The sequence below is a fragment of the Emydura macquarii genome, unplaced genomic scaffold, assembly GCF_026122565.2.
Source record: "Emydura macquarii macquarii isolate MOO-44397 ecotype Brisbane River unplaced genomic scaffold, CSIRO-AGI_Emac_v2 contig_1027, whole genome shotgun sequence".
NCBI classification, from domain to species: domain Eukaryota; kingdom Metazoa; phylum Chordata; order Testudines; family Chelidae; genus Emydura; species Emydura macquarii.
This window is the reverse complement of record NW_027131164.1, coordinates 3,885,826-3,957,914: the sequence shown is the minus strand read 5'-3', so window position 1 is coordinate 3,957,914 and position 72,089 is coordinate 3,885,826. Positions and strand designations below refer to the sequence as shown.

The window sequence follows — 72,089 nt, the reverse complement described above, 5'->3', positions numbered from 1 at the left end:
CTGTTTCCTCAAAGAGAGAAGGTTGGTAATAGAGACGGTTGAAAGTTTTTTGACCAATTTTTTTTTTTTTTTTTTGCCTTTTTAATGTATTTTCTTCTTTGTCTTCCATTTAAAAAAAAAAGTTAGAAAACATTATTGAAATGGTTATCAAAATGTTTCATTTACCAAAACTCTAGTTTTTAAGAAGTGACAAATGTTGATAACTAATTTGTTGTTGTCTTTACAATTTTTTTTTCAAAAATGAGAAATTTTTTTCAAAAATGAAACACATTTTGAACACTTTGAAATAAAATGAACTTTGAAACACTAGCTAGGAATAGTAGCTGTGGAGTGACTCAGCTTAGTCTGGTGCCTGGGGGCGAAGATTCCTTTGTGTTGTTTGGATCCCCAGACTACGCACTGACAAGAAGCTTTGGGCCTAAAGCACTCTGGACCCAATTGTGACCTCATTTGCCCAGGTGCAACTCCTGAAAATGCCAGTGGGCATTGAACCTGGGTAAATGATGACAGAATTATGGCCTGTAGGCCAGCTTTTTCTCCCATTTATAGTGGTACAAATCAGAAGTAAGTCTGTTGAAGTTAATGGAGTTACAAGAGTGTAAAATGAGAGTATATAAAAAGACTCAGGCCGTTTGGCTGAAAAATCTGCTAAGAGCTTGTCTACATGATGATTTAGTGTGTGGCAAGCTAGCGTATTGTAGATTTACACTCTGACTTGCCACGCACTAACACTGTGTGGATTAGCCTTAATTGTTGTGTTCTCTCACTGGTTTAAATCAGGGCTAATTGCACTGAGATCAGTGGAGTTTTACCACTAGTTAATTGGTATAAAATGAGGTGAATTAGTCGCACAGTCTGTAGTGGTGAGAGAGTAGTTTAGTTTCCAGTCCTATCCAGTCCGTGGCTTCTCATTTGAGATAGCTAACAAGCTTGTGCCAGATGTGGAAATGGATGTATGATATATGGACACATGTTCACCATAAATAATCATTCTGAATTATTTGACATGAATCACTAAAAGGCGAATGCTGTTTTGAAATGACGTCTCAAACACAAATTGTTGGTCTTAATGAGTGTGGGTTTTTTTTTTTTCTTTTTCTTCAAATCTTGTTTTCCAATATTGGAATTTTAAATTGGAGATGTCTGATTAAAACACAGAGAGAATGAGGTATGCAATAAAAACCTGCGTCTGGTGTTTAAGTTTGGGAACTGCCCTTGGAATAAGAGCTGGTTGAAAAACAGTAAAATTGTTTTGTGAAAAAAAACCATTGAACACAAGCCCTGAGACTGTAAAAATCAGCGCTGGCCAAAAATGGAAACCTGTTTAAAATAAGTAAGTTTTCTTAAATTTTGAAATGTTCTGTGTTTTACAGCTGGGATCAGGCACCGTAGCTCACTGAAAGGCTGAGAAATTAGAGCTACACTTCAGGACCATCTTTAATTCTCATGGGGACCTATTTTCAATTCAGAAGTTCTGCAAAGGCATAGGGCTTCATTATTTCTAATGTGACGTTTGACTTGGATTGTACTGGGCGGGGTAAATTTCAGGAATTTAAAAAAACTCCCACCGTTTTCTAGCTTTATTAAAATCTTTGTTCTCTATTATCCTCAGCGTGCAATGATCTGCGTAACATGCAGTGGTGAGTTTTTGATTCACACATTGAAAAGATTTTTTTCCCTCTAAGAAGAGTTGTGCTCCAATTTCCTTGAAAATAACTCACTGGGCCAAATCCTAGGCTTTTTGAAGTCACTGTCAAAACTCCCAGTGACTTTGGCGGGGGTGGGGGTAGAGGGGCAATGGTACTAGGATTTGGCCTGCTCAGTTCATTAGTGATGGTCTGAACCCCAAACTGCATCTAACATATAACGCTTCCTTTAAAGAAAGAGTCACTCTCATTCACTTTTTATATACTAACATAATTTCTCACACATTTATTGTGTTACTCTCCTTAATTTGGTGCCGTGCTGTGTCCCGGTGGGATGCCACTCAAACACTATGTCAATGATCTCAAAATTGAACTCCAGTGCTTTATTTTACAAATGGCCCCTAGCAGATGTGTGGCACACTTTATTAACTTAAGTACCCATTAGTTGAAAATTTCATTAGTTTGGGGGAAAGGGATCAGTTTCATCAATAGACCTGGTATGGGTGGATTCTTTGTGTCAACCTGACCCATATCAAAATGGATTATTGTTGTAAGTGAGACAAGTGACCTAATGTTCTGCCTATTATGCACACATGATCTATAACCTTTTAAAATACTAGTGTGGGAAAAGAGCACACTTCAGTGCATCCCCAAACCATGGATTCTTAACAGGTGGCAATCCTTCTCTTAGCAACATTTGTCTGTTGCTGTCTGTGTGACTGTATGAATTATCAGGGGGTACAGTTTCCAACCAGGTAACCAGGGGAAAGTCAGTACAGAGAATGAAACCAGAATAATGAACGGCATAACACACATTTTAATGAATGTGGAGTGTTGCTGGTGGAACTTTGTCTATAGTGCCATCATCTGATGGAGCAGCAGTGTTTCGGCTGAGGCTTTTTAAACTGCCAGGATCCTTCACACTAATCAAGTCATAGATGTTAAGCTGGCTATCATTATAGCAATAAAGTAGGGTACATTTTATTCCACTGTTCTGATGTCATGTGCTTCTTGAACAAGGGCAGCAGCAGTATTTTCAATCACGTTAATCTGACTGTGCTTTGCAAACTGTTTCAGTGCTAGCTCAGAGGCCCTCTGCAAAGCTATTTGCTTGGGCCCCCCCACTTAAGGACTCAAGATGTAACAGGCAATCTGATTATTTTATACATGTTCATACACCTGTCCCAAACTCTGGTATCTGTTTGGAGGGGGAACAGGGAATCTACCTGGAACTGGTAAGTATATGTGGAAGGAGTTAATAGAATCGCAGATGGATTCCTATTAAACATGAGCAGGAGCGAACATACAAGACACTTCTCCCACGGCTACCATAAAGGCCCTAGCACCACAAGATATTACATCAATGGTCCCCATCAGCTTGTACTCCATACTACGTGGCACCGGAACATAAGCAGTAAACACATTAATATTTTAGGGCAGGGGAGGCTTTTCTTGCAGTTTCAGGCTTTTTAGCATCATATGAACAGGCCCTGATCTCTTCCAGAGATTGCTGAGCTCTGCTATGTTTACAGGGCTACATGCTGCCTTCTGCTATGTGCTGCATGGTAAGCTACAACTCTTTGATGCTACAGCAATGAGCACAAATCTGGGGCAGACAGATAACTAGAGAGGTACAGAATGATGCTGTAAAAGATGGTAGAAGAGGAGAAGTTCTACTGCATACTCTCCCAGGCAACGCAATAGTCCCTCCGTGCTGCAGGGGCTATTTTGCTCACAAGTGAAGGCAAGGAGTGTACTCCTTTGATTGGAAACCTGTTTACACATCTGTGCTGGCTGAACCAGTAATAACTCCTGCTGTGTCCAGAACGAAAACCTACAAGGTTTTGGTGCAGCTGCCAATGGTGACCACATGGTTCCCAGTGAAGAGGGGATGCCATGGGATACTGAAGAACCTCCCCGTGAAGGGGTTGACTAACCACTAGTACTTCCTTGTGGCCGGGCATGGCATCGCAGCTCTCTTCCCATCAGGTACATCCTGCTGATCATTGATCCTCTCCTGCAGGGGTCTGCCTCTTCCCGTCACTTGGCCCTCCAGCCAGGTCACTTTAAAGGTCTCTCTCCTTCCAGTAAACAATAAACAAATAAATAATAAACAAAACCAAGGGGGTATTAACACAAATAAACTGAGTTCACCAGTAATAGAAGGGAATGGTTCCCTCTCAAGGTGCATCTGTATCTGGCCCTTCCTCTCCTCAGGAGGGATCGTCAGGTAGCACTTAGATGGGGAGTTCTTGCCATCAATCAGCCCTCTCCTCCGGAGCTGAGCACTGAAGGTCTGCTCTCTTTCTGGCCTGCCATTAACTGAGGTAGGCTCTGTCCTCCCTCCAATCCTGACAGTTCTCACAGGTGCAACATGACATAGCTACCTGAGGCCACATTAGCTCATTAACTTCATGCTGTCCAGTGTGGAGTTTGTAAACCCCATCACAGGCAGATGTCACTGACCTTTGTGGGGGTTCTGAGATCCATGAAGATCTTGAGACAACCTTAGATGTAGATGGTAAAACACACTTCCTGTTGGGGTAGGGGAATTTCCTCACTGCCTCAGAATGAATCAGAGGAAACTCAACGAGTTTAAATTTCCAGAGTAAAGTTTTTCCATGCAGAGGAAAATGTGTCTACCCCCTCTGATTTCTAGTGGCTATGTTTCATGGCAGTGTAGTGAAGTCTACTCTGTGCCTCCACCAGTTAAGTTCTTGATATTAGAGAGCATATTGGTCTGAATGGGATGAAAAATATTGCATTAATGGACAAACTGGTGAAAGGAATCATGGATTTGTAAAAAGTGAAAAAATACTGGTTTCTCCCAATTTTTTCTGTATGCTCAGTCTGATAAAACACATTTTTCCCCCCACTCGTGTTCAATTTGGCAGGTGAAAATCATATTCATATTCAATAAGAAAGGTGTCCATTTGGGAAGTGAACACACATTTCCCCTGAAATTATGGAGATTAAAGACAATTATGTATTGCACCAAATCATTGGAATTACAACAATCAAAATGTTGTTATGGACAAATTTTGGGTTACCACATAGCTCTAGTCAATGAGTCTTCCTCCACTTCATCAGAGTCACAGTTCCTACTCTTTGACTAGTATAACTCATTCTTCTGTGCAGAAGACTGAAAATAGGGAAAGTTCCATGGTTCCTGTATGAGTTTATGACTAAAAGCTGACTAAAACTGTCTGAGAGGTTAATTTTGGACACTGAAAAACCAGCTTAACGTAAGTATATTATGTGGCATAACTAGTACTAACAGAGCACCAGACAAGCTGTGACATCCCTCTTATTCCACCGTCTTGCTCCTGATATCTAAACATCTTACTAAGATGTAATCCTAGTAATTATTTAGGCCAACAAGTTGAGGTCCTCACTTCCAAGTCACTGACTAAAGCATACCATTCTGCCTAGTACGTCAATGTTGGTTAACTACTTCATTGCAACAGCTTCAGTATCTTTTGCTGGGAGGTGCCTCCTGAGTCAGGAATGCCAAAAGACAGAGTACAGTGCATCCTTTCTCTTCTCCATCCAAAGCCTTCTGCCAGCCCCAGAAGACTGAAAGTCTTAAGGGTACTTTCTATCCCTGGACCCATGCATGGTAACAATGTACAATAGTTATAGAGCCATCTCTTCATTAATGTTGAGTATAGTACGGTGCAAGTCATGCTGGTTTTTTGAAACATATATTGAGAAAAAATTATACTTGGATTTTTTTTCCCCTTAATTTGAGTCAGCATTGCTCCAAATCTGAATGAAGCTATTTTAACCACATTAACATCAAACCCAAACAGACTTGCTGGTAAGCAAATGTTTGAAGGTAGTGGACTCTTCCTGCCCTTGGCAGATTGGATGCAAACATCAACAGCAGGAAAACAGCCTGTGGCTTGTGGCTTTCCTTTGAAAGTTACAAATTTTTGACACAGGTCAGTGCTGCTTGTGGAAATGTAATAAAAATGAACTATTCTGACTATAAATTCAGAGGACAATTTGTTGTGTTTGGAAAGAAGAATTTTTAAGGAGACGAGAAAGCTGATGGCCAACTTGCATGTTGCTGATCTGCTTTCATGCTTGTTTCATGGATTGTTTTTTTCTCAGGTTGTTTTCACACCACCCCTCTAAAGAGAATGAGGAGTAGCAAGACATAGTATCACTAGCATTATAAAAATGCACATGTGCTCTGTCTATTCATTGCAAAAAGGGGCAGTGCTTTTGAGAGTTAGCCCTCAGCTATTTGTGTAAAATGATTCTTTCCTTCTATTTAGATTTTTTTACCCCACATGAGGATCAGCCCTTCAGTCCATACTTCCTCATATATAACAGTGATAGTGTAGTGTATCCAGGCCTCAATCTTTCCTCATGCTTCTACACAGCAACACATCTGAGATCACAAATGGGTCAAATACCAGAGAGAGGGCCAAATCTTGACCCCAGACAGTAAATTGCAGTACATAATATGTATTGCATTTGAAAAGCCCATTTTATTGTTCTTCCAAGAATTCTGTCTATTCTAGGACCACCACCTACTCCACATGTGCACTCCAGATCTCTGACAGTGGGCCTAGTTTGATTGAAAGTGGGAGTTCTCATTCCAGCTCAGACATTATTCATATGCAGTCATCTGAAAAATGTAGATCTGGACTTGTGGAGGAGATTTCATGACTATCAGTTATCGCCAAGTACTGTATAGTGTTTGAATATGTTTCATATAAAAGCTTGTATATCTACGTGGCCAACAGGAAACTGTCAAGCTACATGAGTTTTTACACACCTAAAATCAGAAGTCAGAATGCTAAACCTAATGGCTGGGCACTGGAACTTGGTGAAATTTTCAGACAAATAGTTATTTTGTCAAAAAATGCAGTTTCAGTTGACCCAGAACAATTTGTGAATTCGCCAAGACTTTACCAAATAGTTTTGGCCAGAAAGAAAAATGCTGGGTTTGGTTCACAAAATGGCTGGAGGAGGAGGTGGTCCCCAACTCATAAGATTTTGCCTACTGGCTAGGACATTCACCTCAGATGTGGGTGAGCCAGGTTTAATCCCCACATCTGCCTGATGTGGAGAAGGGATTTGTATATGGGTCTCCCATATTGCAGGAGAATGCACTAGCCACTGGGAGATGGGATATCTGGGCGAGGGCTTTCTCAGTCTCTCCTGTTGAAGCTATTCCACTTTGCATAAAATACTTGAGTAGTCACTGAGTTAGAAAGAGAGTTAAGTCAGAATGACTCTATAACCTGGTCATTCGGGCAGGCAACTGAGACATGGGAGAACTCAACTTCATGTCCCTGCTCCAATGACTATTTAACTTAATCTTTCTCCCTCCCACCCCCATCTGACTCTAGGCCTGCATTTTGGATCGAATGAGATGTTTCGTTTGACTCAAACTGGACTTTTTGTTTCAGATCAAACCAAAGTTGGGGTTTTTTTTTTCATTGTTTGGAACTGCCAATGAACCAAAAAATCTTTTTTTCCCAGATATATTGGCCTCATGTGAATTTGTGACACACATTGGGTTCTATACCGTTAGCCACTTAACTCTGCTAGAACAATAATATTTATAATTTTGTCCAAGTGTTTCAAATTACTGAGAAATAAACCATGCCTTGAGTTGCTTGGGTGTGGGTAGATGGAAGGGGGAAGAAGACTTTTTTTCTGCCAGGTACATCCGTACAGTAACAAGACCAGAGAGCTTTGGTTGGAGTCCTATCTATCAAATTCCTTGCTGCACCGTGCCCTTGAAGACATTTAGCCTTATGGATAGGTGCTTAATTGTCTAGTGTACAGACTGAAATCTTTTCAAGTACGAATAAGGTTCTCACGGTTGTAAATTCCATCTTGTCTTGCTATGAATCATACTGCTCTGCCTTTGTGTCTATGATTTTATGATTCCTCTATGTTACCCAAAGATATTTGAACTCTACAGTTTTAGGTGAAAACAGTATATTTCTCAGAAAATGGGGATCACACTTGCTATTAGAGAGAGTCCAAGTTCAAATCATTCAGCATTTGGATTCAGTTGAGTGGGTCAAATTTTCAAAGGTGTCTAAGACATTCAATGGTCTTCTACATTGCTAAGATGGTTTAGAACATTTTTATCCAGCACTACTCAGTTTGTCTGCTTGTCCAAAGCTTATCTGGACATATCCAAACCTCTTTGCTCTAGAAACCAACCTGGAAATGTCAAATACTCTCATACCATTGCATTGCGTTTATGATTTTCCAGTTAAAACACCACAAGAATAGCCTCTCCTGCAGTACTTCAAAACCTTCTCTCATAGCCCAACCAAAACCTGGAAGTACAGAACTACAGCATGGTTTAGTTGCTAGGGCATCAGAGCCCCCATGGATTGGCTGTGTGAATTTGTGTACATCATTTTACCCCTCTTTGTTCCCACCATTTGTCTTGTCTATTGAGACAAAGCTTTGGGGGCCAAGACTGTTTCTCACAGTTTGTTTGTATGCGTAGCACAATGGAGGCCCATCACAGATTGAGCTGGCCCTTTGGTTTCAGCTTCACTTGTGGCTGGTGTAGCTCACCTCACCAGGAGAAGGGATTTAAAGGGTAGACTTGTGACAAGAGTCATGTGACTAAACCAGGCCTGCTGGATGATAAGAGAAAACTGATTTCAGCAAAGGAAGGTAGACCTGAAAGTAACTCAAGTGAGAGCTAGGAAAGTAGACTTGGGAATCATTGTTCAATCAAGAGCAAAAGGCTAGTCAGGAAAGGGCAGGCGGAGTTCAGGATGGAGAGTGGATCGAAGGACACCCTGGGAAGCAGAAGACAGGGCAGTTTTGGGCAAACAGGCCAGTTGTTTACGGTACGCATAGAGAGGGTGGGCGTGGGTTCCCCCATACTGCCACACTCTGAGGAAGTACAGTGTCCCCTGCATATGAGGGGAAGAATGGACAGATTAAAGCCCAGGAGAAGGGACAAAGACCAGGTGACAGAGGATAGACCTTCAGAGGAAAGGCTTTGCCCAGTGGAAGAGCCAGTGAGGAGAGGGGAGGAGGAGATTTGGTTTTGGGATTATGTTAGAGCCTTTGAAATTAAACTGTAGAAGGCAAGGACTTTGGGATATAGGCAGAGGGCTACATTGCTTCAGAGACCTGACAGTGCTGGGAGCTAGTGAATGACTAGTACTAATAGGAAACCGAGGTAGGGACAGGTTCTGATACCAGATTCAGAGAGATCCTGCTACTGGCCCTGATTTTGTCTGGGGTATTTAGGTGCCACTGGAATACACATAAAATAATAATAATATGGAGACTTCCACCCCACCCATAAAACCAAAAAAAAGTTAGTTAAGGTTTGGAGTGATATTCTGCAAAACATATTTTGGTTTACGTTCAAATGTTCGGAAAGGGAAAGGTCAATTCTTATTATATCTTCCCCAGTTCATGCTTCATTAGATGTATTACATTATTTTTTATTATATTCAGTGAACAACTGACTTGCTCTGTGACAGCCAAAACAAAGCACATGTTAAGCACAAAAATGCACAAGGAGAAACTAATTGATGGACATAGGAATGGTCTGAAAGCCAATCATGTTTAGCAGATATATGCATCTGGTATCTCCTTCCATAGCCGGATCAATGACATAGTCAAAAGGTAGATTTTTGGGAAACTCCCGGTACCCTTATACCAGACAAACCCTTTGCTTTAAGGGCAGAATTTGAAGAGATGTACGCAGCCATCCTGCAGTGTAAGAAAAGACACAGTTAGCTCAGAGCTCTTTGTGAGATAAAAGGAGGAGAGCCCTCAGAATATATGTTCAATGACCAGATTAACTGGTTAGTGCTGAGTGCTTTCAAAAATTCTGCTCATAGTTTCCTTGCTTTCTTATTGTACCTGCTCACACTTGCTGATTTGCAAAATTTAGTGAGGTAAAGGCAATTAAAAAGTCCATAACACGTCATTAACACACATACCATACCGCAGATATCTGTTCTTCTAAATAGACAGGAAAACAGTGGTTGACTCTGATAGCCCTGTGTTGTCACTGTCAGTAAATAATGACTTATATATGGTGACCATTTGACATCCACAATGGCTCTTAGTCATTAATGCATGTAGGTGAAGGCTTACTTTAATTTTTCTAATAATGGAAACAAATTCTATTAACTCTTATTTTGAGCCAAGTTTATGTGTTTATTTTCAAAACAAAGGCACAATTTCATAATGTATTGATTCTGCTTTAGCCAAATAATTGTAGACATTCCCCCGCCCCTCCTTCCAAAGACGCCTTATCTGGTTGACTGAAAGAGCAACATTCTTAGATTAATCATTCAAAAACATCTAATTGAAAGTAGGAATGCATAATGTCAAAACAAAAGATCACATTTATGGAGCATTCCTTTTCCAAAAGCAGTTTACTACATGTGTTGAAAATAAATTACAGTGACGTGGGAGCCAATCTGCGCCCATAAAAATCATTTTATGATGGTCACTTTTTCATGCTTTTCAATTAGAATGGTGATCTAGATCTTTCGAAAACATGACAAGCTGAAGAGAGAGCTGCAGTTAGATGGGAACAATAATTAAATAGCTCCAGTGACACATGGCATACATATTTCAACGATCACCAATGATCACGCTTCAGGTCTGATCGCTGGCATGAGTCAGGAAGGAATTTATGAAAAATTTATCTGCTATAGGCCACTCTCAGACACAGGCAGTTCAATCCTCAGCTGTGCTGAGATTGCATTTGGCATAGCTGAAGAAGTGTTGTGGGGAAGGTGCCTCTAAACCACATTTCTAATTCCCTGACGCTGGGCCAGCCAGGGCTGACTAAAACTGCCCCTGTTATAACTTAGAGCAACATTAGGGCTCCTCTAAGTTATGCCACCTATATCCAGGGACTGTTGTGGGTGAGGATCTGGCAAAGCACCATGAGCTCCTCCAACTCCCATGTCAAAGAGCAGAGAAACAGGTGGGATAGAGGTGGCTACACCACCTCTGTGGCCTATTTGTGGTCTTCTCTGACAGCATAGGGTGCTTTTTTAGAGTGGCATTCTGGCTGCTTTGTGTTCTTTCAAAGCAACCAAGGCCCAGGTTGGAACCCAGGCTGTTGAAGCAAGCGGAAGTTTTTTCTGTCCTAGTGTGACAATTTATTCATCTCTATCTTTCTGAATCACAAACAGCTGTTACATAATAACATGCCTGGAAATGTTCCTGAATGATGGTGAGCATCCTAAACTTGCACGATTGGGCCCCAAATGACTGATGCTCAGTACTTCAGATCCCTTTAGTAGCTGAAAGATGGTGGCGGTTATTGCTGCATAGGGTTAGGGAAGAGAGGATGGTAAAATCCCCTGACTTCTGCCCTGGTGTGCCAAAATGCTACATGACCGATCTTTTTATATCTACGTTCCAGTTGCTCATTGTCCCCTGTGAAAAACACTGTGGTCTGGATTAATAGAAATGCTGACACTAATTTAGCTACAGCAAAAAAAAATGTGCATCTGACATATAATTATATTTCATGGTGGTCATCAAGTTTGCTGCTTCTGTATGGCTCCAGGAAATGGGAATTGTTCACTGAAAAGGTAAGGTCCTTGCAACAAATAATAGCCCTAGAAGAGAGCTGTGCAGATGGGGGTCAAGACACAGAGGAGTGGAGGAAAAGGAAGAGAAGGTGAAGCAGTTGAGCTTAGCAATCAGGGTTACCAATATATACTGTAGGACTTTTTTGCGTCAATCATCGCATGCTGTGCTTTTACATCGTACGCATCTTTTTTTGCAATGACTCTGCTTTTTTATGGAAAAAAACCCTCTTATTAAATAAATCATCTGCTCCCTGTAATCTACTAATTTGCATGCCATGCTGAACATTAAACCAGATGAAATGGGGCTTAGTTACACACAGTACGTGGCCAGCGTTTTGTGGAGGGTAAATGAGATAGCTGTTTGTTATTTCTGGGGGGGAGGAAAAAAATCCCCGACTTAAAAAGAAACATCTCTATAGACAGAATGGTGACTTTACAAAGGTGCATTATGCTTTAGCCAAAAAGTGAAATGGGTGGTAGATTATTTCCAAAGTTAAAAGCATATGGGGAAACCACAATATAAATTAACTCCAAGCAGCTGTTTAGGCCATTCTTCGGATCATTTATCGGTGTGAGTTTTTTATATGCTGTATGCCTGGTATGTGTGATGGGGGATGGGGTTGACTAGAGATTTTCTGACTGATTTAGCACGTGAAGTCCAGTGCAAGTTTCTAGGGCAATGAACATAAAGATACTATAGAGAAATCAGTATAAATATCAATTTCTTATTGTCATTACAGTGTCTCTACCTACTTATGTGGCCTTCAACACCAATATATCTGAGCATTTCACAGTCACTGATGGATTTTATCCTCATGACAGCCCTGTGAGGAAGGGAAGAATTTTCTCCATTTTACAGATCGGGTGCTGAGGCACTGGCTAGGTTAAGTGATTTGCACAAGGTTGTACAGAAAGTCAGTGGCGTAGCCCACATCCCCTCAGTCCTAGTCCAGTGCCCAATCCATGAGACCACAGTTCCAATCCCCACAAATGTCTTTTCCAATACTATCAACAGCATAGATGTAAATAGGTGTAACGGGGAATAATACATGAGGGACAGGATTGGGATTAAGGTTTTTGGGAGAGGCAGAAAAATGGCTATGTTCTAAAGACTAGATCATCTGAACTCGTACAGGACTAACACTCAGGGCCAGACTATGCAATATAGGCACATCCTTAGGGCATCAGTTCCTGGAGTGATACAATGAAGGCAGAATCTCTGCTTTCATTTAAAAAAAATTTTTTCTAGCCTACAGGGTTGTGAAAAAAAGATTGAAAATACATCCTGAGTTGGTCTGATGCAGGGACACCTCCTCAAAACTATAGCTCTGGGAAGTGGGAACTCTCTGTGTATCTCAGTAGGATGTTAATTCCAAAACCCAATGCTCTGGGATCATCCCCTCCCCAGCAGAGGACGCTGTGTGTGACAGATGAAGAACGTAGCTGACCCTGGTTTACCCACACCATCAGATACTCCCTAGCTGTAGGGGTAGGTGCTGACGCACTCCCTCCTATCACTCCTGCCTCTCCAGGTCAGATTAGGGCTATGGGGATGGAGCTGTGGACAGCCCTGTGTTGTGGCTTGCCTAGAATGCCAGATTGCCTTAATCCAGCCCTGTTTATGCATGTGAGTAGTCCCAGGAAAAGGGGGAGAGTTTTCCTAAAGGAAAGGAGAACTACTGCCCTGAAGAATTGCTTCTGCAGGCACTGGCCCCAGGTTAATATGTAGCTCAACATGTGATGATTACAAACTCTGGGGAGCAGGGGCCAGTGAAGGCCCAGTGGTGGATCATGGGAACCAATAATATTGTATAATTTCTTTGTTTGGCAATGCGTGCACCATGGAGGTTGAGACTTGATTTTTTTGTGAGCATGTATATGGGTGCTGTTTCTTTAAGGGAGGCTAGTATCTGTGTACTTCACAGAAGTGTTTCTAGCAGTATAATACAATGTGCAGTATAATACAATATAATACAACCTAGCATGTTGCTAGGTGCTGGCATTGCATTTATAACACTGGTAAGAAATGTTCAGATCAGTGGTAGTTATATCCGTGTCGCTGAGGGCGGAATCAGGGCCTATGTTGTCATAGTTGCAGCCAGAACGTCGGTGTATAGGCTATGCCGTGATATGGTGTAATTACTTTTTCATTATGTGATTATAAATTGAGAAATGGGGTGGAACTGGATGCTCATAATTCCGATGTTCTTACTAATTCATCCCAGGGGTCAGCCACGTTATGTGCCTTTAATTACATAGTACATAGAGCACAGTCTCATTCAGTGTTGAGCCCTGCAACCCAACCTGAACCCGATGGGACCTGACTACAAGTGTCTGGTCCAGGTCAGGCAGGGTGGAAAAACAACCAGACCCTCCCATGCTCGAGTTGGGTTGCCTCACCTCCTCCTGCTCATGGGATTGGAGGAGGCTGAATACCCTGCTCCTGTCGGCTGCTGCCGCATTGCTGCAGTCTGTGTGCTGCGGCCATGGTATGAGTGTGCCGAGGAGCAGCAGCACCTCTCACTCCGCAGCACACGCAGCACCGCCGGAGGTGGCAGAGAACAGGAGCAGGGCGTGCAGCTGCTGGTGTATGCAGTAGCTGCTGCATAAGCTTCACAGGCAGGGGGAGGAGAGCTTACCCACACGTGGGAGGCAGCAGCAGCTGTGGCGTTGACTCAGGTTCCCAGGCAGGGTTGGGGTCAGGTCAGAAAACTTGAACTTCTCAGGTTTGGATCTGAGTCGGGCCTAAAAATTAGGCCCAAGCAGACTCTAATGCAGTGCACAAGATGGACAGTGAATGAGGCAGAGAGTTGCAAGAAGAGTAAGGCTACTTTCTTGTATTTAAGGCACTGGAGTAGAACCCAGAAGAGTTGGTTCTATTCCTGGACTTCCTATGTGATGTTGGGCAAGATTGTATTGTGACAGATATGGCAACTTCCTGCAATATTCTTGCAAGACCTAATGGTATTAAGTTTCTGTACTATTGTGTGCTGGGATTGTATGTAAATTCTCTATGGAGGAGAGGTGACACATATTACAACCCCATGCAGTATTTTGGAGTCCATTGTTTTAAATGAATGGTTTATTTATGATTATGTTCTACTCCATGGGAAGTGATGGCTGAGTAGCCTGGAATCTAGAGTGGGTGCCATTGAGGGACCAGGGAAGGGGAATAAGGTACAGTTGCCTTGAACTGTGAGATGTTTCATAATACGTATGCATAAGAGGACCAAATTAACATTGTGCAGGCAATTTTCAGTCTGGCATTTCTTGATTTGGGAACGTTTGACTTTTCAATCTTACTGTTCTTTCCACAGATGTTTATATGCAATATAATGATATAATTTCTTTCATCCAGTAGGATCCCAAAGTGCTTCTCAAATTATATATGCACAACAGGACAAATCCTAGCCCCATTAAACTCAGTAGACATTTTGCTGTTGATTTTAAATGAGTCAGGATTTGGCTCGGTATCAGTGAAATGCAACCAACTCTGGATGTCAATAAGAGTGCCATGTACAGAACAAACATAGAATATTCCCCTAAATACATCATATTTTCCTACCTGACTGATACATTTTCGGGCAGCAGAGTAGTATAGCGTTTGCTCTCCTTTTCTGAGAAATTAAATCTCCTATTTTAAACCTGTTGCTGTACGCTTGTCTGCAGTCTAATAAAAGATATTACCTCACCCACCTTCCCTCTCAATTTAAACCTTGTAAGGTGTCCATTAATCATACTGATGGATGCCAAACGAAGAGCGGTAAGCATTATCTAATGCCAGAGACAGATACTGTACTCTAAGAGCTATTGGTCTATATAGCTGTATTCCTACATTCCTTATTTAAAGCTTGTTCTAGATAACATTGCACAGTCTAAAGTTCTGGAATACTTTTACTGTCCTGCTTCTTGCAGTGGTTTTTCATTTAAGAACACACACGTTTCCTGTCAATGTTATTTCTACGATGACTTGGTTGAGAGCAGGGCAAATTGTTCTGCGAATTTCTTCTTAAAATATTTCATTTAATTAAACTTTTACAACCAACTCTGCTCTATGTCCAATACTTGTTGTAAATTATAAAAAAACCCCAACCTTTTATGAGAATTCAGATGATAAAAACTATAGGCAAAGTGAAATAATATCACTGAGTCCCAGATAGTTGTTCATTCCTGATATGTATCTCCCACACAATTCAATTTAATGAAATATCTTATGTCTCATAGTCTAAACTAGGCTCAAAAAGAGGACAGGATGGGAGTACTAATATTTCAAGGAATTACATTGCTAAATTATCATAAATGGAGCAAATTATACCATAATTTGAATAAATGTGGTTTAGTCCAAAACTCTGTAAAATATCACACAGAAAATAAGGGTATAGTTTGATACATTCTAAAAAACCCCCATAGAATTTAAAGTTATTCTCAGTTGTTAATTCATGCTATTGTATGGAAAAATTGGTTTGTGCATCATACATACCCTTCATATACATACATACATACATACATATACCCTTCATGTGTCACAATCACAAGCAGAAGATTTTATAAAGTGTTTGAAACTATTTTTTTGGTGTGGCAATCTGACAGTATTTATAGTTATAGTGACAGCTCTTCTCTGAAAACAGCAGGCTGCTACCAGACACTCACTAAACCAACCATGGAATGACTGCAAAATGGCTACCACAGAGATTACATAATTGAGAACTTTAATCCATTGGCTACAATTCTGTTATGAGTCTTAGAAATAACCCTCTAACCTCTGGGCGGAGTTTAGTATGTAAACTATTGTGTTTGCCCTTAGGAAACTTTAGTCTTGAGAAATACAGCCAGCATTTATGCTATTTGACAAATGTATTATTCAATGTACCCGTCCCTGACATACTAGGCCTTCTGTAGAATTGCGATCCCTCCCAAGAGCTATAGTTGATAGACAGAAATAAATAGCCATGAGGAAGAAAGAGGAAAGAAAAAGATGCAAAGGTTTAAATCCCTTCCCTGCCCCTCCCCATGATGTTTATGGAGTTTTTCCATTTTCCTTTGTCTTGTCGATCTTTGCTATGAGAGAGGCAAGGTTCAGGATGTGTTTTGAAAATCTGGTTTGGTTCAAACATTTTGGGGGTCTGTGTGACAGATTAGATAATCGAAGGTCAAATAAAGATCCGGTGATCCACAGATTTGAGATTCCTTATAAATGCACATGGAAGGGCTTCTTGCAGCCAGGGTCATGGCACTGAATCAAAAGTCTGCTTGCACTCAGTAGATGTTGTGAAAAGGGCTTTTTATAGCAATGTTCCTCCTGACTCTCAGGAAGTGAGGGAGGCGGGAAGGAGTCTGGACCTTAGGTTAGTCCTGTTCAGAGCAAGAACTCCTTTTTACAATTCGTAACAGTAGCTGAGCGTTACTATATTACTTTTCATGATTGGGGTCTGGACATAGCTATGTGAGTTTTACTTTCCAAGGGTCAGTCTTTGGATAGATGTATCACTTGATTGGATGTGGCTGACTTTTTCTTTCTTTAGGCTAGTTTTGGCCATCTGATACCCATCATTAATGGTGGCATCCCATTAATAATGGCACAGCTCACCATGAAATGAACCCTGCCTCCAAAAGCACCCAGATCATCGTGGCGAGAGGCACAAGAGAAAAGTGTGCTACACAAAACCTCATATAAAAGCACCCCTTTTCCATGAACAAATATACAAAAAACCCCAGAGTGAACCAACTGCACCAAAATAAATATACTCACAAAATTTCTAGGGACATTTTTAAAGCGTTTATTTTGAAAGCGGAAACAAGGAGTAAAAAGCCCATTATTTCAGCCTTTTCAGGGCCTTTTTTTCCAAGGAATATCTACATAATATTCTAACAGCTGCATATAAACCTGAAAAAATTATGTCTACAAATTTTCCTTTCAGAAATGGAAATATATTTGAGTGAAGACTGCAACATTTTAGTTGAAAATTCATATTTTGGAATATCTTTCATATGAAGCCAGACCCAAGACCACTGGAGACAATAGAAACATTCCCTTTGACTCCCATGGTGACCAATGTTGGCAGTAAAGCTCGTGAAGACTAAAATAATCACACAGTTTGATGCAAAACCTAAAATTTTGCAATGCAAAAAATCAGGAAAAAACCTAAATTTCTGGGTCGCAAAATTAGCCCAGAACAATATTTTGTTTTTCCTGAAATTCATGGAATATTTTTCTAAATAATAGTGCTAGATGCATGTATTGTTAATGTTTGTTTTTAACAAAGCATTATTTATTTATTTATTTATTTATGTAATTTAGTGGAGGAAATCTATCTGACTTTTTTTACAATGGGAGGAATTTTTCTTTCTTGATTTTATTCCCAGAATTTATTTACTTTCTTCTTGGGTTTGTTTGCAGTGCACATATTCATCTCCTTTTCTTTTTTCTCTAGACATTACAATGAGTGTATAGTTAATTTCTATACTGGAATGTATTTGTATTTCCAAGTTGTTCTTTAACAGGCTCATGAATCTGACCTTTATATTAAGCCCTAGGTTTCATGACTGTTTACACAATTTACTGTACAATATTGATTTGATCCAACACTTAGTGAAGTCAATGTAAAGACTTCCATTGCTCCTAATGGATCAGGCTCACGCGCAAGTAAAACTGGTTGTAATGAATAACACAAAATGTAATAAAGAATTCATTTATTAGTTTTTTAAGAGCATTAAAATAACCTGCTGTGGATTATTCAGTTTCATTTACAAATTCAGACAGTATCTTCCCAAAGTTCCAATATGCTGATTGCTGTCATCTTTTAAATACAGTGTGATACAAACTTGATTTTTGCTCTTCTACATGTCCATTCAGGTTTTTATGCGCTTCTGTATATTTTCCATAATCTGCTGAACATTGTGTTCAGCAGCAAGCTGCTGGTCAATAAATTTTTGCAATTCTATCCATGTCTCGGAGCCTTGGTCTATGCCTTTCTGAATCAACATACGTGTTATTTCCAATTTTTTTCTGGACGCCTCCTTATATAATTGGGGCATTTGATAAACTGATTGCCAGTCAAATGGTTTAGGCACATCTATTCTAAGCTCTCCTTGACGAACAGCTATGTATGGCCTTATACTATCTGTTGTCATTTTCTCAAGCTGATGGAGAAGCTTCGTGATGTACTGGAGGAATGTAGAGTAATTTTCTACAGTTAGATCAATTAATTTTTGTGTCACATTAATTAGCCTTTCATAGGCTTGGCACAGTTGGTCATAGGTATTCTGTATTTTCACTTTGACCAGCTTGTTATATTCAGCAGCATTCCTTTTAGCTATTTCAGACCAATATCGGATGTTTTCCTGAGCAGCAGAAGAGAGCTCAATGGCTTTCTGTTTTCCTTTTCCGTTAGCATCAGTAACCAGATCATAATACATCTGTCCATGGCTTTCCACAAATTCTCTTACTTGATCAGTCAGACGTGAAACTAAATCAGCAGTATCTCCAATGTATTTGGCATGCCAGTCCACTAGAGCATCTAGTAGATTCTTGAACCAAGCTAGCACCTTCTCTTCCACTTCATAGTATTTGACTGACCACCCAACTACACTTGGATCAAAATATTCCTCCCTCAATGCTTTTACATACAGAAGAATCTGATGTAGCTTCTCTGAAATCTCTTGAAATGCCTGTTGGTTAAAGTCTTTTAACTGAGAAAGGTGTGTTTTAATATTCTCTGCCGAGGATCTCCATTTTTCTACATAATCGGAGTTGATGGCATCATTGTACATCTGCTGTACTTGGACTTTAATCTCGTCAACATTTTTTGATTTTAAGTTTCTAATAGTTTCTTCTACTTTTTGGAAAACTTGCTGCACGAATTCTTTCAGTTGCCTAAGCTTTTCTGCAAAGTCAGCCTCCTGAAGAGTAGCAAATATCTGTCTGGCTTTGTTCTGCAAATGTTTTAGCATTGTTTTAATTTGATCAAGCACTTCACTGCCTTTGAGAATTCTGTCAGAAGCAGGAACTTTAACTTCCATCTCATTGACAAATCCAATCACAACATCGAAATATTGCTGCATTTTTGAAATGCACAGATCAGTAGCTTTTGCTGCCTCTTCTGTAGCCATTATATATAGTTCTTCACCAGTGTACTTCTCAGCCAATCCAGGAACCCGGAATTTTGTGATCTTCAGGAATTCAATGGCAGAGTCAATCAAGTGCTTTACCTTCTTGTGGTATTCCCTTATTACATCCATGGTAGCATCAAAAATCTTTGCTCTTATTTGTTGGTAGTCAATCTGGTCTGCTTGATCTGCTGCTCCTTGATATAATTGTTTAGCTTTGACTGTCATCTCTTGGTATTTCCCAGTAACCTGGTAGGCAGCTTTGCGGAGATGAAGATCCATTTCATCTATTTTTCTTGTGGCTAATTGGTATGTTTTGTCAGCCTTGTTTTGCATGATGTTCTTCAGCTTTTGGGTGGCAGCACTGATTTCCATCCCTGTATGCTCGCGGTGGTACTTGTTAATACAGGTATAGAGCGCCTCAGTCATTTTGGGTACATTTTCTTTGAGACCAATCAGCACGTCTGTAGCAGCAGCCTCATTCCAGTTAGTTTTGATCTGAATCAGGTCAGGTTTCTTGATTGATATCTCACCTTTTAATATGTCAATTTCTTTCTGGGAGGCAGACTGAAAATCCAAAATGGGATAAGTGAAAAAGTGGACTCCAATTCAAACAAATAAATAAGTTATTGCATGCTTCTGTTCTATAAACATGACCCTAAATCATAGATGGAATTCAGATAAGCATTTTCTTATTTTGCATTCAGTTAATTTTAATAATAAACGCAGTTAATTTTAATATAAACTCAGTTTTGTCTATCATTTGTCTGTTCATATCTTAAATGTTGTATTGAATTAAATTCTGTCCTTACACAACTAAAGACAGGAATAAGAAAGTGAATCAGGGCAGAATTTGGTCTCATGTTTTTTTTCATAACATATTTCTGATTCTTTTGTATTACCTGTTAATTGTATCAGAGCAAGATGCAAGAATTACTTGGAAAGGTATCAGTTCTGCTCATTCACTAAGCTCCCGTCATCATACCGTTAAGATTCTATTTCATTATTTTACATGATTAATTGAATAAGATCTATTTTTCTAATACAAAAGCATTACAAGTATGTGATCCTCCAATGCTTTAAATCAACAAGACCACTAGCATAAATGTTACTCAATATGAGTGAGGCTTGCTGAAGCAGACCCTAAGTAAGTAAATACATTTGCCTGTTTTCAATTTTACACAAGTTAAATTGTGAGTTTTATGTGATACCTTAATGAATGTAACACAGTCTTGGACTATTAAGTTTGTAATTGTGAAGTTGTTGTGGTAGACTCTTAGGAATGGCATTTTTTGTTGCCAAAACCAATACGTGGCATTTAGCTCTGTGCCTCACAATATACATGAGGTATGTTAATGATCCCACACAAGACACTTAACAGGGAGCTGGAATTTATGCTCAGTATCTCATTACCGTCGTTTCTAGGTTGCTGCTTCCGGTATGGGCCATTTCTACAGTAATTACAGGTACCATAGAACCTCAGATTGTATGAACACCAATCTTACAAATGACAAGCTATACAGATCATTTTCCCCAACAGGAAAAAAAAATCATAGAGCAAAAGAGATGACAGTGAACAACAAATCGACATCCCTTCACAATCCTATGCCTTCAATGCATTGTAAATTGCTTTACAGTGGTTTGAAGGACAAGGAGAAAAAAGTGCTGTGGATCATAGAACAACTTATGCACCATTACCTATTATAACTTTGAGATGTTCAATTTTATAAAATTTTCAATGTTATGAACTCCTCAATCCTCAATAAATTCATAAAATAGGGTTTCTACTGTAATCTGATGGTTGTACAGTGGCTTATATGGAATTTTGATGCCCTCTGTCCACTTTCTAATGGATGCATATTTTTTAACTCAAGACTCCACCAAAACTGAATAGGTAGGGAGCTTTTACTATTCTCTTACTTTTAAAAGTGTTTACAGAGATATTGCTTCCAGATTGTGGTTAAGTCATATTGATCAGGTTGGATAGAGTAGAGAAAGATCACATTGCAATTGTTTATGGTATATGTTTTCCTTGGACAGAGGACTTTTTTTCAAAACTACCACTCTAGCTAGATCCTTTCATAAGATTACAGTCACTTTAAAACATAAAAACCCAAGTTCCATTGTGTCTCTTTGCTTCATTTCAAGACTTGCTTACCTGAGTTTTGTAGTAAATTTTCCCCTGGAGAATATCTGTGTTCATCTCAACAAGATAACCTAGGGTGCCAGCAGAAGGTGAAGATATCGATGAGGAGATCCTGTTGCTATCTCCCCAATAACGCATTTGAACATCAGTAAAGGTTGGGCTGTTGATGCTTAGTGATGCAGTGTGGGCCAAGACTCTGACATAACCAAGAACAAAAAGTGTTAAGGAAAAAATAACTGTTAAGCTAACGTGCAGCTCCTAAAGAAATACTTATTGCAGTATGTCTACTTACCATTTCACTCCCAATTAATAAAAGTACAAAAAAGCCAAAGTAAGCAAAAGAAAACTAAGAGTTTTATTATCTACATTTTATCTTGGGACTCTGACTACCACATAGGCAAATTCAGAGTCAGATCCTACACTGTTTTCTCAGGCAAAACTCTATACTGAGGTAAATTAGGAGTTTTGCTTGAATTAGGACGGCAAAACCAGTCCCTTAATATTGTTGACTGATTCTTATGGCTTGTAAAGTCAGATTTTTACAAACCAGCCTCCCTTTTTTCCATCTGTGTACTGCAGGCTCAAATAAACATAGGTCGAAATTGTGTGCCTACAGTTATTGTTGCTTGTTGTCACTGTTGCTAAGCCCCTGATTTGCAGATGAAATCAGGTAGTTTGGATACCCAAGTCACTGTAATTCTGAGCATAAATAATTGTGAGCAAAAATTAGGCTTGCAATGATTTGTGCTCACAGAAAGAGAGCCTCACTAGAAGCTGTGTTGAAAATCAGGATCTTTTAGATATATGAAAACCTTAGTTACATCTCACCAGTTATGGGAAATGGCAGGCTGTTCAGAACCGTCATATTGGGAAAGACTGCTTGCCAGCTTCCCAGTTATCTCATGGGAGTGGAGTGGTGAGGGGTAGCCCATGGAGCAAGGATAGGGCAGCCAACATGTATTCTTTATAATTACCACAAAGTGCTTTGTAGGAGTCAGGTTTCTAAGCCACAGTCTGTCATTTGTAATTTTGTCTATTATAAACTATGTCACCTGAGCAAATCTTTACCTAAATCCATCCATAGTCAGATCTTCCTTGTATTCTGTACTCATGTCACGATGTGAAAAGGTGCTCCTTCTTTTTTGCACAGTCATACCACTTTCACCTATGGAGGTTGATACAACTGCAAAAGAGAGATGTTTCATTGTTTGAATTTCTGAAATCGTGGCAGAAAACATATCACATGGTATCCTGTATTCCAGCAGGACACATCATAGTGGTTCCACATATTAAGAAGTTAGATACCCACAATGCAAAATACAGAAGAACATGCATGTATCTGTTTTGTCACAGACGTTTTAAAATGCAACACATGTACTGTAGCTAGAAAAGTAGAGAGAAATAGGGAAATAAAAATTCTGACTGTATTGTGTTTCAATAACTTTCAAATAAAATATACTCAGTTTACAAGCAAAAAGACGGGGTTTTTCCCCCTAACTGCCAACCTTACAAACTGAGTTTAGGATCAGTCAAGCTGGGTTCTGCATCACCACCAGTAATAAAGGTTCTGGAGCCTAACTAATCCAGAGCCCATTCAAGCCAATGAAAAGATTGCTACAGAGCAAATTATGCCCATAGTTACACCTGTGCAATCCAATGAACTGTCAGTTGATTTGTACAGGTGTAAATGATTGAGCCTTTAATTAACACTTACTAAAAATAAATGCGGTTGATGTGGAAGAAGAAAGAGAAACTTGCTCTCTTTCTTTTAGTTGTACCGGCTATGCAGGGCTAACAGGAGTATGAAGAAATACAGTTTTGTCATTAAAATGAACACAGAAAGGGAAAAGCAATTCTCTTTTACATCCCTCTTCACAGTACAACTGCCCTTCAAACACAAAATAATTGTTGGGAAAAAAACATTAACATTGTCAACCCAAAGTCTGAAGTATGAAATTCCAAAGTACAACTTACTATCCAGGTCATATTCCAGGAACTGTAGTGTTGAACTGCAGGTAGACGCAATGGAATATGTGAAAGAGTTCTTATTGTTTCTTAGGTCTTCTTTCCAGGTGACATTATACAATGGTGAAACAATTCTGAAAGATTCAGTCAAAGCACCGAAGGCAGGGAAATAAATTCCAGCAGGCAAGGAGATTTTGAGAGGTGGAATCTCTATTTTCTGTTCAGGAATTGTAATTGTTGGTAGGTCAAAGTCTGCAATCTTATTAGCCACTGCATTCAGATCCACATACATATTACCAAGAGAAATGCTTTTTGGAAGCGTGAACTGAGATAGAGTTATTTGGTACTGAGGTACTATTATCTCAAAGTATGGAATTTTATATTCTTCCAGTTTAATGTGCTTGGTTCCTACATCTATTTTAGGGACTCTCATTTTTGGCAGAGATGGTATATTGATGTCAAAAGGCATTATGCTGAGCTTGTGTGGAACTTTTATATTGCGCAAGTCAATGGTATATGATGGAACTTGCAGGGTTGTGAAAGGAATTTGAAATTCTGGAGTTGTAAGAACTGGATCTGGAGCTTCTAGATGCACCTCAGGAATAGTGAATGTGAAGCCGTCTTCCAGTATGTTCACATCTAAAGGGAAAAAGTAACCATCTTCACTCTTTGTATAAACTAGGGATGCTGAAGTATTTAAGTACTGCTTCTGGTCACCACTGGTGGTAAGGTCCAGTTTCAAAATATCCCATAAACTCTTTTCATAAACTGGAAACACAATGTTTTTGAGGAAATCTACATGTCCTTCCAAAGACCCAGAAATGTCAAACTGTGCCTTTGATTTTTCATTTGAGAACTGCATATCATGACTGAGAGATAATGATTGAATTTGGCCTTCACCCTTCCAGCCAAGTTTCTGGTTTTCAGTGTTGATGTTCATTAAGATTCCCTGATTAACTGAAGCTGTGTCCAGGAAGGAATTTGGTTGAGTAGCTTGTATCTGAAAAGCTGCTGACATACTCCAAGGAACCAGTTCTAAGGTTACTCTGCAGCTCTGAGTCCCTCTAGTTGTCAGAAGAGGGGTACATCGTGCAAAATTTTCACTGTTATGCTCCCAGATTGCATAAACGCGATGGGTTGATGCTTCAACAGCAACTTTCTCTGTTAGGTCCACATTCCAGATTCCATCTGCTTTAGAGTTAGCCTCTAGTTTGAGTGAGGAGCGAGCTCCATTAGAGTTCAGGTAGGTATTTGCCTCATGGATTAACGTTCCAGAAAATGGATTTTGGGTGAATAACATTCCATTGATGTTTCCTTTTGTTGATGTCTCTACGGAAATGTAAGATGTAAGGCTTTCTAGAGTAAGTTTGTGATCCACTGCACCTTTAGCACTGGCACCATATTTAAGAGTATCAAAATCGTAATTTAAATTAATTGCTGAGGAAAGAGTAGGCTTTGATTTAGTGTTTCCTGTAAGCTCTTGCTTGAAATTTATTTTAAAAACTGGCATGTTGATCTTTGCATTTGTTGTCACTGAAGCTTCCAAGTTCCTCTTTGTGAGGCTAACAGTGCTTTCATGCTTTCCTTCCACAAATTTATTATTACTCAGGGACAATGCTGTGGCAAGTTTCAAACCCCTTTTCCTTGTCAAACTTGTTGTACCATCTAAATTAAACTGCAGTGAATCAATGACAGAAGAAGATGAGGAACTGAAGCGAGCAACAACATCTGATTGGTTGAAAAGCCGAGCATTTGTATTCAAGGTAATCACACTGGATTTAAATGAAAAATCATAGGTAATGTTTCCCAAGGCAGGAATCAAGATACAGTCTGATGGGCTGCGCATTGTGAACTTGGGAAGCTTAAGTTTGCGTAGATCTCTGGGGACATGAAGGACCGGCAGCTCCAGCGACGGTAGAACTAACGTATAAGATGGAACTGAAAACCCAATAAGTGGGATGGTAAAGCCTGTTGTGCTTATTTCTTTGGGGATCACATAACCAAATGCTGGCAACTCTGCTGTAAAGGGAGATACCTCGATGTTCACAACAGGAATGGTATATCCAGGAATCCTGAAGGTCCGTGGTAGTTTTTTGAGTGAAGTTTCTACTTTATATTTGTCAAACTCTGTCTTGGCTTTGTTATATGAATTGGTGAGAAAATCTAATGCATTGTCCCTTCCTTTCTCAAAATGCCTATTGAAGAAGATGGTATACTGATTAATTGCTTCATGCACTGCTTTTAAGGGAAGTGGGAGTGAGTGCATGTCTTTGTTCTTCTTATATTGGGCATTCAGATTTAAATCAAATGATTGCTTTGTGGTCTTCAATAAATCCTTCAGGCCTGTCTGTTCCCACAGTGAATATCCTTTCATCACTTGAGAAGTTTTGATTCCAACATAAGGAATGTGAAGTTCAGGAATTGATAGAGGAATATTTAAGAAGTCCAGGTTGGCTTCACCATTCATTCCCACATGAGCTTGAACCTTGTCTTCATTGTTCTCAGCAGACATGCTGTGGGAATATTTGTATTGATTGAACCTGCCGCTAGCTTGCCAATGTACATACTGACCAGAGGAACTGAGCCCCAGATCATAGTTATTCAGAAAGTCAATTTTGCCAGTCAACTTAAATGGAAAACTAACTTTCACGTTCCCATCATTGTTTGTTGATACGCTAATTTCAAAGGGCTGCACCAAGACGGAAACATTATTATTTATGGTACCAGCAACTCTTCCATTGAGCTTAGCCATATGACTGCCTTTTATTTCTACGGTCATTGCTGCAAGCTTCCCTGTGCCTATTACACTTAAAATGCTCTGAGCCACATTTTGCGACACAATGTCAGACTGAAGGTGAAGTGTTGCATAATTTAGGAGACCACATTCATATTTCACATTTTGGTTGATTTTCAAGTATTTATCGTTTATCCTGTTTTCAGCAATAAATTCAATAATGGGGCCCTCAATTGTAAAGCTGGCACGTGAGTCATGGGTGCCTTCATCAGAGAAATCAGGAGAAGCCCATTTCCAGTTTCCTTTACCACTGGAAATAAATGATACGTGTCCTGCTTCTAACTCTGTTGTCATGTCATTCATCAGATCAGCTTGGCTGGAGAGATCAGCTTGTGGGATATTCAGTCTGTGAGAATACGTTGTCTTGCTCTGCATCAAAATTTTCCTTTGTAGCTTGACCAGTAAGTTGTTGTGTACTTCTATCAAATTCTTTGTAGTATGTAAGCTTGTAGTAGTTTCAGCTTTCCCCTGTACAGAAGTCCCTAAAAATATCACTTCACTGTTGTGATCAACTTTAAGGAATGTATGGGTGACCTTCATGGTTTCTTTAAGGATCAGCTGCTGCAGTTCAGGGGCTGAGAGGCGCACATCTGCATTCATAGTGAAAGCAAGGAAATCTAATCTGGATGTTGCTTGAGCTGAAACGGTGGCTACAAATTCTGGGCTGTTTACAGAAGCTGTAGTGTTATGAATGCCTGCAAGAGTAGACAATGTGAAGAATGGAGAAGATATTCTGAAAGCACCAGACAGTTTGCCAAATGTAGGGACAGCGACTGTGTGTGGAATACGTGGAAACTGGAACTCTGGTATCTGAATGTTAGGAATCTGGAACTCATTTAGATTTAGTTTAGGGATCAAGAATTCAGGTATTTGTGGCTCAGGTATATGAATTTCTGGGAAAGAAATGTCAGAAAAAAGCATATCTTTCATTTTGAATTCTCTAAAATACATGTCAGGTACTGGCAACTGAAATTCACTGGACATCATTTGGTCTATTGTTTTCACAATCTTCACTTTGATTTCATTCAGGTCAATTGTATAGGAAGGAACCTTATAGGTATTTAGAATAGTAAATTCTGGGGTAGTAAACCTGACTGGTATTTGTATGTCTTTTAGTTTCTTTATGTGTATCCGATAAGAGGGGATATGTAGGTCAGTCAATGGAACTATGAAATCGGGTGTTTGAAATGTCGCTTCCCGGAGAGCTCGGAGGCTGACTTCAAAGGCAGGTATATTGACTATGCCAGTTCTGATTTCAGGAACATTGAAACCTGTTTCAACAAACACATTCACTTTTTCAGCCCAGTTTTTTACATCATACTGCTCAGCCAAAAGAGCAATCTTCTCAGAAGCAGTGTCCCATAGGTAAGAAATATATGTGAAAATGGTATCGTAGAACTGGCTTGCTTTCTGAAGATATCTCTGGCATTCTTTTGGAATGTCCATTCCATAAATCCTGTCTCGTAGATCTTCCAGGTTTTCATTTAGCCTGGCTTTCAGATCAGCAAATGCTGTTGAATTCAGGAGGTCCCTGAACCAATCAATTATTGCTGTAAGTTTGGTGTCTCTTAATTGTTCCATGAATTTGGAAACTGCAGCATAGACTTCTTTCATATACTGTTTTAATGCTTCTGCTTTCTGTGGGAGTTCTAGGGTTCTGATTTCAGCATTGATTTTCTGGGTAATTTCTTGGATTTTTTTGTTTGTTTCATCTACAAACTGGTTATAGTCAAAAGACTTTAGCTTCTTTATAACCATGTCAAGGAACTTGTTGACCTCATCCACTAGTTTTTGATAATCAAATGTTTGCACTTTCTTGACGGTATCATCAACAAAAGTAACAATCTTAACAAAGAATGATTTTATGTCCATTTTTTTCAGGGAGATGGTTAGTTTTTGGACAGTTTCTTTCACTTTATATTGGTCAGATAATTGTATCATCCTGTCCATTAGAAACTGAGCCTGTTTGTCAAGCTCATATTTCATGATCATGTCATGCATTTTTCCTCGGAAAGCACTGATTTTTTCAGATACTTCATAGTCCTCCATCAAATTTAGGAGAATATCTATAATTTGCTCAATAATGTCATTCATTTTTTGAACTGGTAATGAACTCCTGATTATTGATAAAAGCTCTTTAATGTCAACAGCCTGCACCTGCTGTTTCAAATTTTCTGCAATACGTCTGGCATCAATATTGTGAATCTGAATCTTGAGCTGCTCTAGCTTTTCTTGTATTTGAGCTATGATTTTGTACTCTGCATCCATGTTTTGAATCCACGCTGTGACACTGCTTTCTATTTTGCGCAGGTCATACTGAGCAATAATGGACTGTAAGTCTTGAATAGTGTTAATCATAGTTGCACTGATTTTATATTGCTGATCTAGAACTTTCATTTTCTCAACTATTTGGTCAATCAGTTTTTCAATAACTGCTCTAAAGTCATACTGATCATAATTTTCTCTGATATGTTGCTCAATTTGTGTCAGGTAAATCTGCAGCTGAGACAGTGCTTCTTGAAAATGGATTCTGGCATTTTCCAGTGCAATTTGGAGGTCATCAGCTGTTATTCTATAGTCCTTTGTGAAAGCAACCAACTTCTCTTTCATGCTGTTAACCTTGCTTTTGAAATCTAATTTGTCCATGTAGTCATTAACCTGCTGTGGGAGCTTATCCATGGTTGCCCTGTATTTTCTCACATAAAGATCTATATTTATGTTTTTTAAGTACCTTTGTGTAGACTGCAGTGTGGATAGAATGATAGCCCTGATTTGTTCAAAGTAAACTGGCAGGTGTTCCAGGAATGGCAGGTTGATAACATGCTCATTCTTGTTCTTATCGTATTTCACAGAACCAGAGATGCTGAATTCTTGAGGTTGTTCCACGGCATCCCTCAGACCTAAAACATCAATTAAATTAATTGGTTCAGTCATTAATGGCACTTGAATTAGTGAGTCCATTATAGTGAGGTCTGCTAAAGCTTGCCCACTAAGTTCCACACCAGTTTTTTCTGCATCATTGTAAGCACCAAGGTCTTGTCTGTATACATTATTGTTCACTTGACTCTTCAATTTCCAGGCACATGACTGTTCTGATGGAGTGAAAAGCATATGGATTTTGTTATCAAATAGTGTAGTGTGTTTTTTTTCAGTCATTAGGCTGTGGCTGGTAGATCCTTTGTAATCATGGGAGAAAGTGAAAGCTAGTGGCTCTGCTTTAAACAGGAATTTGCTATACAGTTGTCCAGTGTGTTCTCCCAGAGCAAACAGTCTCCCGTCACCATTGGTGTGTACATCAGCAGTGATAGTAAATGGGGCCATAGCAGAACGTACGACATTGGTGAAATGCAGGGATTTTGCATCACAGTTTGTATTGATAGTAATTGAGGAAGCAAGTCCTGCAACATCCAGGTTAATTCTGTGGCTGAGTGCTGCGCCTTGAATTTTTGCAACCGTGTCTGTTTTAAAATTTGCAGCCAGATCAGCATAAGTGATGGTGTATGTATGCTTCACTTCATCCGTTCTGTAGGCTCCTCTCACATTACCAGCCAGGGTCAGCTTCAGGGGCTCCAGTCGTAGCTGCGCTTTATTGGTTACATCGGTTTCACTGTATTTTAAGTCATTGTTCAACTTAGCTGTGAGTGAATAGGGCTGCAGCTGTAGGTCAAAATAATGCTTGTGGAACTTATCAAAGCGGATGGTGTTGTCTAATTTTGAAGTAAATGTTAAGGATAAGCCAGGAATGTTCAGTTCATTCACATGCTCAAGCTTCATTTCCTTGTATGATCCTATCAAGTTATTTGAAAACTTGAGTCCTTCTCTGTTAACTCTAAAGTTTAAGATGTTTTTGCTGTCCACACCCAGAATTGTGCTCTGATATACACTTCCTAGTGCTATTTCCATTAGGGCCATTCTTCCATCTATGCTGAATTTTGCATTGTGTTTACCATAGCGTCCATTAGAAGTAACTGCCAAGGTGCCTCCAGAAGCATCAATTCTAGCATTCATTTCTTGCTGCAGCATTAGTGGATTAAACTGCAGGTTTGTGGTTGCGCTGCTGGCCAAACCATCCTGATTCATCCTTAATGTGGATTTATGAGCTGCTCGGTTTCTTCGATCATTCACAGCAACATCTGCATTTAGTTCAAGACCCTGGGAATTAAGGGAACCTGAAAGGAGGGTGTAATATCGGTTTTCTTTGTAAGTTGCTTGGTATTCAGAGCGAACTGCAGCCATCTGCTTTGCCAAAGTTAATCCAAACTCGTTGCGACCTGCAAGGTTTTGGTATCTTGCATTTGTTTCTGACATCACTTTCAGCTGGCTATTTTCATACTTCAGTGACGCTGTGTTTGTTATGATACCACTCTGTACATTAGAGACTGAAGTGATTGACAGTACATCATTAGTAAACCTGCCAGTTATCTGGTTGGTAGCTTGAAGGTAAGATGAGTCGAACGTCAGGTTGGATTGACCTGCTAACTCGTGGCTGTTTTTGTTATAGGTGCTTGAGAGAGTGTAAATCCCTTTAGCAAAGACTGAAGCGACTCTCAGCTCCCCTTGCATTTGTGCTTTGTTGATATTCAAATTATTTTTCTGTGTGAAATCTGTATCGGTAGAAAAGGAGAGCTGAGTGCCCAGAGTGCTAGATGCTGTAAGTGAAATGGTCTGTTTTACGGTGACAGTAGGTTCATATTTGTTTGTCCTGATAAATTTAAAATTTGAATCTAGGAGTCTGTGATGCAGAGAACTTTCATATGTGCATTCAAATGTATTCTTATCATAAAATGCTTCTCCAGAACCTGGAATAGGGGATGGGGAAGGGGGAAGACAAAAGATATAAAGGTGTAATAAATATCTTACTTTTCCAGGCAAAATAATATACTATGCATGATATCATTAAGCTTTTGGAATTGCATATTATTTTGTTCAAAAAGCAAAAACTGTTTTAGTAAAGTAAATGTGAATATTTCTATAATACTGGATATTACTTTGATATTTTCAAAAACAGCCCTTAAATTAACTCTCATTGTGATATTATATATAAATCTATAAAATGAAATAGGCCCTGTCATTGTTTAAACTTGAAATGAATAAAATATGTGCCAAACAAATCATCCAAATCACAGTATTCATGACACATGCCTTTCATTGTCTTCATTTTTAGTGTGATTCATGCTGTGATTTTCAAAAGAGTCTAAAGGAGTTAGGCAGCTAGCTCCCACTGAAATTTAGATTTAGGTGCCTAGCTCCCTTTGAAAATCCCAGTTTCACGACCTAATCCTGGGAGTAGCTAACTGTCTAGAGCACTCAGTAGGAATTTGGATTAATTCAGCAGGAGTTTGTGGCACCTATCTCCTTTCAGGATCATCTCCTTGGACTGTGATTTCCTCAGGGCAAGAACTTTGTTTACATACAGATGTGTGTATGTACAGGTATAGGCACATATACACACATGCTATGGTGCTGTATAAATAATTAACAATAATAATAGCAATACAATTGCATCAGCATATTTGCATGCAAAACTCTTTGTGTACACAAACGAGTGTTTGTGATCTTGTTACCGGAATTACATGCACAAATAATTTCAAATACAAATATAGGCCCTGATTCTGCAAACATGGAGCATTCCTATTGAATTTAGTGGGACTATTCATAAGCTTACGTGTTTTCAGGATCAGGGCTTTAGAGGCTGGGTTGAGGCACCTTAGAAAATTTGGATCTTAAATTTTTATTAAGATATCTGGATTTATTTTTAGCACTCCGTTCAATAAACTTCATACGACATATTTTAAAAAAGAGAAAAGATTTGATTTTACACAAAGATCTTTTTCATAAACAGTTCAAAAATGAATGTGCTTTTCATGGCGCATATAAAAACATAGCCCTTTTAAAAGTAGATTTCAAAGTGTAACAATATTAACAAAAATCCTTACCCTGTACGTCGTATGAAAGTAGGTCGAAAATAGAATCAGCTTTCAACTGATAACTAGTTCTCATACTGGAAACATCCTTTGTGGTGTTAGCCACTGTGTAAGATGCAGACCAGTTGTAATAATTGCTGTATACATTTGTGGAGACCTCTAAAGTGCCCAGTAAAGGCACATGAAGTTGGTAGGACTCTGGGACAGTAAATGGTGGAAGTTGGTACTCCTGAGATGGCACATTTATTCCAATTGATTCCATTACCAACTGAGGTGTTTTTACAGTCTTTGGCATCCTTATATCATGTGATGATCTTCCACCAAATGGCAATGGGATGTTAATTATCACATTGTCCTTGTTCCAAATATATTTGATTCGACCATCACTGTAACACAAAAATTACCTACTGTTACCATTATGTAAAACTCTATGTAGCACACAAAGTAGTATTTATTATTAATAATAATAATGATCATGTGGTTATTCATAGGTACATTGATTTTAAGGGCAGAAAGAATCATTATGATCATCTAGTCTGACCTCAGCATTTTCAAAGCAGTCTACATACATTCACTAATTAAACCTTACATCACCTCTGTGCAGGTAGGTATAGAAGTGTTATCCCCATTTCACAGACAGGGAGACTGAGAGATTAAGTGGACCAATGCCACACTGGCAAGGCCCAGATTAGAAATTGTCCCTTGACTGTTTGCCCAAAGATTATTTGACTAGACCATGCTGGGTGCTTCTCTAATTATTTTTTTCCAAGGGATTTAAACAAAAGACTTTTATATTTATGAAAATTTTGCTCCTGGTTTTCTACTCTAATTAATACTTTCCACCTGCCATTTGAGGATCTAATCTGCTTTATGAACTTTAATGAACAGAGATGCTGGTATGAGAATGGGTCTCAGAGGCAGAGTGATGAAGGTATTATAATATGCATTTTATAAATGAGGAAACTGAGGCACAGACAGAGAAAATCTTTTAACCCAGGTCACGTTCTAGCAAAGTTAGGAAAAGGATTCAGCTTTCCAAACTCCCAAAATAATGTGCTAACTGCTCCAAATGCCATCTCTTTATTTGAAGCCCTTCCTCTCTGACATCATCACCATATTTATGTAATATGCTATGTGGAATAATAGAAAAAGGGATCTGTTCATATTCTTGTGAATAAAAGTGATATGTTTGTGTAGTGTTACATGAAGGGCTTCATTATTATTATTATATTCTCTGTTGTTTGAAAGCATTTAGATAGCTGCTGGTTACTTCTGAAAATGTTTGCCTATCTCAAAGGTTTATCCATTTTAGAAGAAATTATTTACTTGTCCAAAAATTCATGCCGGAAAGTGTGTTAATCTTTATACACTACTCATTATTCATCTTTCAGTACTTGTTATTGTTCTTCTTAAAAAGCTCCAGTCAGCCAGTCTGGTATCAGAAACAATACCACATGACTGTGAAAAAATCTGATTGGCAGCTGGAGACAAGTTTGGTGGAGGGGGGGGAATATTGTTATGCATGGGAAAAAAAGAGATGAAATTGCACTGTAATTTACAAGGTATGTTCCTTTCTTGTTGTTTGTCTGCATCTGTTTCTCTAACCTGGCTTTAGATTATAAACTGTTCAGGGCAGGGACTGTCTGCTATTTTATTATTAGTATTCTGGTAGCCCCTAAAGATCCAACCTTGGTTGTTTTAGCCACACTTCACAAATACCGACCACTCAAAGTGAACATTGACTAGTCAATATTGACCAGTCAAAGTGAACACTTTTCAACATCAATGGGCTGGAATTGTTTGAATAAACTGTTCTGTGAATATTAACAAATAACAGATGCATTTGCTGAAATCAAGACTGATTCATAAATAATTTGCAAACAGTAAAAAGGGCAAAATTCACAAGTATTATTTGTAATGAATTATTCTATCAGTTGAACTTGATTAAATTTGTTGCTCTGGGTATTCCAATAAAGACCACTTCAGAATTGGAGAAAATATTGACAAAGTCCATTGGCATATGGCTGTTTACAAAAGAGGGTTACCAAAACTCAAGAACTGGAAATGTACTAGAACCTTTGGGCGTCAGAAAATACGTTATGTAAGAATGCACCCATAGATATGGTCCTAAATGGCACTCAGATGTCACAGGGGTGAGTATGGTACAAACTCCAAGACCAATAGATTAGACAGAGTGTGTGCTATTGAATAGAGGTGAATGGCATCAAGGAGCAATCTGAAAGCCATGGACCCCCAAATACAAAGTTGTGATTTTTAAGAAACAGCCAATAAGCCAAAGGCACTTAATCTGAAATGGTTAACAAAAGCGAAGTATAGGGCAGTAGAATTACCCATTATAAGACCATAGGAGAAAAATCGCTTGGTTCCCTAGCCATACTCAGCCCATGAACAGACTGAAAGCAATGAAGATGCTTGTGTCTAACATGAGCTTCATGTTACCCCAGTGAAAGAAAGCATAAGAAAAAACAATCCGTTCTCTTCTAAGGATTACGGAGTGCATGATATATTTATATGTGATGAGCCAGATCCTCAGCTGGTGTAAATCAGCTTCCCTGGAGTTATGGAAAATGACAGTAGCTGAGGATCAGCCCCGACATATTTAATTTAGTAAACATACTTATATAACTCCATGCTTACAATTCTTTTTTATGATCATTATGTGCTATTATCTAAAACAAGATCAAATCATATTTTAAATAAGAAATACATGAACAAGTTTCCAGGTTCAGTTCCCTGTGGTGACTGTTCTCATTTCTCCCTTTACCTTTTCAGGAAGAGTTCCTCTGGAATCGTAATCACAGGCAGTCCCATTGTCTGAATGTTCAGTTCCTGCAGTCCACTTAGTTTATCTTGTAAAGTTTGGGCATAAGGTACATCCTTGGATGCCTTCGTCAGCCACGTACCGGTTGCCTGCAATCACACAGTGGATGTGTTTTCCAGAGTAATATGAAATGACAAGTCTCCAATCTATTATTAAATTTAAGCACGTGGTTAGCTTTAAGTTAGTGGGGCTACTACCCATGTGCTAAAAGTTAAGCACATGATTGAGTGCTTTTCTGGATAGGAGCAGATGGAGCCGATAATGCAGCTCTTACATATACTAGTGAGTATTTACACAAGTAGTCCTAGTAAAATATATGGGACTATTCACATGAATGCTCCTCCAGGTTGCATGATCAAGCCATAATATTTTTAGAATAAATATTCACACTTACCATGATGAATTGTGAGACAATATGTCGCAATGTCATGTCTGTATTAGCCACTTTTCGGTCCAGCAGCTCATTGGCATGCTTCTGTAAAGCCTTTGGGTAGTCTGAAAAGTCAACCGGGAAGCTGGCAGTCATCTTTTTCACTGCAGTGCTGGTGCCTGAATTCCACTCTAGTTCAAGCTTCTCATTATCTGAAAATCATGAGATCAAGGGAGGGAGACAAGAATAAAAATGAACAAAATCACATTACTTTTGTATGGCTCACTGCGTATGGAGATGTTCTGGATAACTGATGTAAACATGGGTAATATGTAATATGGGTAAAATTTCTACATCATGATAAATGCCCATACCATAAGTAAAAACAACTTTCTCTGAAACCGAGTTCCCATAAGCTGCTGCAGATGACTCCATCTGAAGAGAAACTCTGTTTGGTGAATGATGAAGCAATGCTTCAGTTCTAAGTTCAGTCTGTAAGCGAGGGATAGAAATGGCACCTCCCAGCATTGCATCTCTCTTCCCATCATATCTGCGAAAGCAAAATAGTAGAAATTGTGAACATCACCTGTTTGGCTATACTATGATTGGCACTTTTTCAGGAGCAATTATAGCATTTAAAATTGGAAAAAAGGAATTCTCGGTGGTACAAAGAATGGGTATATTTGGATCTAGGAGCTTGATCCTTGAACTGATGAATGTGCTCAACTCCAATTGATTTCCTTGGGACTTTACTGATCAAGGAAAATGACTATAATACTATTGCAGAGCTCTGCCTGTCCAGGTGTATATGGGCCAAATGCTAAAATTCTGACTCAGGCTAAATTCTCATTGATATTAATAGTAGTTTTAGCTAACAACTGAGTAAACATTAAAGCATTTGGTGCTCTATGGGCGATAGTCTACCTTCCTCTCGCTTACGCATTTTACACCTCTGTTACTTGGCTGTCTTGAGTAGAATTAATCCCGATTTTGCATGAAATGTAAATGAAAAGTACTTGAACTTTGTCAATGCCACTGATGTGAATGGCAGCTCTGCATAAGGAAATCCCAGGAGCAGCCTCAAGATAAAAGAATTCTGTTGAAGAATGAAGGGTATTAAAAAGTGTGAACAATTCACTTCACTGTGGGTCTGAGGCAGACAATTTTCGGATCAAAGGAAAACTGCCATTAATTATAAACTCTCCTGTAAATGCTACAGTAAAGGGTAGGGATTTTTACAGATACGCTCTGATGTTTTTATTCTTATTATTTATTGGGCGTCAATGGCACCCTTGACACTCTACCAACATTGCAGAAGACACAGGAACTACCTCGAAGAATTTGTAACCTAAACTATATATGCCATATATAGTGTGAAGGGTCCATTCTGAAGCTGGATTATATATATTTTTTTATTTTTTATCTGTCTGTGGTGGATTATAGATGAATGGCTTTATGGTAGAAGTGTGTTTTAAAGTGGGATTTGAGTAAAGAGAGAGTTCATATGGTGAATGTAGATGATGGACAATCTGTGGGTATGTAGAAGAACATACTCTTGAAAACCCTACTGTTAATAAAACATTCAGCTATCTAGTGTCAAAATCTTTGGAAAATCTAAGATGGTCTCAGGATTACCTTATGCGACCAGTGACAGTAATTTCAGGAACCTTCTTGTTACTGATGTCTAAGATGAAGGTATATGCATTCATTTCCAGATTGGATTCATCATTGACTCTGAAGTTGGTACCAAAGTCAATATCAAAATTTGGAATTTGGACATCACTGGTCAAAATCTTCTTGTCTCTGTTGTATCTGAAGGTCAGTGTGGCCTCACATTGTCTTGCACCTGAAAAAATGCAACATTAATTGGCTGTTCACAAAAAGTGTCTTTTTTAGGCTTTTATAGAAGGAAGGATGAAAACAAGAGCATCTGAAAACAGTATCATCCCAAAGATCTAAAGAGGACACAATGAAAAGTACAATTTGAGTTCACAAATTCAAATTTGATCTCCTTGTTGTTAAAAATCTCTAGAGATTTCATCAACCCAGCCTGAGATGCTATATTGTCACTAATTACCTTTCTGCTCTCTCTCTCCCTTTATCTATCACTGATCTCCTTCAGTTTCTTTCACCATACAATTTGATTTTGGCACAAGTCTTTTCTCTAAAACAGATTTTCTGTATTTCTGTGCATTATTGACTAACCATTCATTTTCATATTTCATCTAACAGTGTATTTTTTTTCTCTTGCTTATATGGTGCCTCATAATTTCTTTCTTCTTTGCTTTCTGTATCAATGTAATTTTATTATTTAACACAGCAAAACATTTCAAACACCTGTGCACTGGGACTACTCACATGCATGAAACTGAGCAGGACTGGACATAAAAATTGCATTGTATTGTACTATATTGTATGTTGTAAATAGCAATACTAATTTTGTTAATCTGATTTTTCTTCACGGCAATGTCACAATTCAAAGATGAACTGAATCTGATTGTTCTTCAGATTCTTACCTTTTGCCTCAGTGGTAAATTTCAAAGTGTCTACCAGGTCATTTCCCTCTCTCTGTAGGTCATAGTTAGCATTTGCAGAGTACTCCTGTACTTCCCCTGTAGGCTGTATTTCAACTTCAAGCCTAGAGAATTCATAATAGGAAACATGTCACCTATATTAGTAAATAGCAAATCCAATTATGATGGCGAAAGGTAAAAATCACCTCGATTCCCAACCAGCCTGTTTCTGAGTTGATCCTGCCTTCTTTTATTAAAGTACATGAAAAAAAGAAATATATACTGCTGCCATAATATGGAAGGTTGCCTTTTGTGGGGTAGACAAAAAACATACGTCAGGGATGACATGACTGACCTGGTTTCTCCAGTCAGTGGGTAGTATGGTGCTGCATCAGTGTAGCTGGCATTAGAGTAGGCTACTTTAGTACAGTAATTTAGACCAGGGAAGAAAGGTTTGCAAGATGTCCATGACTCTCTGTTCTCAATCAGAGGTGGAATCACTTCCGTTTTGGTTGGAGAAACCAAATGTAATGTGTTACTGGAAAAGAAAAATAAGTTTAGTTATTCTCAAGACATGTATTTACTGTTATTTGGTAAATCCTATTTATGAAATTACTTTTCAAGTGAAAACCTTTTGAAAAAATATACGTATTTATTACAAGCTTAAGTAACTCAGGGCTTTGGAAATAGCAATTAGTGAGAAAATAATATAATTATTTAATAATAATTATAATATAATACATGGGAGGGCATGGCTCAGTGTTCACATCACACTCCCCATCAATTCCCAGCCTGAGCCAGGGAAGCTAATGATCTAACTAGTGGACCAAATTCAGTGATGAATTCAGGTCACGTGCCACCTGTGGCACATTGCACATATGCTAAGAAGAAGATATAATAAATAATCTGCATGCATACAGATCCTTTCATTTTAGAATCTCAAAGTAATTATGATAATTAATTATCACTCCAACACGTAGATATGTATTGTTGTTATCAACATTTTATAGAAGAGGAAATCGAGGCATAGACAGGTTAGGTGTCTGGCTAAATATTATGAAAGTTAGTAGCAAATTCAGGAACCTTTCAGTCCTGACTCCTAAGCCCTGTTCTGCTCTGACTACTACTACATTGCACTGAAAAGAAAGTTACCCTAGATTTATAGTATCAATGATTTTCCAGATTAGCAAAAACAAAAACAAAAATCCCCAACCTCCAGCAAAATAAAAATCCAGTTCAGTGTTTATCATTAAGAAGCAAAAAGCAAAAAAAGGAGGATGCAATCTTGAAAAAGGAGCAAATATTCTCATTCAGGTCCAAATACCTGAAGCTGAAGAGCTTGGTTGGAGTCTTTGGAGCAGGAATGCTGAGCTTTAAGTGTCCGGTTCTCAAACCAACCCGGGCTTCAATTCCAGACTCATGGAATATATTGGAGATCATCTGCACACCACTTCTAGCAAATGCAGGGATGTTTACTCCCACATGAGTTACAAACTCAATTGCCACTGATGGTTTAAAAATCAGGTCTGCTTGCATCTATGGGGCAAAGACAAAATGATATATTTCATTCCCTAAAGTACATCATTTAGTTCTGATAATATCAATGCAAGAGTAATGTTCTCGTTCTTATGGGTGATCTAGCTCTAGATATTGGTAGGTTAATTTACCAAACTAATTTTGTTATTTCATAAAGTTTGATCCTAAGGCACATTGTAGAATCGGAAGGAAAAAGGAAGTGATATTTGTGAGGCAGCAGATACGGGTGGAGATAACTCAGGGACAGTGAACTTGCTTTAATGTTGAAGCTGTTACCACTGCAGAAAGACTTTGAATTAAAAATGGCTGTTTGGAGAGCCTCATGCAATTTTAAATCCAGTCAGAAGATTAAATCCAGTCAGAAGGTTCCTCCCATAATGGGAGGAATATATTAAGCTCCAGTGAGCAAACAGTTTGGGAAATAGGAATGGGGCCAAAGTCCTAAACTTTCCCAATATATAAGAGTGCTCAGGCTTAAGGTTGTAGTCTGGTCGATTACCAAAATAGAGGCCCAATGCAAAATTTGGGTTTATATTAAAAAATTAACAACCCCAAACTTCAAAGGTGTTTTGATTGGGGATCTTGTTTCAAACCTATTTCTGGTGACTCAGGATTTCAAAAATGTTAGCAGGTTAATTTAGATGAATAATCTTAGATAAAGATCTGAAAAACAGGTATATTTTAATGTTTATTCTATGCAATTTATTAATTTAATTCTACCCTCACCTAATGACAATCTGGAAGCTTTGTAATTAATAATTTGATCTTTGTTTCTGGAATATTCTGTATTGTCTTTGACAACATGCTGATATCTCTGCTTTATTCCCAAAGGAGATGGTACATTTATTAGGGGAACCTAATACAATTACAGGCATTAAGACTCACATTCTTTGGCTGAATCTTCACCCCAGCCTTGGCTCCAGGAGTTGCAATTCCAGAGAAAGCAACTTGGAGCTGCAATCCTGCTCCGGTTGGGAGCTCAAATTCATTGTCCATAAAGATGTAGTGAAGAAATAAGTCACCCTCTGTACCTTTTGAGATGGCCTGCACAATCTGTGAATCAAATAAGGAAACACTAAATAATGAAGTACTTTGATGTAGGCTTTGTAACTTTAAAATTATTCATAGGATGTGGTATAAAGGACCTTTTAAAAATATCCTTTAATCATAATCACACCATCTAAGACTTTAATTCTTATATAGTACAGAGACCAAGACTGCACAAATATACTACTTTACAAGGCACAAGTAAAAACAAAGTTGCAAAGAATAATCTGGCTTTTAAGAAAAATAAATATAATAATTTCTTCACATAAATCTGAGGAAAAAATAGTGACCACCTGATTACATGGTGATAGATGTAATATAATAACTGAGGTGCATCAGATTAGATAGAAGGGTGAAATCCTGGCATCATTGAAGTCAATGATAAAACTTCCACTGACTTCAATGGGGTTAGGATTTCACGCAATACTCCTAAAATGCAATACATTTTCTTTACTTTCTAGTATTATAAAACATTTAAAAATATTCCTGTAATTCTACCTCCATATATAACACCTTAGCAATATAACTCACAGAAAAACATTAACATTTTGCAGTTTACTCCCATGTCTCAATCCTGCAATGGGATCCTTTGGAGTCAAGGGGGCTCCACGAAGGTGCTTCCTTGTGTATCAGGAACCCCCACTGGATTCTCTGGGGCTCTGCATGGATCCCATTGCTGGATTGGATCCACCACATGTGAAATCAAATGGAATAAAATTATGACAATAATCATGACATTGAAGACATTATGACAAATTTCTGAAATCGAGATGAATTTAAATCATCTACACATTTCTCAAGTAAGGTGACCAGATGTCCTGATTTTATAGGGAGAGTCCCAATATTCAGGGCTTTTTCTTATATAGGTGTTTATTAACCCCCAACCCCGTCCTGATTTTTCACACTTGCTATCTGGGCATCCTATTCTCAAAACTTTCACATTCTTCTTGTCGTCAAGATGCACTATTATCTAGGCCCAGATTCTCAAAGGTATTTAGGAACCTAACTCCCATTAGATGGATTTGTTCCAGTGGGATTTAGGCACCAAAATACCTTTGGGGATCTGAACCTTAGTCTTTCTTTTGGCTAAATTTTGATACTACATTTTAAATAGTTTTCTTTTTAAGTGACTAGTACTCCATTCAAATATCTGTGCTTTATTTGGAAGATAAATATAAAAATATCTTATAGTAAAACCTAATGTGAAATATATTCCTTCTGCACTTGAGAAACATACCTTCTCTGGGATGGCCTGTAGAGTTTTAATGCTCTTCAAAATCATATTTCCCAGTAGCTTGAAATCGTTGAGTTTCATGTACCCAAGTTCTTCTCCCAGGATTCTGAGGTAAGCTCTAGCTTCAGGAATTTCTTTGTTTCCCATTTCTTTTATCAGTTTTTCAAGGTTCAGCATTATTCCTTTCATCACATCCTGAGACGTCAGTCAAAAAGTAATAAAGAATGAGATCCCCTTGTAACAAATCTGAGAGTCTGTACACCTAGTACAGTTACAACATGACTGCAGCTGGTCTGCACACATACTCCTATTAGAGACAGAGCCCAGGAACTTTGGTTCCTAAAACAAAGGCTTCTACCAAATGCAATAAAGGGAATCACCTATGGCTAGCTGTAGCTAGGGATTTTGTCTTCTGTAGGTTAAGCACAAGAGGGTATACAATATATACAGATATACAATACATGCCAGAAATTACTGCACACAAATGTATGTATGTGCTAAATATTAACAAAACATTTTCCAGAAAACAGCCTGAAAGTATACCTGATCCTGTTTTTCATCCTTGGAGTAACCAAAATAGTCAAAGAGCACCTTGGAAATGTGCTCTGAAACTCTGCCGTCAACCCAGTACAAAGCCTTACTGGCAGTGTCAGGAAAAAACCCTTTCTGGCCAAACAATGCTTCTAGCGTTGGCTCAAAACTCTTCCCTTCCATGCCAATCTGAAACACACAAAACAATGTCATGATTGAGACAGATTCCCTGCTTCTAGGGAGCTTTACAGCAAAAATAACTCTCTGGTGAACAAATGGTACATTTTAAAATGTACACTGCAAGTACAGAAAGCTATAGAGAAGGTATGTGCATGCAGCTGCACAGAGCAGAGCATTTGATCTCTTTGGCTGAAATTCACCCCATGCAGAGCATCAGCTCAAGACTTATGAATTGCTTACATTCCTCCTAAACCGTAATATGAGTGCTCAAGTGTGATGTTAGTGGTGCATGGGCTTCAAGTGGGTGAATTTTACACTTAATGAGATCGTGAATGACTCAACCTAAGCCTGAAATGCTTCCAGACATGATGGTAATGGGTGCCAAAAAAGGGCCAGTCTGGTCTGAAGCCCACTGAAGTCAATGGAAAGGCTCCTTTTGATATCAATGGGGTTTAGATCAGGATCTTAGTACTTGGAAAAATAATATATTTATTCACTGCATGTCATTATAAGCAAACCGAGGAGAAGATGTAAAAATGAATAGTGTAAGGATTTGATATCTGTTGTACCTCAAAGATATCCATTGGGCTAACTCCAGACAACTGCAGAGTAGTTTTTAGCATGGTTTCTTTAGGAATGTAAGTGTTTGGATCAAATATCAGATTTCCTTCTAGTGTGGCTGAGACAGGGTCACTCTCGAGCAGGGAAACACGTTTGGAAGTTTGATAATTTTGTGAAAACTTTCTGAAGTCCTTGGCTGATGGAATCTGAGATCCTTTAAGAGCTTCTTTTACTTTCTTTTTAAGACTGAGAAAAAGGAAATTAATTGTAATATAGTTAGTAAACATTCCAGAAAACATTTAGTCTTTGAACAATAGGGATATGTTGTCCCATGGGTCTCGATTGTACTTAGTGAATGCATTGCACTTGTTCATGTAGTAAAAGCAATGCTAAGAGCCAGAACCTCAGTGGTGTAAACTGGCATAGCTGCATTGAAGCCACCGATTTACACCAGCTGACAATCTGGCCCTCTGACTTTCAATTGTTTTAATGAGGCTATTTCAGTTAACCATTCATTTGTCTTTGGAATTTCAACTAGGGTTAAAACTTTGTTCCTATGTCAACAATGTACAGTTTAATTGTACTTACTCTTCGATGCCTACTTCCTCAGAGTCTAAGATGTTGGCAATGTGAGAGGCGACAAAACTTTTCACTTGTTCACTTTTGTCCTTTAGGAGAGCTCTAGTGATCTTGTTAAGATCAGATGGGGAAGGACCTTTCATCAACATGAGGTAGGCTGCCAGACGTTTGTCAACTGGAGCATCGGCATTTTGGAAAGCTTTTAGAAGCATAGCCCGGTCCTGTACCAACAATGAAAGGTACATTAGTGCACTGATAATCTGGCTAGCAGATGATATTGCCAGTTTTTGATTGGAACATTTTGTGTCAAATTATTCCCTTAATCACCCCAGTGTAACCCTGTTGCAACTTTATTGAGGCTATAGAACATTTCTAGAACTGGTCCCAAAAATTCATTAAAACTTTATTTTGATGGAAATTTTCATGAACAAAATCTGTTTTTGTCAAAACTGAAATTTATTTTGCTTTCTGTCTACTGAAAATGAAAAAATGTTGTGTTTTTCGGTTATTGAAAACCAAAACATGTTTAGTTTTTATTTTATTCACAAAAGGCCAAAAACTTCTGAAGAAAAATTTTGATGAAACATGAAAAGGTTTTTTGCTTGACATTTTTCACAGGGAAAAATAAATAATTTCCCAACCAACTCTACTTATTTCATATGTATTGCATAGTAATTCTCATTACTTCACCTTCAAAGTACACAAGAAGAACATTCCCTGAAATGTTTGGGGTGATGTACAACTAATTAAAATACTAAAAAGGTCCTGTCTTTTTAGACTGTAAGCTCTTTGGAGCTGGAATTGGTTTACTATATTTCTGTCTAACATGATGCAACCCCAGTGTGGTTGAAGCCTTCTAATGCTACTGTAATGCAAATACAAATAATACTGAGCTCTTATACAGTGGTTTTTATCTGTAGATCTCAAAGCACTTTAAAAAGGAGGTCAGTACTATTATCCCCATTGTACAGATGGAGAAAAGGAGACAAAGAGAGTGACTTGCTCAAAATCACCCAGCAGGTCCATGGTAGAACCAGGAATAGAATCCAGGTTTCTGTCTAGATAATATGACCACAACTAATAACCACCCAGTAAAAGCAATGAGGCTGATTATTTTCCTCTCACTGTAATTAAACCTGTGTAAATCAGAGGTAACTCTCTTGAAGTCACTGGACCACATCCTCACTATAATTCAGCAATGCTTCATTGAAGACACCATCCAATATCAATGGACCCAGTTCTTCTCTCACATAATTAAACCTGTGTAAAGCAGGTGCAACACAATGAAGCTACGCCAATTCACAGAAGTTAAGGACCTGGCCCCTTGGGTTATATCAGCATGAAGCTGCTGTGAATGGAGTACCAGACTCAGTAATATCAGTGAAGGGGTTCTAAAGAAAGGCCGGGGAAAAGATAATGGGGAAATAGCATGGAATATTCATGGATGGAGAAAGTCTGGTTTAATTATTAACTTGAAGCATACAACTGACATAAGCTAAAATGATACAAATTCTTGAAGACTGGTTTACCTCATCAGTAATAGACATCTTTCTCAGTGCCTGGATGGCTGCTTTCTGAACGGAAGGTGATGCAACTTCACTTTTGATACACGTCTTCAGAGCAGACTTCAGGTTTGGATTAGCAGCCTCCATTGCCTTGCCCATGTTTCCAATAGCCTGTGAATTATGAAAACAGGGTAATAAACACTTCTTCCCAATCAATAAAAATGCTGTGCTGTACACCGTGATTTTAAAATAGGAGTTGGTATAAAAAGAGAGGTGAATAAAAATACCCTAAGTGTGAGGTAGGTTAACTCATCGTTCCCAGAGCACTCATTGCCAATCATTGACTCCATAAAGTTTGCAACATCCATTATTTCCTGTGTCACAGTTGTCTTGTCATCATAGAATCTAAGGAAAGACAGAAATGAACCAGAAACAGCTTACTTCGGTGTGGGTATGGAATCCTTTTCTAGGTCAATTTGCACAAAAATAATAATCTGAATGATTAAATCTCCAAATAACGACTGCCCTCAAAGTTTGTCCTAAGATTACCTTTTCTGTAAAAGTATATGAATATATACTCACTTGGTAACAGCAAGGCTTAAAGCATAAAACGAAGCTCGACTTTGCTGATACTGGGCCATGTTAAGAATTTCCCGTATTCTTTTGGTACATGGAAAAGGCAGAAGTCCAAGGCTGTATGTGACTGCATCGGCCACAAGAGGATCGACATTTCCAGTTCTTATTATCTGAAGTATAGCACCATAGCATTCTGGGGTACCGCACTGAATTAGACCCTGTACTGTGATGGAACTGGAAGGAAAAGAGATTATTTACATTAGCCCAATGTTCTTAAGTATATGTCCATGTTGAATATTAGAAAGAAACATTCAGCCAATGTATTACAACTATATTCAAATGCAGATTAATATTTTCTACAACTGAGAAATGTTTTTAGGTCTCTGAGGAGTCATGAGATTGTGATTCAAATCAAAAGTTCCTGAAGTCTGGAATGGCTCAGAGTCAGAGTTTTCCAATCAGGTTCCAATTCATTGCAGAGATTGGTCCAAATCATGAAATTCAAATCTAGATCCAAACTTCCACAAAGTCCAGAGGACAGTTTGGAACTGGAGTTTTGGTTCAGGCATATCCTTCTCCATACCTATCTGTATCATCAGTATGTTTCATATCTATATATTCTGTAGCTGTATTTGTGTGTGTTCAAGTGTGAGCGATATACACATATATCTATAATGTATCACACAAATGGCCATTAAAATTGATTACAAATCATATTATTTTTGCAAATTATACTAATATAACCAGCTAGGCACAATAAAGGATTTATTACATTACTATTGTTAGTATTATTTTATATGTATTATTGTAACACCTAGGAGCCCAATTCATGGATATCAAAGTAGCAGTTAATGAAAAAATGAACAATATTACTACCTTGTGGAAGGTAGGAACTTAAAATGAAACCTGTTGAAGTATATTATTACCACACTGAACCTGTTTGTTTGTGGGGTAACATTTAAAGAGCTTTCCCTCTCTCCCTCAAACACACATACCCTTAGCAGTCTTTCAAATATTCAACTGACAGCATTTAAGATATTACGTTGGGCTATGATTAAAACTGTTTACAGGAGAACATCAACTCTGAAATTAAATTTGATTCCACATTGCCAGGCACTGTCTTTACACAATGCGAGAGCTACCCTTTTGGTACAATTACCTTGATGTCGCCATCATCTTTGGTACAAGAGTCCCCAGAGTGTCATTGTGCAAGCTTCTAAGTCCTGTTACAAATTTGTAAAAAAGACTGGCTCTCTGCTGGTTCTGCTGGGAGGCTGACAACTTCTGCAATTCCTGGAGGATTTTCAGCACAGCATCCCCGTGCCAAAGGGATTTGGTATCAGCATTTTCCAGTGAAAGTCCTCTCTTCTCCAGTACATCTAACAAATAGGAAAACTATATGTGTTAATTATTTCTTTCTGTAAGGGACTGTGATGGGGTATACAAACCCCTGGTGAAGTGTGGGGAGGAGCCTGGGCTCCACTACCAACACCCCCTGCATGTCTAAGGGTCTAAGGCCTGACCACTAGGAAACGTCCCTATTAGAGCAAGCCATCACAGAGACATTTTAGCTTCTGAATCTTCAAAGAATCCTTCCTGTTTAAATAACAGGATTTCCATGAAGTTTTATATAGGCACTGACACAGCTGAACAGTGCATTTGTTTCCTCAAATCTAGAATTATTTCTCGGATAGATGCATAAACACCACTGTTATTTCCTGAAGGTGATACACCGCTTTTTTTTTTTTAATCATAGGCGGCTGTGCATTTCTTAAAAAGCAAATCCAACTTCGTTGGTGGACACTTTTTATGAGAAATGCATGCTGAGACGGGAAGCCAGAAATGTTCCACAGGGACACTGAAATGATGGTTCAGAACTGCAGACCTACCTTCATCAAAGCTTCTGCTGTTGATCTTGGGGGTTTCATCAAGTTTCAGGGTCTGTGTGACTTGTGCCATCATACCATACTGATTTCTAGTAAACAACAGAAAAATGCAGTACTCTAGTTGAGTTTGAATTTGTTGTGCTGTAGTTCTGCTGAATCCTGCCCTGGTCTTGCATTATTATCCAATTATTGTTCATTATGAATCTTTATGAAGAGAGGTTAACGCTATATGACATGCCACCTACCTGTATGAGGAAGGCAGAAACAGGTGTTTTTCTCTGCAGTCTACTTCAGCCACATGTCTTTTCTTTGAATCAATAGTGTACTGGCAGGATTGGCTGCTGCTGAGCAAGGTGGCTAATGGGCTGTTCTGTAACACAAAATTTTGCTACTGTTACTTGGCTTCATTTGTAATGCAAATGGAAAATTAAAGACTCTACAGTGTGTGACTCTGGTCACCTAGAAGAAACCCTGGAACATACAACAACTCAATGCCCGATTCACAAATACAAAGGAGGCATCACAGCAATACACTCTGCTACTCCAGATGCAATTATCTGGCTTAACCATCTGAATGTAAAATTATAGTTGTTGCTCTACATTTACATCAGCCACATGAAGAAGAGGATGATGATGATGATGACTTGGCGGTAACATTAACAGTTACAGCACACTGGGAACAGTGGTGCTGTTTAGTTCATAATTGAAATCATAGCCTTGTCTAAAGAAAAAACTGTGCCAATATCAGTCCATATCCTGCAGCCTCTTCACAGCTAAAACTCCTGCGAATATCTTATCCCAACTGTCAATGAAGTTAATATGGTGTTTGTCTGAGTATGAACTGCAGGACTGAGCCCTTACAACCTATAGGAAAGGACATACCCTTATCATTATGAACTAATTTGCCAGCAGATCGAGGGAAGTGATTATTCCCCTCTATTCGGCACTGATGAGGCTTCATTTGGAGTACGGTGTCTGGTTTTGGGCCCCCCACTACAGGCAAAAAATATGATTAGGGGGCTGGAGCACATGACTTATGAGGAGAGGCTGAATGAACTAGGCTTGTTTAGCATGCAGAAGAGAAGAATGAGGGGGGATTTAATAGCAGACTCTAACTACCTGAAAGGGGGTTCAAGGCTGTTTTCAGTGGTAGTAGATGGCAGAACTAGGAGCAATGGTCTCAAGTTGCAGTGGGGGAGGTCTAGGTTGGATATTAGGAAAAAGTTTTTCACTAGGAGGGTAGTGAAGCACTGGAATAGGTTACCTAGGGAGGTGGTGGAATCTCCATCCTTAGAGGTTTTTAAGGTGTGACTTAACAAAGCCCTGGATGGGCTTGTTTAATTGGGGTTGGTCCTGCTTTGAGCAGGGGTTTGGACTTGATGACCTCCTGAGGTCCCTTCCAACTCTAATCTTCTATGATTCTATGATTCTATAATTTGCAATGGTTGGAATAATGTAGACACTTTAAAACAATGGATGTACCTTACAGTCCTCTAATGGACTCTGTAATGGTTTAAAATTTTCCAGCCACAAACATTAAAGGAAAAAGCACAGGAGCAGTCAGTCCCAGGAACAAACCTTCTAATGTGTGTGTGTGCATATTGTACCCAGACTGCTTGCACGCAAAAATACCCTGATGTGCTTTGAATTATGGGACTTATCAAAGGATTTACCTTGATGCATGCCGAAACCTCAACATGCATGTGCATATCAGTCTACTTGCATGCCTATGCTAGCTACATGCAATGTGCATGTGCACATTTGAAGATTTGACCGATAAAGTTTACTGGGCTATCTAGAAAACTTTGGGCCTGAACCTGGCAGTATTAAGCCCCGTGAAAGTGTGATTTTTTTACATACATATACACATATATTACACATATATATATACATACATATATAATCAGCTTTTCCCACCTGTTCTCTTAAAAAACAAAAACAAACAAAAAACCACCGACAACACATCACATTGTTCTCACAAATACTGCAATGTGAAAGAAGTTGAGATGATATTCATTTCCCCAAGTTCGTATTTTTCCATTGATTACCACTAATACCAGGAAGCAAAAGCAGAGGCTTAGATTATGAAGAACTAAAATAACTGTAATAAAGCACTTTCTTAAATAACATTATGCCTTGATGTACTTACCAGTCCCTTTATGAGGGCAATTGGGCTGACATAGTTTCGGATGGGATTGAAGTTATCACAGGTTTTCAGGTTTCTATTAATTGAAATAACTGATGCTATGTTCCCTTTCCTATCCTTGACTTCAACTTCACTGTCGCACTTCCCGTATGCAGTATCCTGGAAAGCGGGAAAAATTAACATAATTATTCATGCTATCTAAAGAGTGCAAGTCTAGCCTCAGCTCCCATTGTCTGAATAAGAACTTCAGGACAGGGCCCAGTTAATGGGTTTTGATGAATGTGTTAAAGAAGTAAATTAATTGTTGCTCAAATTCCTACCATGGAGATTGTTTTTACGTTGTCTTCCGTTTCCATTGGCACAATAAGTGCTGAGATGATCCCTCTCTTGATGTTAAGAATGTTCATTGGTTCATCCCTCTCTGAATACAGCTGGACCTTCTTCCCATCCTGAGTGCTAAATTTCAGTTCATACCTGCCCCCCAAAAAAACAGAAGATGTGAGACTAAAATAAAAACAAGAAAGCCAAGACCTTACCTTCTTGATTATTGCCAAATGCACCATGTATACTTAGACATAGTTATTTCTTATTATTTATATTAGGGCTTATCTTCACTTGTCTCGGAGATTTGGCGGCAGTCGACCAGAATTACGCAAACTACGCAAAAAGCTTTTTTTTTCCCGTCGACACAGTGCTACGCCACTTGAGAAGGTGGTCTTAGTACATCGATTTCTGGATCGACTGATCAGGTCTTCACTGACCGCTCAGTTGATCCAGATAAGTCTATCTGACGACGGTGAATTTGCTGCCGTCAGGGAAGACATAGCCTTAATGTGCCTCCCGAAAACCCCAATCAAGATTGGGCTCCACTGTGCAAGGGACTATACAAACACACTATCCAAATAATTTAAAACAGCATTTAAAATATTCCCTAATAAACCACCTCTCCCTTCACTTTTTCATGAGAAATAGTGATCATGGGCTCACTGCCTATTATTTTATATTGCTTCTTTGTTTTCCCTAATTCTGTGTAGACTATCCCCAACCACAACTCTACCTGGCATTATTAGTTTCTCTTTGAATATTGAGTAGGAAAAGGGAGGTGATACTACTACTGACCATTAATACTACCTCAGTTCTGATGTCAACACTTAAACACTTTAAGAAAAAGATGTTGAAAACTTTGAGAGAAATCCAGTGGCTAGTAGTTATATTTAGACAAATTCAAATAGGAAATAAGATGTAATGTTTTAAAAGTAAGGGTAATTAACCATTAGAACAGATTACCAAACAAGGTGGTGGAATCTCTGTCACTTGAGATCTTTAAATCAAGACTGGATATCTTTCTGACAAATATGCTCTCAACCTCAAGTTATTTTGCTTGATGCAAGACTCCCTGGGAGCCGTTCTAAGGCCTGTGATGTGCAGGACTGGGTAGTAGCATTAAGGACTTCTTCAGGAAGGGCGTTCCATGCATAAAGGGAGGCCTTGAAACAAGTGTGAAGGTGCATGTGGAGAAGTGGACAAACAAGCATTGAAGGGTGGTTTCACTGGTGGACCAGAGGGGGTAGACACAATAAGTTATAAATGCAGGTAAGTAGGGAGAAACTAAGTTGTGAAGGGCTTTAAAGGTCAGTAGCAGAAGCCTGGACTGTATTCTTAGGTGTGCTAATGTTACTTTGTGCCGTATAAGCAGTGCAAAGTAGCCTTAAAGTGTCTGGAGATGGCCAGTTGACAATTCCTCATGTTCAGAGGAACTTTCCACTGGTAGAAAACTGTCTGAAAGGACTACATTAACTCCTACACCAGCCATTCCCTACACTCCTGATATGGGGGAGAGAAGGTAGCAAGCTGAGGAAATTCCAGCATCAGACTGTGGCTAGGACAGGGAGCTGAGCTCTGCTACACCCATTCTTTCAGTGGCATAATTCAGGGCTATCCCTGTGCAGCCCTAAATTGTGCTACGGACAGGTGGCTCTGAATCAGGGAGCTGCCACTTGTTTCCATTCAGCCTCCTGCTCTCTGAGCATCACAATTCATTACCCAGTCTGGGGCATCACTGCCATACACTTCTTCTCAGGAAGGACAGGGCAGGTTATTTCAGGTCTATCCTGAATTAAATAAAGATGAGTTTCTTAGCAAAGGCTCTAGTAACTTTTTGCTCACTGGGCCATGGCTCTGGCAAAGTCATCTGAGTTCTTTGACTTTTTCAGGAGAGTCTTTCCCTCAGCATCCACGCCAGACATCTCTCGCAGGGTGCATTGGCTTGTCTTCAGGATGAAGCTACACAGCTGTGGGACCTCCAGCTCAACCTGAAAACACACACAGCACATGTTTGCTCTCTCTCTCACTGTCACTGCTGCAGAACTCTGTGGTTCATATTGTTAAGGATACAGAAGATTTTCTTAAGTTTATTTCTAAAGGAACACTGTATGCACTGTGCACTTCTATAGCAGCTTCTGTGTGAAGATCTCAGAGTACTTTAAGTAGTCTTACAATATCTTATGGGTTAAAGGTCATATATATTTGTAGAGCACCTAGTACCTAGAGGTTCTGGTCCATGACCCGGGTCCCTCAGAGCTATGGTAAATACAAATAATTAATAATATATTCCTCATTATTAATCATGGGTTAACAGAGACTTTCCCATGGTCACACAGTAAGTTAATGGCAAAGCCTGGAACATGCACTCAGTCCCCTGCTCCATCCATTTCACCAGACGAGATATGAGCCAGATTCTAATTAACGGCTGGTGGAGAATTTTCAGTTAAAATTATTTCTCCACAGAATATTGGGCTTTCAATTGAATGATTTTTGTTGTTATTGTGGAAAAAGTGTCTGATCTCTATGGAAAACTTTGACTTTTCATTGAAAAAATGAATGCTCCAAACCCAAAATATTTCTGTTTGGATACGCTGCCTCATGGGAGCAGTAGTTTTGTTGCCTCACGTCCCTAATCTCCTCTATGGACTGGTCTCCCCAGCTAGGTTTTATCTCCTTGGATTCATTATGGCCATTCATCTTCCATGGTATACTGCCTCTCATCTCCATGAGAGGATACTACTCCAGCCACCTGTAGAAGAGAATGGGAGCACAAGGCACCCAAAGTACAACTCCCATAAAGCAGTGCAGCAACATTCTGGAATAGAAATATTTGGGATTTTGGCTGAAATAGTTTGGATTTTGGCCAAAATATGTCAGATTTAGATTTTTTGTCAAAAAAGGAAAATTTTCCACAGGGTGGGAGACACATTTAACCAACCATCTCTTTCTCCAGTTCTGTTTACACATGCTGAGGATCCAGTCTTTAGACTCTCAAATTATTTTAAAAGAGAGATAGCATATTAGCTCATGAAAATACACACTCCTAGCTCTACTCTGGACACCAGTCCCACTGATATCAGTAGAACTACAGTAAAGCGAGTGTGACATGATCCAATATTATTTACAAAGTTCAGAATTATTATTGATCAAATAATATTTATAACCACTGCTGGGATTTTTTTTTTGCCATTTTTTTTGTCAGAAAATGTTGAAATTTGAAATGTTATGACCAGAGTAATTATAGGTTTTCTTGCAGTAATGATAATAACATGTGGTCTTACTCCGATTGATTTTAATGGGAGTAGAATCAGGCCTCTAATTTATAAGATTTGGAATGGGTCAAATGTGAGTACATTTCAACAACAACAAGCATGATGATGACTAATGAGGAGCAATGAACTTTTGCTCTGCACCATACTGCATGCTAGGTGCAAAGTCCGGCAATATTCACCGTAAACCAATAATCTACAGTGTGGGTCTTGATATTGGCTTCAGAACATGTGATGAAATTTGAGCATTACACAGAAGAGTAATGTCCCGCTGGGCAGGACACTGTAATAACTAAAAGCTATTTGCCTAGTTACCCAATTAATGAAGTAATATTGTGAAATATAACATTTTGGGGAAGTTGGAAGGAGAATGGGATAGTTTATGGGACTGGTAGTGGCCTCTGGAGCCTTTCATCCTTAGGTTACTAGATCCTGACCCAGGAAGCTAATTGAAAGTTGTCACCATCTGGACACCATTCCGTGTCTGGCATGAAATCAATTGATCAATTAGCAGTCTCAGCCAAGGCTCTAATGGATAAGTGTCCAATGCACTGAGTGCTTCTATTGGCAGACTCAGCAGAGAAGCCAACTACAGAATGAGCCATGGAAACTGAGTGATCAATTCTGCTATCTCTTCCCTAAAAATAGAGCAGGCTGGTCAGGGTTGAGGTGCATTGGCAGAGTTAAGTGAAGAAACTCTGCCAACCTTGCCACTGCCTTTTCTCTCAGAAAATAAAGGGCTTCAGACTTCAGAGCTGTCCAATGTGTGCCTTTCACAAGCACTACATTCACTAAGTAAATAAATGTTCTAAAAAATGGCAGGGAGAGGCAGATGGAGGGTGTAGGAAATTATTGGGGAGGAGTTTCCAATTGTTAATCCCCATGCTGCCCACTATCTTTTTCTGATTGTCATCAGTTCTTTCTTCCTCTTTCCCTACCTTGCAGGTAATTTTAGAGCCACTTCGTGAATCTGCAGTTCCTTTCACTCCACTTGCTATTTCTGCTTCATAGTTGTAAACATATTTTCTGAGATGTTTAAATCTGGTTGCATCTTCTGCAATTAGAAAAACAAATACATTTGGATGAATAGCACAGACACATGCATATTTAAATCATCACAATACAGACATTGTGCAAATTGGCAATAATGTCAGAAATGAGGGAAATATTAAAATACCCCCACAGCTGGTTTCTTCTTAGGTTTTGTACATTTTAAAAAAAGATAAATCTTTAGGAGGGGCATGGTGAGTTATCATTACTTGAAGACTTTAAGTCAAGATAGGATGTTCTATAACTCAAACCGAAGTTTTGGCCTTGATGCAGAAATTATTGGGTCCTTTGTTATGCAACATGTCAGCTTAGATGATCTTAATGATCCCTTATGGCTTTAAAGTCTATGCATCTCTGATTTTTTTCCCCCATTAAAGTCAATGATAAGCACAGTTGGGAACACATGGGAAGAAAATCTAAGGGATTAAATGAAGCTATGTAAAGGAAAGATAGGAAGAATAGTAAGAGGCCAATATGGCTCCATCAGGAGCTCTTTAATGACATGGAAATCAAAAAGAAATTCTACAAAACATGGAAACATGGACGAATTGCTACGGGGAAGTAAAAAAGAATAGCACAAGCATGTAGGGACAAAATCAGAAAGGCTAAGGCACAAAATGAGTTACACCTAGGAAGGGACATAAAAAGTAATAAACAAATAAATACATTAGGAGCAAGAGAAAGATGAAGGAAAATGTAGGTTCTCCACTTAGCAGGGAATGAGAGCTAAAACTCATGACATGAAGAAGGCTGAGGTGTTTAATGCCTATTTTGCTTCAGTCTTCATTAAAAAGTTAATGGTGATGAGATACTAAACACAATTAATATTAACAAGGGGGAAGGAATGCAAGCCAAAATAGGGAAAGAAAAGGATAAAGAATATTTAGATAAATTAGATGTATTCAAGTCAGCATGGCTTGTCAAAAACTTGGAACTGTTAGCAATTATGTTAGCAATTAAGAACTCATGCAGGATGAATGAGGTCTCAGAGGACTGGAGAAGGGCAAACGTAGTACCTATCTTTAAAAAGACAAGCCAAAAGGACTTGTGGAATTATAGACCAGTCAGCTTAACTTAATACCTGGAAAGATACTGGAAGAAATTATTGAACAATATAATTGTAAGCACCCAGAAAATAATAAAGTTATAAGGAATAGCCAGCATGGATTTGTCAAGAATAAATCATGCCAAACCAACCTAACTTTCTTCTTTGACAGGTTTACTTGCCTAGAAGATAGGGTGGAAGCAGTACATGTGATATATCTTGATTTTAGTAAGGCTTTTGACACAGTCCTACATAACATTGTCATAAGCAATTGAGGGAAATATGGTCTAGATTAAATTAATATAAGGTAGGTGCAAAACTAGTTGAAAACCCATACTCGAAGAGTTGTTATCAATGGTTCGCTGCCAAACTGGGAAGTCATATCTAGTGGGTTTCACAGGAGTCAGTCCTGGGTCTGGCACCATTCAATATTTTTAGGCTTGGTAGAATGCAATTTTAAAAATAATTTTGATATATAATATAAATGTTTGTTTTTAAGCATTTTTTTATTTCTATTTACATTTTCAAAGTTGGGCCAAATTATGGATTTTAGGACATTTAAAAAAATCAATTTAAATGTTTACAGTTGCAGGAAATTAAAGGAGGGGAAGATTAGACAATAATTATTTAATGACACTAGATATTGAGATTAAATAATTAAAGCTTTATAGCCATTAAAACACAAATTGTTAACATGACGTGTCAAAATATACAAAGGCTATGACTTCACTGATGGCGGCAAATTCGCCTCTGTCAGATCGCCTTATGTGGATTGACTGAGCGGTCAGTGGATCAACTGGGCGGTCAGTGAAGACCCGCTCAGTCGATCCAGAAATCAACGTATTAAGACCACTTTCTCAAGTGGTGTTGCGCAGTGCAGTGCAAACGGTGCGCAGAACAGAAGCAGAGAAGTCGACGGGAGTTATGCAAGTTTTTTGCGTAGTTTGCGTAACTCCGGTTGACTGCTGCCGAATCTCCTAGGTAAGTGTAGACAAGCCCAAAGTAAATATCCTTAAATCAAATTCTAATAAGTTCTCAAGAAGCACTTTTCTTACTTTGGCTCTTGGTAAATTTAGAATATTATGGCTGGGAATACTTTTTCATTTGTTTCTGTGTGTAAGGTCCAATTGATATTTACCAACATTTGCTCTTAAAAATCTCATCCTTCCAAACTTAAATACTTTCATTAATGACTTGGATAATGGAATGGAGAGTATAGTTATAAAATGTTCAGTGACACCAAGATTGGAGAGGTTACAAGCACTATGGAAGACAGGATTAGAATTCACAATGACCATGACATATTAGAGAATCGATCTGAAGTCAGTAAGATGAAATTCAATAAAGACAAGTGCAAAGTACTATACAATGCACAGCTACAAAATGGGCAATAACTGGCTAGCCAGTAATACTGTTGAAAAGTATCTGGGGGTTATTGTGGATCAAATTGAATGAGTCAACAATGTGATGCAGTTGCAAAAATCCTAATATCACTCTGCCGTGCTGTATGGAGGTAACTGTCCTGCTCTACTTGGCATGGTTAGGCCTCAGCTAGCGTACTACGTCCAGTTCTGGACACCCACACTTCAAGAAAGTTGTGAACAAATTGGAGAGAGTCCGGAAGAGAGCAATAAAAATGAGAAAAGGTTAAAAAAGACCTCTGAGGAAAGGTTAAGAAAACTGGGCATGTTTAGTCTTGAGAAAAGAAGACTGAAAGGGGACTGGATAACTGTCTTCAAATATGTTAAGGGCTGCTGTAAAGTGCACTGTGATCAACTGTTCTCCACTTCCACTGAAGAGAGGAAAAGAAGTAACAGGCTTTATCTGCAGCAAAGAAAATTTAGGTCAGATACTAGGAACATCTTTCTACCTATATGAGTAGCTGAGGATAAGGGTACATTTAGAATAGGTTTCCAAGGGAGGTTGTGGAATTCCCATCATTGGAGGTTTTTAAGAACTTATTGGACAAACACGTATCAGAGATGGTCTAGGTTTATATGATCCTGCCTGAGCACAGGGGGCTGGACTTAATGGCCTCTCAATATCCCTTCCAATCCCATTTTTTTATGATTCTATGCAGACAGTTAATTAGATTGTTTTTAAAAAGCTGGTATTCCCTTTTCTTTAAAAGTGCTATTTGCTTCCTTGCTAATGAGACAGCAGAGTTCTGCTCAAATTTGTGCTGTCACAATTCAAAGAAAACTATAAGAGCCAATTTGTCCAGGAAGTTCACAACTGAAGTTTACAAAGATAAATGTGGAAATGCAGTGCAAACCCCCAGACCAGAAGCCCTAATTGTAATTCTGCAAGAATCTAACGAACTATCCTCCTGTCCAAAAGTTTCTAAGAGTTTTCTGGGAAGATGAGATACTTTACTGAGTCAAACTCACACCTGAATTTGTGTACTTCTCTGGAGCTCTTCCTTTTTATGGTAGTGGAAAACATTTTTTTGGTGTGTATAGGATCTAGATCAGACCTGTGCACTGATTAGGTCCTTGTGGTCCTTGAAGGTCCTTACGACCTTCCATGCAGGAGGAAATGTGTTTAGAGGCCTCTCCTAATGGCTCATAGGATTTAAATGGAACACAAGTACACAGGGGAATTTCACATGTGGCTCTGTCCCTATTACCTACAAAGGACATTCAGCTTTAATATTATTATTATTATTTATTATCTATATTGCAGTAGCACCTTGAAGCCGTAGTCATGGACCAGGATCCCATTGTGCTAAGCGAGGTACAACACAACAAAAAGATGGTCCCTGCCTCAAACAGCATACTGAATTCTGCTTGCAGATAACATAAAAAATCAATGAGGTTACGCAAATGTAAATTAAAGCAGAATTTGGTTCACTGGGTTGTGAGATCTTCCAGTGGCTGGACGAAATTGTGGACCAAGTTTTGTTCACTGATAACTGCCATTGTGTCTGCAGGCAGAATTGGAAACTAACCCTGATCCTCCTTTACAGGAAGGAAAGCCAACTTCAGCTAGGCGTAAGCACACACAACTCCAAGGAATCAATAGTTTTGCCTGTTTACACAAACACTATGTTTGGGTCAGTGAAGTGTATCATATTCTCAGCCATGCTACTGTAACACGTTTTATCATGTCAGGAGGGAATGTCTCTATAGTAGCTGGTAGGATTTTGATTGCTTCGATTGGGACAAGAATCATGCTTTAGCAGGGGAAAAAGAGAGACCTTAAAAGCAAGCTGTACTTCTTAAAAGAGGAATATATAAGACAAACTTGGCTATGGACGTGCAAACTGAATAATTTAAAATTGGAGGCCAAATCCTCAGCTGTTGTAAATCAGCATAAATCTATTGAAGTCAAGCTGTGCCAGTTTACACCAACTAAGGATCTGATCCAGCGTTTACTCTGACATCACTGGAGGTGAAAATGAGGGTAGAATTTTGCTGTAAGTGTCCTGGATTTTTAACTTGGATTTCCAGAGTCTGTAAGCGTTACCTATTTTCCCCTTCATGTCAAGTATTTTATTTCAGACACCATTTATTTAATTATTGATAAAGATGAATATGATATTAGTTAATACTTAATATGATATAGTTCTCTTCATTCCCAATGATTTAACTAATCCAGTCAACCAATTATATCAATTACAATCAGTTCAAAGGCTATCCATGTAAACTTCAGCTACCCCAGACTCATACTATAATTGTTTGCATACTTTCATCAATTCTCACAATATCAATATCTATTGTACTAATCTAGGAGACATATTTTCCCTCCAAATACTGCTTTATTCCCAGTTTTTAACATGAAGTTTATCTGTAATAAAAGGAATAAACAACAGTAAAACAAAATAAAGTTGAGAAATTGACAGTGAAGCCCAGAAAAAATCTCTCAGTTGGCTCAGATAGATGAATTAATCCTGATCACCGGTAGATGGTGGTAGAGTGTCAAATAAGAAAAAGCAAAAGCTTGTCAAGGACAAAGAGCAAAACACCAACTCATCGGACACTTTGACCCTCCAGGGGAACATTATGTATCCAGCCAAACAGTCAGGGTCAACCAGGGTTCATTACAAAGGTTGTGCATAAAATCAGCATTCTTGTTTCTTGACTAGGTTGGTTTAATAAATTATTATCCCAGCTGATAGAGTTATTGACATATTCTGTAGGATTTGAGTTAGCTATCTGCCCCAAATATCTACCAATAACTGAGAGGAGTAAAATCAGGAGTGCGATGATCAGTGTACATTGAAATGAAATGAATATAATTTCCTTGTTAAATCTTCAAAGTTAGGAAAAGGGGACTTCCAAAACAATGGACCTTGAAGAGTGCTGGAAAATCAACCAAGCAAAGAAATGTAGCATTTATTTATGGAAAGTTATTTAAAACTCAGAGCCACAATCACTGCTTTTCAGGCTGATGAAAAGTTTTAAAATTCATAGGGCTAAGTCCCTGAGACATTCTAGTTCCTGAAGTCAATAGGAGTTTTGCCTGAGTAAAGACTCCAGGATATGGGCCATCACTTTTGTTGCATCTTTTTTAGAGGAAAGGATATATGGAAAGGAAAAACAAAAAACCTCAGCTTTGGGAGATATAGTCAGTTAAAACAGTAATAGAGCAAAAGGCATACAAAGGGAGAACTCTTACTTGAGCAGGCTGGATTTCCATTTTCAGGCCCATCTTCTGTAAAGAAACAAAGCATAAAATATCACGTATGCAAATTATTAATATCAAATAAATAATATAGAAATATATATGTAAATTCTGCATCACAGTTCAGGGACGGATATGCAGACACAGTGGGGCCTCGCTAATTTGTCCTAACAATGAAGGGCTTAGTTCTGCATACACTGAGCTAAATGACAAAATTCCCACTGACTTTCATGGGGCAGTGCAGCCCTAAAAAAGCACTGCAGGTGATTGAATTTTGTGAATTAGCGAGCAGTGGCCTGATCCTCAGATCACTAAACTCAGTGGCAAAGTGCTCCTTGATTTTAATGGTGTATGATATGCACTAAATGTACAAGCATAATAATAAAAAAGCATTCTGATGGGAGAAGTAGTACGGTTGACAGATGACAGACGGACTGAATGCATCACAACATATACTTTGTTTACAACACTGAAAATTATAGTTTAGTTTTAAATAATGAAAATATTGAATAGTAGACTAATAACTGTACTGCAGTAGCATTTTCTTTGTAAAAATGATAGCTTTGTGACAGGAGACCTTTGTACAGCTCCCTGCTATTAAATCTTGACTAAGAAGCAGGGAGAGATCTCTGTTTTTGTTTCTGAATTATAAAATTTGTGGATTGGTGAAAAGGAGGTAATTAAGAGTCATCTGTGTTGATGACAAAAGGAAATGTCTTTCTGGAAAAAACATGTTTAATTTAATCAATATTTGGATTGCATAAAGCTATGCATTCATTTAAGGCTAGTCTGAATACTGAGACTTTATGCTTTTAAGGACATGAGCTCTAATCCAAAGCCAATTGTCTTTTCTTTGACTTCACTGAACTTTGGATCAATCTCATATTGCTTAGTGTTAAGAAAAAAGTAACTTATTTCATGTAATCTAATCACAATAATATTAGTAACAATGTATAGGAGCAAATACATCCTTAGTGTAATTCCAGTGAACTCAATAAAGACACATTGGGGGTGAATATTATCATTGCTTGTGTACAGAACCAGATCCTGCTAACCACCCGCTTACTTCAATGGTGCGGGATTGGGTCCCTAGTTCTTTCCTCCTGAAGAAGCACAAAACATTTACAAACTAGAGGACCATTGAACAATCTAAACAGACACTCCTAGGGAAGGAGAGAGTTAGCTTACAACTCCACAGACTCACTTTCATTTTCTTCCAAACTATACAAGGCATATCTTTACTGAGCTGAACCAAAATGACTACAGAGCTACTCCCATATACTTTTAATACAAATTGCTATTTCACATGCCGTGCCTCCTACCAGACACATCATGCTTTATCACACATATTCCATCTTATCTGCAGTAAAATACATTAGCAACAGCCACACTAAATCTGCAGAACAATATACGTCTTCTTGCAGGTGAGCAATAACCACTGTAAAGAAAAGTAGCTAGGCAAAAATCAAAGATGGTGACACCACTTAACTTGTAAAATAAATTAAAAATAAACCAGAGATTTCCAACTTTTCCTTCTACGGATTCAATCTGGATCCTGCTATTAGGAAACAATCTTATCATGGAAAGGGGATCGACTATGTATTTTCCATCCTTAGCTTCTCTGATTCTGTGATTCATGGACCCACTGATTTTTTCCCTCCCTATATTCTAATAGTTGAAGATTCGCACATAAAGCAGCAAGAATCCCTGGCATAAAAGATGCTACTTACGAGTGAGAACATCACTGCTGAGCAGCAACAGCAGCAGCAGCCAGAGCTGCACAGGGCCCATGTTGAGCACTGGACCCTACTGCTGCTGTCCCCTCAATTCTTCTTCTCCTTTCTCCCTTCGCCTCCTCTACCCACGTTTCAGGGAGAGACTGAGCCTCCTCACTTGGACCTGCATTTATATAGTCTGTCGCAAGCAGCTGAGCAAAATGATTTAGAAAGTTCAGAGCAAATTGCAAAAGGTCCAAAGGTTAGAGTCCTGGGTCCTCTTTGCAATTCTGCGAAGGCTCAGCTTGGACTGCTGAGGCCCCAGAATGCAGAAGAAGACTGAATATTTATCTGTGATAAATGATTGTGCCACTCCAGTGGCATTTTTGTTTTTATCAGAGTTTTAAAGGCAAAATAACCCAACAGCAGAGGATAACATTCTATCAAAAGGGTTTCCTCCTTTTAGCCAGAAAAAAAAGTAAATCATGTAAATTACTGCTGGAAAAAGCTACAGAACTCGGAATCAGCATGGATACTGAGAGGCTTGACCGGGACTTATACATGAAAGTAATTAAATTATTGTGCAATTTAGACATCTTTTCTTTACTGAATGTGAACATACTGACATGTAGTCAGATGAGGCAGAACAAGTAGTGTTACTGATGCCCTTTGTTGGGCCAAAATTTGCTTCATACCTTGCTAAAAAGCAGATTTATTTCAGACAGGCATGGAATATCCAGGCAAAACAGGTCATATCAACTGTTGGGGTTAGAAAATTCAAAAATCTATATTCTTATTGGATTCAGTTAGCCCAGATATTTTAGTTCATCTCCTTGTTTGGTAACAACAACCAAGAAATCAGAGGTATTGATAAGAAATTATCATTATTAGTCAGAGAACTAAATGAAGGAAATTCAAAACTGTACAGTATTCATGAACATTTAAATGCATATTAGAACTGATCAAAATCAGGATTTCCATCCCATGGGTAATTCCAATATTTTGGGGGGGAAAAATCCCAAATCAAAAAACTGAAATAGCAATTTTTTTTTCAGAATGGAAAGTTCCCAAAAGTTCAGTTCAGTTTGTCAGAACATTTCATTTTGAAATTTCTGATCACAATTAAATGTTTTGACATTCCCAAATTAAAATATTTCTTTTTGTTTTGTTGAACCAAATCAAAATATTTATTTCTAGCTTGGCTCAACAGTAATTTGGGTTCCTCTAAACAGCCATGGTGCCTCATGGGAGTTGTAATTCAGGTACCTCATGACTTGACTCTTCTCTGTGAGGTAGGCTCTCTTGCTAGATTACATCTCCCATGATGCACCATGTTCACATGACTCCCGTTATATACAATGTCATTTCAGCCAGAAGGGAGGTAATGCATCAGGGCAGATAGAATACAGCCAGGAAGCCCAGACCTCCATTGACTTCACTGGGGTTAGGATTTAATCTAAAGGCACGTGAATAGGCAAGCCACTTTGGTCAGATCAGAAATCTCATATGAACAGACTTCCTTTTGAGAATTCCCTCTCTTTCCATGATTTGGGTTGAAAACACCACAAGGACACCATTTCTCATGTACTTCTCTATTTCCATTGCTGACCTTGTCTTGTACCCGTCAGATCCACCAATATATTTGAGAAAAGCATTTCTGTCTTCCAAAGATCCCTTAATTTATGTGTTTTGTGACCATTGCTGCCCCCAAAACACAGACCAGTTTGTTGCATTCTTCTTCCTTTGAAATGTAACTCTACCTGAAACGCAGTTATGTAATCATGTCAAATTTTTACTTACAATGTGTGTTTCCTGTCTGTATTCACAGACGTATCTGACTCGAATGACACATATAGGTCTTCATTACTTTTACTCCTCTTAGCACTACAGGTGATCACAACTCTGAAAGAGTGAGAACTCGTTTCCTCTCTGGATTGCTGATCATTAACAAGATTGTTAATAAATGTTAATTGTGCCTATATAATCTCATTGTTTTCAGTGAGGATGCGCAAGTGTAAATCAGGGCAGATTATTTACGTCATGGGTTGGATGGGTATAAATGATGGCCAGATTTGTCCTACAGATTATAAATATCCCTCCTCAGCCCAAAAGCATGTATGTGACACACTTGCATTATTATTATTAATAATAATGGTAGTAGAATTACCATAGTGCCTAGGAGTCCTAATCATGATCCAGAATCCCAATGTAACTTCACAACAACATATGCCAAAAAATGTTACAGCACTACTTTGCATGTTCTCTTCCAAGGTATGTCACCAATGCCCACCATATCCCTGAGTGCTAGACGTTGCCCTTGAACATCTGATTTCATTGGAAAGGGTAAAAAAATCACATGGAGTTAGACAACTGAATGTTCACTATACAACTGATGAAGCTCAAGAGCACCAGTTATTTCAGTCAATGGTGATATCAACTTTAGATAACAATTTGCCCTCCGTATCTGCATATTTTAAAAGGTATTTCATTTTTCTGTGCCTAATTACATCCTCTTTTGGTCAAGACATATTCCTTTCTGAGATTCGTCTGTGAAAAATGGAGCAGATTTGTGGATCTGGACTGGAGATGTCAACATTTTTTAAGGCTATGACTGTATACAAGTAGATGTCTCCCTCCTTTCTTTTTCTTTATTTGTAGAAGGATGGGAGGTGGCGAATGCCAATCTGCAAATGGAAAAGAAAGTCCATATTTCAAACTCAAGAAAGTAGAATCTGATGACAACATTGATGTCCAGAGTAGTGGTGGTGGCAGTGGGTGGATGTGCGTGGGGGTGGGTTTCAGAAGGTCACTCCAGCTGGGAGGAGTCTCTATGCACCTATGGGCTGTTTCCCATCTCCAACCATGGTATATGAGGAAGGAGGGAGCAATTAATGCTTGGTGGCCCTACAGACTGGTGTACATAGCTTAATTCTAGATCCAGAGTATAAGGGAGCCTTCGCTAAGCCTTAAAATTTGCCCTGATGCTGGCATGAGCTCTAGGGCGCCATCTAAAGCCCATTTCAATCAATGGTAGTCTTCCTTTTGGCTTCAATGGGCTTTCTCAGGTAAATCTTTCTCAGTTGAATCTTTGCTCCAGTTGCTGCCTCTTCTTCCCTAGGAATGCTGGTTCTTCTTCTCTACCCCACATGGCTGGGGGAAAGAAACCCACTTAGGCCCTGGTGCCCCAGTAGTCTGAGGAGCATATTGATGAGAAAATATATACTTTGAAATAACAGTGAAATCATGCCTCATGTTTGATTACAAAATAGATGTAATGTTAATTTTAATAGTAAATACATAGGGAGAAATTGTGGAACTGTGACGTGCGGATATTTAGGAAGCATCTGGATCTGGATGTTTCCCTTCTTTTGCTCTTGGGAGATAAGTAAGAAAAGGGAAAGATTCCCCAAAAGAGAGAAGAAAAGTTAGCAAGTAATTAAGTGTAACTGAAAGAAGCTGGCATGGCTGATGAAGGAAGATTTACTGCATCTGTTGAGTCTGGTAAAATCTATTAGATAAAGTGGTAGATCTTCAGTTGGTATACATCTATGTCAATAGAGTTAGGGGAATTTATATCTGAGGGTCTGACTGTTTCACTTTGTGGAAGCCAGGTGTCAAGGTCCTCATCATTTGAATGTTTAAAACACTTTGTCCAAAAGCATCAAAAAAGTTGACTTGGTAGACCCCAATGATCTGTTTAGACTGAAGTCCTCTAATCTTTACACATGACGCACCTTAGCAAGGAAATTATCTTGTGGATCCGCCTCCTTTCCCATTCATGATTACATGGACCATCTTCTGTCTACTCTAGGTATTTCCATAGTCCCCATTATCAGAGTACCTCACAGTTTTTAATGTAGTTATTCTCCCAATAGCCCTGGCGGGTAGAGAAGTGCTATTATTCTCATTTTACAGATGGGGACCTGAGGCCCAGAGATGCTAAATGACTTGCCTAAGGTCAGACAGGAAGTATTTAGCAAGGCAGGGATTTGACTTCGTGTCCCAAGACCAAGGGTAGTGCCCTAGCCACTAGACCATCCTCTGTCACAGTCACATTCACGTAACATTCCTGTGGCATCTTCTCCAATAGCTTACATGGACCATCAGGAAAGGATTGAAGATTTTAGATGCCTTTTAATATAATTTAACAGTTAGAAACAAGGAGGAGCAGCTAGCACTATGTAATCAGCCTGATTTATAGGCATCAGAGATCACAGATCACAGTTTGGGAATATCTGCATTAAAATATTTTACACTTTTGGTTCACCTGGGTTTTTTTTTTTTTTGTTTTTTTGGATTTAACCTTAGGATGAGAGGCAGAGTTTTTTTGTTTTTTGCGTTATTTTTTTTTTTTTGCTAAGTTATTGATTAACTATATGGAAGAGAAGAAGAAAAGCTATTACTTTTTATGTGGCATTACCAGAAATAATAGTAATAACAAATGAACCACTGTGAGAGAGAGAGCAAATGTCAGTGTTAGGTGGGGACCGAACTTTAAACATCATATAGACGACGTCATAAATTCCTGTAGCTTTTGTCATTACTGGATGATGAACTGATACTTACTATGACTGATGCTTTGAGGAACCAGAGAGCAGGTAGTTTAGGTTAGTAGTAATAACATCAATAACCTTTCACTTACAGGTTGCCTTTTTAAAGCAACTTTAGTGGGTAGCAGCCTCAATTCAGTTCCTAGAGGACATGTGTTGAGAATATAAAAAAACATTATTGTAACTAGCATTATTTTGCATTCCCACAAGAGGCCAAAGAGACATGGGAAGTGAACTGTCCTTTCACCCCCCTCAGAGATCTTCCCGGCTAAACTGAGGAGTTAGGCCCTGATTCAACAAGGCTGTTGATTTTAACCATGAGAGTGGTCTTACTGAAGTCATGGAGCCTGCTCCTAAACTTAAAGTTACTCATGTACATAAGTATTTTGCTGATTCAGTAATCCAGTTCTTTTCACCAGAATTAAGACTCATATGATTCAAAAATTATTTAAAGAAAGATAAGTATCCTAGAAATTGTTGCCAATCAGAAGTTCTTGAAAAAGAGTAAGAGCATGTCTAAAACAGGCTATATACTGCCACATAGTGCCCCTTCAGTATTTTCAATATTAGGTTATTAGAATGTATTAAATCATTAAATTATATTAATTATATCCAGCCTTTATACAGTGTAACACTACACATCAGGAAACTGTAGCATTTTGTAGCACATAGTGTACATGTGGATACAGTGAGAGACACCAGTTACACACATTTTAATTGTAGTAACTCATCTAAAACATGCCACAAAATTATTAAGTATTCTTTCATATTGGTTTACTGCAGGAAATGTCTTTTCATATGGCCTTATTATTAATGCTTCAGTGATAAACAATAGAAGGCCACAGAAGAACTCACCATGTAGAAATGCCTTTATTTGTAAGGCCATTATTCTTTCCTCCTTCAAATCCTTCCTCAAGACTCCCTTCTGTTGTGATGCCTCCAAAAGATTACCCAGCCAATGATGGCTATGTTGAGATTATTTTATTTATTTAAATGTATTTTTAAAAAATAACTTTCAGCTGATTTTGAACAACCATGTTGTGAAATAGATCTGTTTGATCTATTTTTTGTTACCATTGTCTTTCTGTCCTCTTTTCTCTTGGACCTGATCCAACACCCTTTGAAGTCAATGAAAGAACTTTCACAGATTCATAGATTTTAAGGACAAAAGGAACCATTATGCTTGTCTAGTATGACCTCCTGCCAGTTATTCCTGCATCAAACCCACATCTTGTAGCTGAGCTATAAAATATCTTTTAGAAAGACATTGGCTTGATTTAAAGATTTCAATTGATGGAGAGTCCATCACATCCCTTGATAAGATAATGGTTTACTACTCTCACGGTTAAACATTTGCATTCTATGTCTAGTCTGACTTTGTCTAGGTTCAACTTTCAACTACTGGATCTAGTTATGCCTTTTTCTACTAAATAATCATATGCTATCAAAAGTCTTTGTCCTGTGTATGTGCTTATAGACCAGAAGCAAATCATCTCCTAACCTTCTCTTTGATAAGCTAAATACACTGAGCTGCTGACGTCTCTTAGCAGAAAGTAGGTTTTCCAGACCTCAAATAATTCTTGTAGCTCTTTTCTGAATCATTTCAAATTTTTCAATATCCTTTTTGAAATGTGGACACAACATTCCTGTAATGGTCTCACTAACACTATATACAGAGATAATATCACTTCCCTGCTCCTGTTCAATATGCCCCTGCTTATACACAGAGCCCTGCAAATCCGTGGATATCCATGGATCACTTTTGAGGATCGTGGCTCATATGCGGATACAGATTTTGTATCCACAAAGGGCTCTGCAGCACACGCTCACCCAGATGGAGCGGCTCTCACCCAGCCCTCAGGCTCCAGTTCGGCTCTCTGAATCATGCTGGACTGCGATATGTGGCAATAGCCTGCTGGTCATTCTGGGAGTTGTAGTCCCCAGCTTGCGTGGACAGAGGAGGTAAACTACAACTCCCAAAGGGAGAGGGCACCGTGTGCTCCTGCACAGTATGTCAGGCGCCATTTTGAAAGAGGCATCTTTACTTTAAACTAGCAGGCGGCAACGGCAGGCACTGTGAGACAGTAGTTCTCGCCACTATCTCTCCTGGCTGGCGTTCTCTCTATATGCGTTTGAGAGCCCCTCACTAGGAGGGCAATGCTGCACACAATGGCCCAGGATGTAGCCTCCCTGCCAGGAATGGGGAAGGACGGGCGGCTGGGCCGGGGGGGGGGCGGATCAGAAGGTCTCTGGGAAGAAGTGGGAGATGGTTGGGGGTCAGGAGGTTGGCAGAGCCCTGCATCACTGGTGCACGATAACCTGTGGAGCTGTTAGTAGAGCCCTGCAAATCCATGGATATCCGCATCCACGGATGCAGGTATTTGTGCACAAATTTTGTGAATCGCGGATCAGATGTGGATACAAATTTTGTATCTGCACAGGGCTCTCCTTATACATTTGAGTAGCAGCATTAACCCTTTCAACCACCACCCAGCACTGGGAGCTCATGTTCACTTGGTTATCCACCATAACCCCTAAATCCTTTTCAGGGTCAGTGCTATGCAGAATGCTGTCTCCCATCCTGTAAGGGTGGTCTTCATTCTTTGCCCCTAGATGTGTGACCTTGCTTTTGTCTGTCTTAAAATACATGCTGTTCAGCTGAGCCCAACTTACCTGGCCGTGCTGCCTACTTGACAGGAAACAGGTTCTGTGTTGGCTGTGTCACTAGTTATCTTGGTTCTCTCTGTCTGGTTATCTTGGGCAAGTAACTTCACCTCTCTCTGACTCAGTTTCTCCATCTTTAAAATGGGGGTATGGGTACTGACCTTCTAGGTAAAGCACTTTGAGATCCACTGATGAAAAGTGCTAAGAATTTTTATTAATTATTATTATTATTTATTACTATTAACATGTAATTCAGATTGCTTTGTATAATTGGCCTATCCTTAGTGCTATTTACCACTCTACCAATTGACTTCACTGAGTATTAGATCAAGAGCCTATTGTTTGCTAAACATTTTTATTGTGTCTTGTTTCAAATTAGACTCTAAACTCCTGGGGGTGGGGGCTGGCCTTTTTTGACTGCCAAATTAACACTGTAACAAGATGGCCTGCCTCTTTAAGGGCTAGGAGGCCAGGAACTAATCAGCCCTGTTCAATCAGCCCCAGCTGGATCGTAATTAATTAGCACTTCCCAGCCTGAGTGTGGAACTGCAGGGATCAGCTGATATCTTAATAGACACCTGGGCCTCATAAAAGGGCTGAGAGAGGTCAGTGTGGGGGAGCACGCATAGGAAGCAAGTGGGGTTCCTATGGATCTCTGAAACAAAGCCTATAAGTTCTTTAGGGAAGTGGCCTGGGAGTCAGGGCTGTATCGCAGAGCACAGAAGATGGAAAGGGGGCTGATTCAGAGAAAGGGACTCTAAGGGATTAGTATGGGAGTTAGAGATGTAGGGATTTAAAGATAGCCAGAGATATGAGGGCACTGAGCTGAAACTGGGTGCTTGAGGATGAGGGGGAATAATTCATAAACCCAAATGTAAAAAAATATAATTATATCAGTGCTTTAAAGGGTACTTTATGAAAGTGAAGAATTTCATTGTACTCAGCATATCATTATAAAAATATTTTTCATCATTAAAATAATTTTCCTGTAACTAATTGATAAAAAAAAAAATGAAATGTTTATATTGTGAGACACCAATAACATTTGCATATCCTGCTTTTGACTTTACAAGACACTATTTTTTATGAAAGAATAAAAAAACATGTATCTATGCAATTATGAATACTGTCTCATGAGAGGCTGTTTTGGGCTACATAATGAATAGTGAATAGTTAATCTAAGGCGGCAGCGGTCCCTCGAATCGAGGATAATATCCGTCAGGCTTGGTGGGTCTTCAGATGACTGAGGAGCCCAATTCTGGATGCACACGTTCTTCAGCAGTAGGGGCATGTTGTTGTGGGGGAAGTGGGATTCGCAGCCCCGGGTTAATCTCCTCCTTCCTCTGCCACCACCATTCTGCCTCGGTGTCGAGCCATTGGGCCTCAAAATGGTGCACACTTTGATGAACCAGGTGCTGCTACAATGAGCGGTCAGCAGCTTGCTCCTCCCAGTTGTTGATGTCTATGCCTCCATGCTTGAGGGCAACCTTGAGCATATCTTTATACTGTTTCCTTTGGCAGCCTTTTGATTGTTGGCCAACAGAGAGCTGGGAGAAGAGAACCTGGCGAGGGAGGCAGTTCTCAAACATGCAGACACAATGGTCCGTCCATCTGAGTTGATTCCTCAAGAGCAAGGCTTCAATGCTCATGAACACAGCTTCATGGAGGATGCTGGCCCTAGTCCGGAGATCCTCCCATTTGATTCCCAGGATTCGATGCAGGCACTGCTGGTAGAAGCTCTCAAGGGTCTTAATGTGGCGCCAGGTTTCGCTGCAGTAGAGGAGGGTGGTCAGCACCACAGCCTTAGAAACCAGAACCTTCATCGCCTTCCAAAGGTCTCTGTTTTCAAAGACACGTTGTTGCAGTTTGAAGAAGGCAGCGCTGGTGCAGTTGACTCAGTGCTGGACTTCTTCATAGACGGTAGCCTGTTGGGTAGCCCTTTTTTACCCTCTACCTGACTGTCATTATCAATCTTATTCGAGATGATCTACCACCTGGTGTCAGTATCGACTGGATGGGAAGTTCTTCAATCTTGGTCGCTTCCAGGCAAAAATGAAACTCACCACCCTAGGACATCCATGACCTTCAATTTGCGGACGATTACTGTATGATGGCAAACTCTGCACAGGAAGACAATCTAAGGCAGAATGTTGCTGCATATATTTCTTGTACACAGCCTCCTGGAAATAAAATATGTGATTACATCAGTAGCCAGGTGCAAGAGACTGTGAAGTTTTGTTATTTGTTATATTTTTAGGGCTGAAAATCACATTTTGGACTTCAGAGAGGATAAACCAATAGTGCCATTTTCCAGTTTGTGTGGATTATCAGTTATCTGTGTTTTGTTAGTAAATTCTATAAATCAAGTGTAGTAAAGTGGTCTTGATAGCAGTAACTGGGTTACCCAGAGTATTATGGGATAGAGTCATGTCCACCCATCTCTTATTTGCTGTATAGTTAGTAGAAGTTCCACACCCCCACTCTGTTGTGATGCAGTTAAACAAAGCATCAAGTTCCCAGCCTGAAATCCTATAAGTAAATTTATTTTTGTTGCATTGAGCTTTCCCTTTACAAAATCATAGCTCATATTGGTTAGTTCCTGAGCTTCACAAACTTGGGGTTCCTCTTAATCCTTTGATTCCTTCATCTAGGCCATTATCAACTCTTGGTGGGTCTTTCTTTATAATCAGAAAATCTAACCATTCTTTTCTGTCTCAATGGGCAAAACATATGTCCCAGCTCGGTCAGCTTACGAATTAGGACATGCTCCTTTGTATAGTCAGAAAGAATGATGATGAAAACAAGCATAGTGCCATTTACCCACTTTACATGTGTGTATGATGATATCTTGTGGATTTAGATTGTCAAAACAGATCAGTTTAGGCATCAAAATATGTGGCTAAATTGTCACATTGCTGCTGGGCTATTTTGAAAATTTGGCTTTAATTTTAGGTCAGTTCTTTGAAAACAGGTATACAAACGGTAAACAAAGCATCTACATAGTTATTTAGCAGAAGAGAGTCAAAACTTTCAGAATTATGTTGCTCCAGGCATTTGAATTTTGAAGAAGAAATGGATTATCATGTAAACATAAAAAGTATCTTACCTTTGTTAAAAAAATTGAGTTATTTTTAGAGAAATATGAACACTGTGGGACAGATTCTCTGCTGGAGTTAATTGACTGAGG

At 38.9% G+C, this 72,089-nt stretch overlaps 1 protein-coding gene and 1 long non-coding RNA gene across 2 annotated transcripts in view; one reads left to right on the top strand and one right to left on the bottom strand.

Annotated features, from left to right (window-relative positions):
• The window catches only part of LOC137150806 (uncharacterized), a 4,915-nt gene extending 3,327 nt beyond the window's left edge, over positions 1–1,588 (top strand). The window contains exons 3-4 of the long non-coding RNA XR_010919065.1: positions 1–21; positions 1,374–1,588. The exon at positions 1–21 is cut by the window's left edge and continues 73 nt beyond it. This is a non-coding gene — a long non-coding RNA (uncharacterized lncRNA). The remainder of the gene's footprint in view (positions 22–1,373) is intronic.
• Positions 1,589–17,893: 16,305 nt separating this feature from the next.
• APOB (apolipoprotein B) lies at positions 17,894–61,842 on the bottom strand. The gene is made up of 29 exons (XM_067544706.1): positions 61,704–61,842; positions 59,968–60,003; positions 54,191–54,306; positions 51,826–51,971; positions 49,980–50,133; positions 49,663–49,818; positions 47,759–47,883; positions 47,517–47,602; positions 46,787–47,006; positions 45,634–45,861; positions 45,339–45,456; positions 45,076–45,222; positions 43,556–43,767; positions 42,976–43,213; positions 42,239–42,415; positions 41,699–41,890; positions 40,300–40,467; positions 39,203–39,414; positions 38,234–38,416; positions 37,882–38,003; positions 37,001–37,211; positions 35,740–35,915; positions 35,390–35,577; positions 34,939–35,084; positions 32,166–32,539; positions 23,445–31,028; positions 22,539–22,653; positions 21,483–21,666; positions 17,894–19,891 (listed from the first exon to the last, which is right to left on the bottom strand). The coding sequence occupies exons 1-29, from the start codon at positions 61,762–61,764 to the stop codon at positions 18,068–18,070; spliced, it is 13,899 nt and encodes a 4,632-aa protein (XP_067400807.1). The 5' UTR covers positions 61,765–61,842; the 3' UTR covers positions 17,894–18,067.
• Positions 61,843–72,089: the final 10,247 nt, after the last annotated feature.

Bases quoted from the DNA above. Each gene is read 5' to 3' on its own strand.
- APOB (XM_067544706.1), bottom strand. From the start codon at position 61,764: ATGGGCCCTGTGCAGCTCTGGCTGCTGCTGCTGTTGCTGCTCAGCAGT. The intron at 45,862-46,786 runs GTAATTGTACCA...TTTTCCTTCCAG, and splicing joins AAGATGATGGCGACATCAAG to TTCCATCACAGTACAGGGTC. The intron at 32,540-34,938 runs GTAAAGGGAGAA...TTTGTGTTACAG, and splicing joins GAGGAACTCTTCCTGAAAAG to TGATGGTCGAATCAAATATA.